General features: G+C 40.7%; 6 protein-coding genes across 7 annotated transcripts in view; 3 read left to right on the top strand and 3 right to left on the bottom strand.

The window, feature by feature from the left end:
* Positions 1-5,408, top strand: part of slc7a2 (solute carrier family 7 member 2) — a gene marked incomplete at its 3' end in the record, with an annotated part of 15,792 nt that extends 10,384 nt beyond the window's left edge. The window contains exons 7-11 of the mRNA XM_079250198.1: positions 2,575-2,677; positions 3,725-3,936; positions 4,016-4,182; positions 4,281-4,389; positions 5,227-5,408. Of these exons, the coding sequence (XP_079106324.1) occupies positions 2,575-2,677; positions 3,725-3,936; positions 4,016-4,182; positions 4,281-4,389; positions 5,227-5,408 (773 nt within the window). The remainder of the gene's footprint in view (positions 1-2,574; positions 2,678-3,724; positions 3,937-4,015; positions 4,183-4,280; positions 4,390-5,226) is intronic.
* A 2,773-nt stretch (positions 5,409-8,181) lies between these two features.
* pdgfrl (platelet-derived growth factor receptor-like) lies at positions 8,182-14,824 on the top strand. The gene is made up of 6 exons (XM_079250320.1): positions 8,182-8,407; positions 8,948-9,221; positions 9,295-9,446; positions 11,100-11,393; positions 13,523-13,659; positions 14,542-14,824. Exons 1-6 carry the CDS (start codon positions 8,350-8,352, stop codon positions 14,728-14,730), a joined length of 1,104 nt encoding a protein of 367 aa, XP_079106446.1. The 5' UTR covers positions 8,182-8,349; the 3' UTR covers positions 14,731-14,824.
* Positions 14,825-16,299: 1,475 nt separating this feature from the next.
* On the bottom strand, positions 16,300-31,743 carry mtus1a (microtubule associated tumor suppressor 1a). 2 transcript variants are annotated; one of them, XM_079250264.1, is made up of 10 exons: positions 31,271-31,743; positions 27,325-27,515; positions 21,642-21,708; positions 20,084-20,298; positions 19,789-19,894; positions 19,637-19,710; positions 18,842-18,937; positions 18,225-18,341; positions 18,053-18,150; positions 16,300-17,222 (listed from the first exon to the last, which is right to left on the bottom strand). In XM_079250264.1, exons 1-10 carry the CDS (start codon positions 31,389-31,391, stop codon positions 16,994-16,996), a joined length of 1,314 nt encoding a protein of 437 aa, XP_079106390.1. In that variant the 5' UTR covers positions 31,392-31,743; the 3' UTR covers positions 16,300-16,993. The 2 variants fall into 2 exon arrangements, with proteins under 2 accessions (XP_079106390.1, XP_079106391.1); XM_079250265.1 differs by lacking the exons at positions 27,325-27,515; positions 31,271-31,743 and adding an exon at positions 22,180-22,391.
* An 11,361-nt stretch (positions 31,744-43,104) lies between these two features.
* sybl1 (synaptobrevin-like 1) lies at positions 43,105-50,118 on the bottom strand. Its single transcript, XM_079250266.1, has 8 exons — positions 50,009-50,118; positions 49,473-49,643; positions 48,288-48,345; positions 47,520-47,657; positions 45,365-45,455; positions 44,885-44,952; positions 44,094-44,186; positions 43,105-44,004 (listed from the first exon to the last, which is right to left on the bottom strand). The coding sequence occupies exons 2-8, from the start codon at positions 49,616-49,618 to the stop codon at positions 43,936-43,938; spliced, it is 663 nt and encodes a 220-aa protein (XP_079106392.1). The 5' UTR covers positions 49,619-49,643; positions 50,009-50,118; the 3' UTR covers positions 43,105-43,935.
* A 1,470-nt stretch (positions 50,119-51,588) lies between these two features.
* On the top strand, positions 51,589-62,124 carry polr1d (RNA polymerase I and III subunit D). The gene is made up of 5 exons (XM_079249773.1): positions 51,589-51,638; positions 55,600-55,697; positions 56,773-56,849; positions 60,212-60,294; positions 61,959-62,124. The coding sequence occupies exons 1-5, from the start codon at positions 51,600-51,602 to the stop codon at positions 62,031-62,033; spliced, it is 372 nt and encodes a 123-aa protein (XP_079105899.1). The 5' UTR covers positions 51,589-51,599; the 3' UTR covers positions 62,034-62,124.
* Positions 62,125-66,549: 4,425 nt separating this feature from the next.
* LOC306763435 (endothelin receptor type B-like) overlaps positions 66,550-70,591 on the bottom strand; it is a 23,560-nt gene continuing 19,518 nt past the window's right edge. The window contains exon 8 of the mRNA XM_079250239.1: positions 66,550-69,958. Coding sequence (XP_079106365.1) covers positions 69,818-69,958 — 141 coding nt within the window. The 3' untranslated portion in view covers positions 66,550-69,817. The remainder of the gene's footprint in view (positions 69,959-70,591) is intronic.

Here is a 70,591-nt window from a genome sequence, read left to right as displayed (position 1 = left end):
ATAACTCGCTTTTGATAGAAAAAATAAAAAACATTCAGCACTGGAACAAAGCTAATTAAAAGCCCTGAAATCTGACTGGAAAGCTCAATTTTCATCCAACCTCATCACTTTGCTCCAAGAAAGAAAATTAATTTCAAAATTTAACAAATCGACCTTATTCAAGTCAAAGTTTTAGAACCAAGTCTTAGAGCAATTCATAAAACATTTACGTGTGTAAATGTTTGTAGAAATGTATGCCTGCAGTGATGAGATGGCATGTTTTTGGTTTTCTTCTGCTCTTTTATTGGAAAAATGCAGCTTAAACTTGTTAATTTGTTGAGCTATTAACTTTTACTGTTACTACTTTTCACAACCATAACTCTCAACCTACTGCACTGTACATCCAAAAAAAAGTGAAATAACTCAACATTATTTAAATTTGTTGAGACATTTGGGGACTCAATGGCTCGCATTAAGTTCCTAAATGTCACACAAAGTGATATGACAAAATAATACATGCCAAAAATGCACTGATAATGAAAAATATGTGGTGGTACAAATAGCGCTTCATTCGCTCCTACATGAATTTTATGCTAATAGAACTACTATACATGCTAGCACTGGGATTTTATCTTTCATGGCCTCAGCTGTCCTGTGTCATGTAGTAATTAAGTAGATGTCCAAAATGTGCAACATGCTAAGCTACAATGACAAACATGACGAACAATAACCTAAACCTTAGCATGCTAGCGACATTAGTGTTGTAAGCTAATGTCAGCTAGCATAGCATTGTTAAAAGATGCTATTTAAAATCACCTACTGCAGGTCAAAAATAAATATTGTGTAGAAAACTGAAGCATGGAGCTTGTTTTGCAGTTTGCTTTCCAGGCTAAGTTAAACATTTATTGATTTTAATGATTGTTTGTTTTTATGATAAAAAACAGTTGTTTATTTTACTTGACAGATGGGTAAAACCTTATCTGACTATTTTGGATTCTCTACCAGATTTTATGACTGCTTCCTTTCTTCAAAGATCTTTTTAATACCAGAAATTTGTTGTTATACTGCACATTACACATAACACACAGACAACAAGCCACTGTTTACAGCTATTATGACACGTGCTTTCAATTAAAGCCTCAATCTTGTGTTGTTTTTTTTGGGGGGGGGGGGGGTTTGTACTTTGGAATTGTAATTACCTAATTTATTTTAAATGCATTTAAAGCCTATTTATTTCACTATTTCACTTATAAGATGCAATTAGGTGAAAAAAGACATCTACTTTTAGTTTAGAAATGTAATTTATGCACACCCTCAGCACATTTCAACATTGCATTTTCGCCAATTTTCTTTTTGTCTCTCACTCTCTCTCTTTTCAGGTCTTCATTGTATTTGCTGCTTTGTTTTGGGATTATTTCACTGTCTCATGACATATTTCCATGTTAGCTATTCGAAAAATGGTCTGACATTTGATTCTAACATACTTTGGTATCGATATGGGAGTTCATGATAAATTTCAAAGACTGCAAGGTGTCCAGGCCCCGTCAGTCCTTTTCTATTTATACCAACATAATTCTTAACGTGCTAACTGAGGCCTGTAAAGTTTGAGACGTAGCTTTTAGATTATTACAGTTTCTCTAAGTATTGTCTGATCTGATCACAGGGTGAGCATATTTCTTACTATAGAATGATGGTCTCCAATTTTTTATTTTTTTATTTTTAATCAATACTAAAATCTTGCGAGAGCCAGATAAATTTCTATTATGTCCCGATAAAACCTTAAATTTAAAGGAGGTTGCACTTTTTTTCCCATATGATTGTACACAAATGCACATACACATTGATCATTTTATGTAACAATGAAGTAAAGTTCACTTCAAACAGTCCGGTCTTTGTGGATGGATGTGGTGCTCATACTGTGTTAAGAGCTTCTACTTTAAAGCTTTCCTGCTCAGTAGGCTGCAGCTGTTCAGTACATAGCTGCACTGTGTGCTCAGACATTGGGGCTAAGTCTTGCAGGGTGAATGACCTGCTGGAGGGGCTGGCAGATGTGAACACTGGGAGGGAACCAGCACACCACAACCACAAGCCATGTACCGAGCACCTTGCAAGTCTGAGTCAAGGAGCTTTTTCTTTTTTTAAATGCTATTTTTGTTGTTAAAATAATGTTGTGTGGAGCAGCAGACATACCACTGTTCTGTGTTGGAAATAACTGCTGAGATCAACTCCATGCCGCAGTCGGATGCTGAGATACCAAACAGAGATCTGAGAACAACACTGCAGTGTATCTCACATCAAATGACTCTTGGTATAGAGATGATCACAGCTGACATGGTACAGCAGGAAAACATTAGGCTCTTCTGCTTTATCATAAAAAAAACTACTATGCATGATACTTAATTTGCATCTGTTGACTTTCATGTGCATTTATTGGATGCTGCATCTGAAGCAAAGAGCTTTTCCATATTTGAACTTTAATACCTGTGTATGCGTATTTTGTGTATGTTGGTGTTAACTGCTGGGTTTGAGAATGTGCCAGTTATCAGTAATGGTACTTATTATTTGTAATTTTCACATCTTTCTTGCTTTCTGCAGCCATCATGGCCTTCCTGTTTGATCTGAAAGCCCTGGTTGACATGATGTCCATTGGCACTCTGCTGGCCTACTCACTAGTTGCTGTTTGTGTACTGATTCTCAGGTGGGTACGTTTGTAAACATCTCTCTAAGAATATGGCTTTAGATAAATCTTATTTGTGTAACATTGTGAAAGTATTTCCTTAATAGGTTTTTAAAAATGCCCGCAGGAATGATTGCCCTGTTTGTTATTGCATCAGACTGGTGATGTAAGAGCTGTGAAAGCTCCCATTGTATGGGTGTTAAGTGAGTGCTTGAGTAAATGGAGGTGTTTACTTAAGTTTCTTTCCTTGCAAAACTCTGAAACCCCTCGGTTGGGAACAGACACATCGTCACAGCATCAGAAAGACAAACACACTGTTTTCATTCTCTGGTTTAAACCGGATACAAACCAAACTTGCTTGTAAAGTAGAACCAAATCCTTTGAGCTGTTATACAATTCAAGTAGGGCCAGTGAAGTAAATACTATTACAGTACATATGTGAGGCGCATAATACATTCTATAGTGTAGTAATATTTGAATACACTGAAAATGACATAAGAAAACACCACTGTACCCTGGTTTTTAATTGTTCACAGGGGCGAAACTAAAGGGGGGGCCAGGGTGGCAGTTGGCCCTAGAGATGCACATGCAGATCCTGCATATATAAAATAATCCTGCCTGAACCAACTTGCCTCGCATAACCAAACCAACTTTCACAATCTGCATGGTATTTATTCAGTTAAAGTCTGATTTTACTCTGCCTAAAAAACCATGTGCTTGAGAACACATTGAAAAAGGCAAGTGGTAACGTCAAATGATGCAAGATCGCAGGTTATCCTCATTGGACACGTGTATTTGATGACCTGCCCCACTTGCCATGCAATCAAAGTGCACATTTTCTCAAGCCGAACCATGGACAACCTGCGAGACCAGCAGGCTACGGGTCAACCCGTGCATTACTAGTGGCCACCTCTGAAATCTGACTGGACACCCCTCAGTGACTTGTCAATCACCTGAGGCAACACCCACCCATAAAGTCCCACTCTCCCTCTGGTCATCCCATGTATAAAAGTCTCGCTCCACCAATGGCTCTGAATACAAGGCAGATTTGCTGTCCCTGTCCTCTAGGTACCAGCCAGATGGGATTCTGGAGCGTCATACCGGTAAAGGGGAAAGGGACTACTTGTCACCTGAAGAAGGCGAGTCCGACTTGACAGAGTCGGAGTCCCACCTTAACATGCTGAAAGGTGGTGGCTCAGCCCTGCAGACGGTCCTGCAACCTCCTGCCTCGCCTTCTGAGCATTCATCCAGTGTGGTCAACATGTCCATTTGCATTCTAGGTATGCTGCTCATGAGATTTTTAATATTTTGATTGACTCCAGTTTTACTTTAACCTCTTTGTGTGCTCTCAAACCACAGTGATGGTAGTGTGTATCATCAGCTATCTCACTACATACCATCTCGACTCAATCTTTGGCTTGAAAGCGTGGATCCTGGTATTGCTATCAATATGCCTCCTAATCTTCAGCGGTTGCATTGTCATGGTCTGCAGGCAGCCTCAGACAACCAAGAAGGTGTCCTTCATGGTGCGTAGCAGCTCACTGGAATCTCTGAATAAATTATGCAGCAATATTTATCCAGCACATTAAAAAAATCACAGCTTACTGTATGATCATCACCACAGGTACCACTTCTACCTTTTCTTCCTGTTCTGAGCATATTTGTCAATATTTACCTGATGGTTCAACTGAGTGGAGACACCTGGATACGCTTCTCTGTTTGGATGGCTGTAGGTGAGTAGCTTTCAACAGCTCATTCAGCGCAACATGAACAGTTGTGACTCTTTGTAAAAAAGGTATTTGACCATTTGGGTCATTATCAATAACAAGAAAAGCAAATAAGAACGATACTTCCAGTTTAGTTGAGTTAGCTTAGCCTTACTTAGCATAAAGATGACTGTCAGAAAAGGTACCAAGCCGCAACTTCAGCCAGTTAAAAGTGAAGCCAATGCAGAAGTGGCAAAAAATTGCCGTTCACCCCGATACCAAATATCCTGCAGTAAGAAGGCAGCATCTAGCAGTACCGTGTTTTTTAGCTGATTAACAGCGTGATTTAGCTTTAGCTAGCCTACATCCATTAACTGGTTAGCTCCTGTTATTTTTCCTTTAGCTCCAGGTTAGCTCTTGGCGACAGGCAGGTCGGAGGCAGATGTCAATCATCCACCCCCACGCACACAGCCCCCCTCTCATCTCTACCCATTTGCTGGTTTTTGTATTTTCCAACAAAGACGGCACAAATGACGCTGCCAACATGGCTACAGTAGCAACCGCTAAATGAGCTTCAATTCAGCTCTTTAGAAACCTACGGGTGACGTCACGGAGGCTTCGTCCATCTTTTATGTACGGTCTCTGAAAACTAACAGATAAAAGTGTGAAGGAAACCCATCAGATAGTGAGATTTTTCAACATTGCAGTCATACTAGTTGGACTCACCGCCTTCATCCCAACATTTTTTAATCATCTTGCTGGTACCACACTTCAAACAAGCATGACATGATAACATCTCCCACTGTATTTTGTTGTATTGTGTATTGTATCTCATGTCTCTCTTGACTTTATCTCCTTTCTCAGGCTTTCTGATCTACTTTGGTTACGGTATGTGGTACAGCGTAGAGCGACAGCGCCAACTTCAGGCTGCTCAGAGTAGCATCCCCACCCAGGAAAACCTCAAGGCCAACCGGGAGAAGCAGTCTAGTGCAGAAGGAAAGGAGCAGGAGCGCTTCATATGCCCGGAGAAGACCAGTCGATGTTAAAAGTTAATCAACTCATTCACAGACTCTGAGAGGCAACAGGTGCATAAAAGCACTCAGCAAGCATGCCTTAATGCACCTGTACTTACAGCTTCACCACTAGCACGTTTAGTCTGCAACAGGCAGCATCAGTGTTCTGTACCAGCGGCATGACTGTGCTGGGATCCAGTCCCATAGGTCCCAGTGTGCTCTACGGAGCCTGTAGAGGCAGAATAAAACAGGTACAGGTAACACACTGGAGCGTCATGTTCATTTACTTCAACACTGAAGCGGTCGGTGCAAGCCTGCAAAGCTTTTTGCCTTCCTTTGGGACTCGACATTTGAATGCATGACACATATTTTGTCTAAAAATCTGTTGATTTTTACATTTTAAGTCGATTCATGTAGGTGGGTTTTTAAATGTAAAAGTTAAAAAGTTTTTTTTTTGTTTTTTTTAAGTTTGTGCTGGGCTTTGTTACGAGGATGAATCCTGACCTCACTGGGATGACGATTTCCTGTGTAAACAAGTCCAAATATAGTTTAGGAACCAGTTTATAGCTTCGTATGTATGCATAAAACAATCAGACAATTACACCAATGTACAATATTTCCAGTAACTTTTCAGGCCTTGTGTGTTCAAAAAAACCTTCATATCTTTACTGTAGCTGTGGTTTGTTTTAGCGCAGGGTTACTTTTTTTTTTTTATTGTTTCTTTTGCTTGTGTTGACTATTAACTGTTACAGAACTCTCCTCAAAATGTATTTGTGGTTTCTTTTATCACTCTGTCACCTCATCACATGCTGCATTGTTCCGCCTGTCGGACATTTAGTGTTATTTTGATACAGCTGCTGTTAATGTAACACTTACGAAACAGTTCTCTTTTTACCCAAATAGTTACTTACAAGTGAAAGCTTTTGTATAAGTGCATCAGTCTCATCACATATGATCTGTGAAGTGAGAAGTTGTGGAGTAAAAACGTGTTAAATGTCTCACCGCTCACCTGCACTGTCAGTAATTTTCACCGTATGATCTGATGTGGAGAAATCCTACTTTTTTTTGTCTTTTTACAGGGATTAAACACAGATTCTGTACAGTTTAAGTTACTGGTTGATCAGGGTGAACAGCAAGTTCAGTTGTTTATATAACTGGAATAGCCTGAAGGGCTACCTGGACGGTGTTCCGACGAGGTTGCAGGATAAAGCACATCGTAGAAGTGATCATGTTGTACTTGTAAAGTGGGACTTAATACCAGCTGCACAAAGACAAAGAAATAAAAGAGTGTATTCCTGTATTTCTTGCTTCCTGATTTCCATTTTTACTTCTGAATGCAGAGAATGAAGCAACAAGTGCTCACTTGATTTTTATTGTGCATATCGCCCCCGTGTGGCTGCTGAGAGAAAAACATTTAATTCCAGGTGTTGCACATAATCTCTTTAATGGGAGGATTTATAATGAACACTTGCTTGATGTTTATTGTGGATGCATTTAGCTGGTTTGTGCAGGTCTGCTGCAGCTCAGTAATTCCATGTCTCTTTCTCAAGAAGAAGAGAAAACGTCCAGATGTTGATGTCAGAGGTCAGAGGAGACTGGTCAGACTGGTTGGAGTTGATAGAAAGGCAACAGAAAGTCCAGTAAGCACTGGTTCCAGCAGAATAGCACCACACAACCCGTCCAGTCTGGAAGCAGGTGGTCTCCAGCAGCAGAAGACCACAGCGGGTTCCCTCCTGTCAGTAAGGACATGAAACTGAGGCTACAATTCACACAGACTCACCAGAACTGGACAATAGAAGATGGAGAAACTGGTGTGATGAGTCTCCAGTTCAGCTCCACTTTCCACGGAGTCCGACCCGGTCCGGTCTTCTCACTTAATTCATGAATCCAGTAAACTTTATCTTCATATGTTTTCAGTTTGTTTGGATAATTTAATGTTTTTATTAAACCAGGCTGCACGGTGGAATAGTGGTTAGCACTGTGGCTTCACAGCAAGAAGGTCGCTGGTTTGATCCTCGGCCGGGGGGGAGGCTCAAACGGCGGCCTTTCCGTGTGGAGTTTACATGTTCTCCCCGTGTCTGCGTGGGTTCTCTCCGGGTTCTCCGGCTGCCTCTCACTGTCCAAAGACATGCATGTTAGGTTAACTGGTTCATCTAAATAGTCCTTAGGAGCGAGTGTGAGTGGTTGTTTGTCTCTGTGTGTTGGCCCTGCGATGGACTGCCGACCTGTCCAGGGTGTACCCCGCCTCTCACCCAGAGGCTGCTGGGCTGCGACTCTTAATCAGAGGAAGTGGTACGAATAATGAATGAATGTTTCTTTTATAACCTTCTTTGTAAATATTTGCCCAGTTCAGACTGAAAACAATAATAAAAAGACAGTTCAACAGATGTGCTACTCTGAAGATGATTTCCTATGTTTTGCACCTGTTTTTTTAATTTTTTTATTTAACGGTTTTATTGTGTTCTGTGTTTTTTTTGTATCTGCTCAGCCAGGTCTCCCAAGACTTAGGCAGAAGTCTCAAGCCACTTTCTGCTTCAGACTTTAAATAGATAAAATAAAAAGGGACAGAATGGGAGATGTGTCTGCAGTTTTCTGATTTCTAACTTGCTAAGTCTCCGATCAAAACTAAAACATTTACATGTGGCAACGTCCATCTTTTATTCACAGCCTGTTGCTTTAAGAATCACTGAAAATGTGACCGTATCCTGTAAGAGAGACATAATGCACCCTCGGGTCCAGCAGAGGGCTTCTGACTGCATGTTTCCACTCTGGAGGCCTGATGGGGGAGGAAACTCCAAAGCTCTGGAGTTATTTTCCTTCTACGTTCGAGGCTGTGAGGAGGATGGAGCTGCGAATCTAAAGAGGGAAGCTGGAGCCTGCACGGGTCCAGTGAGCTCCAAGCCTGATCACCTTTTCCTCAGAACCTCTCAGACCTTCTGCATCTCTGGGGCCCTGCAGGGTTTGCACCCCTCCGATGATGAAGGGGTGGCTTGTGATTTGCCTGGTGTTGCTCTGTGTGGAGCTCCAACACGGTGAGTAAAATCATCCATCTGGTTTGAGCTGCCAGAGGAGAAATATTCCTGCTAACATCATCAGGATAACGTGAGCTGGAAGCTGGAAGAAGGGGACGGATGTGATAATGCGAGGCTGTATAAATGACTGCTGGAGGGGAACCAGCGTGAGTGATGGCCGTAAAAAGGAGGTACATCGACAAGCTGCAAAGATAAACGTTGTGTTTATCAGAAAACTGCTTTATTTCATACAAAGCTGCATATTAGTGAAGTTTTCAGTGTTTCTGCAGGTCTGCTCAACCAGCTGGATGTGAAGGAATGCAACATGTGTTTCTAATTACCAGGCCTTCGCTGCTGGATTTTCTTTTACTTCTTTTTCATGCTGCAGTGAAGGGTGAAAGAAAACGCTGAAAAGTGACATGGCATGCAGATTATGTGAGAGAAGCAGAGCTGAAGGAGAGGCTGGATCATGGACAGTTCATACCAGGATTTTACACTTCCTGTTCTACTGTTTTCACAGCTGGATGACCCCCCCCCCCTCCACTTTCTCTGTGTATGCAGGTGCCAGCCAAGCAGTCAAGCAAAAAAAAGACATAAGAGACGCCAAAACCCGGACAGGTTGGAAGCGGGTGAGGACTCGTCAGCCGGATGCAACAGACAGAAAAGGGAAAAGCCAGTCCCTGCTGACCCAGGTGCTGGATAAAGGTCGCTTCCTTCGGCTGGGGCACACCACAACCCTGACCCCGGGGAAGAACCTGGAGCTGCGCTGCAAAGGAACCAGCATTGGGTGGTCCTATCCAACCTACCTGAACACCTTTAATGACTCTCGTCTCAGGTGCTGCGAAGCAAAGTTTTCTGTTTGTCAGAGAAAGTTGGAGGATGTAAGTCTGATCGTTTCTCATCTGCAGCATCAAGCAAAGCGACAAGTACAGTCAGCTGATCCTGAGCTCGCCGACTGCCGCAGACACTGGGTCCTACAGCTGCTGGGTGATTGTGTGTGATGGTACCGAGTGCCACAAGGACCAGGATCGCACTTATAACTCATACATCTATTTCACAGGTGAAATAAAAACAATACCGTACAGACATGACATTCTTATCAAAGTGGAACAAATAAATTGAGCAAGTTTGCAGGAACTGATCAGGTTCTCATGAGATCATGTGACCTGAAACGCTTTGCTTTACGCCCCCCTCCCCCGTAAACACAGAAGCTCTGCTATGCGCTACTTTTTCCTCCACTTCAAACCAAAGTTTGTCATGTCTGAATAAAGTAAGAAGGTGAAAACGTTGTCTGACGAGGCCAGAAAGAGAAAGCAGGAAAGGGATCGCTCCAGAGGAAAGACATGAGTCCACCTGCTGGTTGGAGTCTGATGGAAGAGCAGTCTGGATGTAAAACTCTCAGTTAGCATCAGTGTTAGCGGAATGCTGAGTTAGCTCACTTTTAAAAGCCATGATATGACAGTGTTATTGAGATTCAGCTTAAGATGCTACGGAACTTTCCTCAGAGGACATATGGACTTGTCATTGCAGGAAAGGCAAAAAAATGTTGATACCCAAATCTCCCACACAGCACCAGATATTCACAGCACAAGAAGGTTTTTCTTCTGGTCGGACATTTAGTTGGAATGAAGCGTGCAGTAGCTAGCCAGCTTTTCTGTAATGCATCTGCATCTTAATTTAAAGCAAGACGGGCAAGGCTTAGGGATTTTAAAAATAGGATAAAACTGTAGACCTTGTATAAAAGATGGACGGCGCCTCCATGACGTCAGCCGTAGGTTTCTGAAGAACTGAAGTTCATTGAGCGATTTCCGCCGTCGCCATCTTGGCAGTGTCACATGTTTCGTCTCTACCAGAAAATGCAAAAATGGCAAAAATGGAGGTGGATGATTAATATCTAGTGATCTCCGACCTGTCTGTAGCTAAGAGCTAACCTAGTCCTAACAGGAGCTAACGAGAGCTAACCAGCTAACTGAGGTTGACAGGCTGAAGCCAAATCACGCTGTTAGCTGGTTAAAAGCCACGGTTGTGCAGTGGGATATCGGGTAGCTGTCAATCAAAAGGACACGCCCCTAATTATGCAGAATTTTGAGATTAAATAAATTCTCAACCAAGCATCGACCCCCGGCAGTGAAATGTGAAGCCCATGTGGAAGTGCTAAAAAGTTGCAGTTCACCCCTCATCCATAAGGGGCTCCAAAACAGAGCTAATTTTCCTAAAATCCCAGGTTAAAAAGGTCAACTTCACAGCAGAAATAAACATGAGAAGTGTATGATTGACATCTATTGATCTAAAGCCTGTACAAAAACATTTTAGGTGTAGTAGGTCAGATTTACCTTCATCACAATTGTGAGGGGAGTTAAGTTTTTTTCAAACTCCTCCATTTAGAGGTAATTTAATCTCAAAATTAACCATAATTAGTGGCATTTTCTGCATTGGCTTTACTTTTAACCATCAGAGGTAGCTGCTTGGATAACAGCTGAAGTTTAGTATAAATGAAAATGAGAAATTTAACCTACTTGGCTCAGTCATGATTAATACCATAAGCTTAAAATCCACATTATCTTATTGAGAGAAGTAGTGCAGTTTCTGACACACGATGCAAGCTGGAAGAGGTCTAAGGTTGTCCTAAAAGTACACAGTGTAGCTGATGGAAACTGCTCATTCGTTCCCCAAAAAAATCTATTTGTCAGCTCTCCTCTTTTTTTCCAACCAGATAAGGATAATCTCTTCGTCCCATCTGCCATCCACTTTGAGATCGTGTACCTGCGTCCAGACAAGCCTGCTGTTGTGCCCTGCCGTGTGACTGACCCCCAGGTCAAGGCATCCCTGCACAGAGAGGTACCTGCAGAGGAAATTACAGGAAACGGGACTGTGTTGACCTTTGACCCTACCAAGGGTTTTGTCCTGCAACAACCTGGGCCAGAGCTTCAGGGGGTCTTCTACTGCAAGGCTATTTCCAAAGGTACCCCTCAGATCTCCACCAAGTACCAGCTCCTTTATGTGGAAGGTGAGAACAAAAGCGATCACACAAAACTGCAGCATTGTCACAAACCAGCTCCCGCTGCTTGAAGTAATTTGTGCAGGATCGCCCGTTCCTGTCAACGGTTTATACTGCCAGCTGACTAAAGTGGGAAGAGCCGCTATGAGAGGCATTTCAGAGTCATGAATCAAGTGCTAGTCACTTTGCTTTATCAGCTTCCAGGATGTGACAGTATTTTAAAAATGTCAAAAGCCTCTGCTGAGTGTGGTTTACAGGGACTCTCGCCAGGCGAAATGGAACCAGCCCGTCTTTTTCAGATGAGTGGAGGGGAATCAAAGTTGGATTTATAAAATAGAAAAAGTGTGTGTTTTAGGTGCGATATAGTCAAGCTGCAGGGGCGAGTTTGACTGTCTGATGGAGAAGAATGAGCATTTTAAATGATGATGTTTAACTGTTTAAATGCTACTAAACACGCAGTTTGCCAGTAAAATGACTCCTCAGAAGGTACTATGGGCTTGAAGAATTTTCTGGACAAGCACAACATGTCAGAGGAAGAGTCTTCATTGCACAGAGGCAGTATTTATACTGAGTCTTTCTGGCATCAGATTCTGGTTACTATGTGGTCTAGTCCTCCTTAACTTGACTGCCTGTGGTGTAGTCCAGGGCATACGGGGGTATACAGAGTATACCCACTTCTAATCCCACTGTAATGCTGCTTTTACAATTACCAACATCCTCACACATGAACCTATGTCTCCCAGCAGCTCAGCTAAGGTTACATATATGCTACACTGGTGCAGTTAGCCATCAGCTGCAGTAACTTTAGCCTGAACATAGACATAAAGATACATTTATATATGTCTATGAACCTGCCTCTCACTAGTCTGTTTGCTAGTACTGGTTTAGTCATTTCATAACTCTTCCTCCCTGAGTATACCCACTTCTCAAGGGACCACTACACCACTGTTGACTGCTGCTGTTGATACACAACATTGTTACATTTTTTCAGAGCATCTTGTGGGTTTAAATGGTCTTGCCTAGAATGTAGAACTATTGTATTGGGGTAAATGCTGCTGGTTCTGAATCCTTTTGCCTTTTGGGATCCCGCAGGGATCAGTTTCAGAGTCCCTGCTTTTCTGGCTATATTTAGCATGATATTTCCTTCCACTCTTATGCTATCGATTGCCAGATATATGTTAAGTGGAAGGAAACCAAATAATTTAAACTACTTCTTGGTTCATGTCAGGTTACGTTGAAGTTCAGATGACCCTAAATTTCTTCAAATTTAATGATAAAAAAAAACCCAGAAGTAATTGTGTTTGGACCCAGTGGCACATGCAGTTGTATTAGTTGCATTTTATTGTCTTGTTTATGTCTTGTGTTACACTTTGTTTTTGATGCACAGCATTTTGTTTCATCAGTGTTGTGGTGTGGTATCAATATGCTATGGTATAGTGTGTTATGTCATGATATGCTCTGCTATGTATGTATGTTATGGTATGGTATAGTATGATACGGAATGGTATAGTAAAGTATAGTAAGGTACGGTATGGTATAGTATGGTATTGATATGCAAGGGTATAGTATGTTATGTGATGTGCTATGCTATGGCATGGTATAGTATGGTATCCTATGTTATTGTATGGTACGGTATGGTATGGTATCCCATGTTATTGTATGGTACGGTATGGTATGGTATAGTATGGTATCCTATGATATTGTATGGTACGGTATGGTATGGTATAGTATGGTATCCTATGTTATTGTATGGTACGGTATGGTATAGTATGGTATCCTATGTTATTGTATGGTACGGTATGGTATGGTATAGTATGGTATCCTATGTTATTGTATGGTACGGTATGGTATGGTATAGTATGGTATCCTATGATATTGTATGGTACCGTATGGTATAGTATGGTACGATATGGTACAGTAAGATATAGTAAGGTACAGTATGGTATAGTATGGTATGCTACGGCATGGTATGTTTTATTAAGCTGTACTATGGTATGCTATGCTATAGCATGGTATGGTACAGTATGGTGTAGTATAGTATGGTATGATACAATAGGGTACGATATGGTATGGTATAGTATTGTAGAGCAAGCACACAGGATTTAAGTAAAATATTTTTCACTTTGCTGTGTTCACAGTACCCAGTGGACCTCCATTTGTGAGTCTTGAAGCTTCTCCAGATTCAGTGAGAGGAGGTGATGACGTTAACGTGTCCTGCACTGTACTGGGGGAACCGGAAGTGAACGTGACCTTTACCTGGTCTTTTCCTGGTCAGGTAAGCTAGACATGGACAGATGGTCGTAGACATCTCACTCAGTCTTCATAATAAAACATTTGTTCTGGTATTTAATGGTGGTGCTAAAGACTAAATGATAAATATAAGTTTAAAAAATGGAATAAATACAGCTGTCCTTTGTATATAGAGCTATCATGTTGCTATACAATGTTTCTATAGTAACCCAGCATAGAGATCCCATCTGAGTCCGACTGAGTCTGTTAGTCATGGAGTTAATTCCCTCACCTTGCACATAAGTTAAAGCTATCTAACGTCATGATACAAATATCTTACATGCCTTCCAGTTCCATATTTATTGTATAAAGACAAAATGAAAACCTGATCAGATCCTTATCAGGTCTTAAAATTAAATCACACAATGTTTAAGACTTGGTGGTGTCTGACTCCTTTTGATGGGACACTTACATTCATGATACGCATTCCCGATAGCCAACATTTGCTTTATATCAAAGAGCTGAAACTGGATATGAACACACTGACTGCATACTGCAGCGAATAAACCAAATGATTCCTTTCAGCCAAGCTTTAGCTCTGGAATACTTTGGTATCCAGAGAATTTATAGTTTACTAATCGACTGCAAGGTATCCTAGTCTTGTAATTGATAAACAAGCCCACATTATGACGAGTCCACTGCTGATATGGTGGGTTTATGTTAATATGTGTGAACTGCACTTTAACCAATCTTTAACCAAAACTGATCAAATTTGTACTTTATAGGCAATAAATCTACCCATGTAGTATGTCTGCTGCTATCCATCGTAATATATATATATATATATATATATATATATATATATATATATATATATATATATCTCCTGATTCCACTTCTGTAGTAAACTGTGTCTTCTCTTGTTTAGCATCAACGTCCCGTTCACATCCAAACATCCTGGAGGCTGGTTAACAGAGGAATGGGCTACACCACCCGGGTCTCCCAGAGCGTCATGACCGTGAAGGACTTGGAGACCATTGACTTCGGAAAGTACGTCTGTAAAGCCAAGAACCAGCACGGTGAGACGATGGTGACCACCAGCATCATCTCCAGATAGCCCCAGCGCCTGGGACGAGGTTGGATTTGTTGCAGATTGGATGAAAACCACATGTATACATATAAAATAATACAATAAAAGTGATCCAAATGCTTTGGCTTTGCATTTTTGACATTTAAAAGCAACAGAAGTCAACTTAAAGTTTTAAAGGAGAAGAAAAAGGAAAACTGCTTTTTTTAAAAAAAAAAAAAAAAAGAAAAAAAAGGATTATATCTGCTTGTGGGAAATGAGGATTCCCTTTGGAAAAGTGCACGTAAACATTCATCACGGCATGATGAGTGCCACATCCTGCTGTCAGGAGACATAAATATCCTGCTTACATAAAGCTGAACTAGAGTAGACGCCTGCAGTTGCATTTTATTGTAAATGCAACATTCCTTTTAATGTTGTTGGGGGTCTTTTCTGGAATGTCATCTCATCTCTTTTTCCCACTAAACAGTCTGTAAACACACACGGACTGCATAAATACCTATACTTTGCAACATTAAATGCAAAAAAAAAAAAAAAAAAAAAAAAAAAAAGAGAAGAATTACTTAATAGATGTCTTAGTTTAATGAGTGTTAGCTTGTTATGGCTAATGCAGCCAGCTGATTTAAACTCGATGCATTTAGTCATGTAGACGTGGTCAAGATGTCTCAAACTGAGCCATGAACACGGCACGGTCGCTGGTCTGAGCATTTCAGAAGCTGCTGATCTACTGGGACTTTCACACACATACAAACATCTCTGTGGGTTTGCAGAGAATGGCCTCAGAAAGGAGAAAACGTCCAGCGAGCAGCAGTTGTCTGCAGCAGACGACCACAGCGGGTTCCCTCCTGTCAGTAAGAACAGGAAACTGAGGCTACAATTCACACAGACTCACCAGAACTGGACAATAGAAGATGGAGAAACGTTGCTGCTCTGATAAGAGTGACGAAGCCCAAATATAATTAAAAAAAAAGATTATTTAGTGTAAAAATAAATAAATCTACTTCCAAGCAGCCAAGATCTGCAAGCTGAATCAAACTACTTACATACTTTAAAACTTTAACTTTCAGCTAATAAAACTTACAGACTGTATTTCTCACGCTGAAATCAGCTCTGCGTGGAGTCACTCAGGAACTGCTACATCCAGTTTTAAACCCCCCAGATGTGGAACAGGCTGCATGTCGTCCCACTGCTACACAACATCTGCATCGCGTGCTGCAGTAGAGGTGCAGAAATATCCGTACCTGTTTGTATTATTTTGTATCAGGCCTGTCGGTTTGACAGGAACAGACTGCGTTTAAAGCTCTGCTTTGTTGGACCCAGTTTGCCGTTACGCTGCGTTTAGAACACACACTGATGGTTCAGGGATAAAACCAGCAGCTGCTCCGTCTTTACATGCTTGAACATGGTTTACAGGCGAGATGTCGCCCGGCTGAGGAACTAATGTTCAGGCTGAAGGAGATCTGCAGGTCCAGGAATAAAAAATCATTCAATGTGCTTCAGTAAAACCTGCCGGGAGAATTTCCATCAATAAAACTTAAATCAAGTGAAGAGCAGATCTTCTCCAGCGAATACACACACACATCTGATTTTCACACGATGTCGAGTTTATTAAAAGACTTTATTCAATTGCATATTCTACACCGGGTCAACGTCAATTCCACACAAAACAGTCGACACTTCAGAGATGCAGTGTTGGACGTGAAGCTGCTTCTGGAAAACTGTGCAAAGAGCTGCATCAGGAGGCTTCGGTGATGCAGGAGAAGACTGGTCCCTCAGTCAAACAGAAACATGAAGGGCTGGAAACGGTTTTTCAGCAGCAGTCCAGTTCTAAAAACTACGGTAGGGAAGTTCTGAACGTGAGATTTGGTGCTGAAGGTTCGCCTGCATGTGAAAGGCAACATCGTTTCCTGATCTTTACTGAAGTCAAACGTTTCACGTGCAGGTACCGTGTGTGTGTGTGTGTGTGTGTGTGTGCGCGCGCAGAGCATCAGGACAGCGAAGCCTCTGACAAATAAAACTCATGTTTCATCACAAAGTCCTGAGATTTCCTCCCATTCGTCACATCGAAGGCAAACGGTGGACCTGCGTACGAAGTGCTTCTGTGCAACTTTTTTTTTTCTTTTTTTTTTTTTAAAACAAAACTTTGCATCTTTGTACAGAAACGAGTCGGTTTTTCTGATCCTGAAAGAGCAAAGAGTCAGACTGCTTCGCCAAGTGAAGCGAACATGGCTGCTGTTCCAGAGGGATAACATCTGGGGGGGGGGGGGGGGGGGGGGGGGGGGGGGGGGCGTTGTTATCTGGGGGAGAGTGGGGGGCTGGAGAAGAGGCCGGAGCTGCGGGGGGAGTGCAGGCTGAAGGAATGGGATGGCGAGGACGCGCTGGGAGACAGCTTACGGGGACTGTTCAAGTCTCCGTTATGGAGTTTCCAGAGCAGCTCCTCGTTCTCCATGGACAGGCGCTTGTTCACCTTGGACTCCTTCTGAAGAGACTCCTGCAGCATCGCCTGCTCTGTGGACAGCTGTCTGCGGCGCATCGACACAGGACAGTTAGAAACAGTCACCATGGTAACATTTTCTGCATTCGGCGTTAAAAGTGAGTCGGAGGTCAACGAGGAAGCTGCGCGCTTTTTGTTTTGTTTATCTACTGAAACGTTTTAATGGACAGGAGGAGGCTGAAGAACACGACTGGAGTCACAGCGAGGTCTGAGATGACTCAGTCTCGGGTAAAAACCGCCCCCCCCCAGCAACGCCATCATATGATGGTCGATGAGTTTGTGACGATGCCTTCCTGTTACCCGGCTTCTTCCTTCTTCTGCCATCAGGGTTCTGAATTCTGAACAAGTGATTTTTTAATCCGGACTTTTATCCATTTTCATTGTATTTATTTATTTTATTTCCTGTTTTTAACTTGTGTTTTAATGAAACTGCTGCAGACAGACTACGGCTGTGTGCCGACACACTGCATGTTGCAGTAGGTTAATATTCATCTGACGGCCTGTTCTCCACATCTGTTGGTGGAATCGGAACACAGCTCTAAACAAGCAGCTCCACAACACAGACATTATTGTGTGTTTGGCGTGTTCGCACATCGACGTCACGTCCTCCAGCGGTGTGGTTACGCTGTCCTGAAGGAACAGACGGTACAGGTCTGGAACCTGGTTTCTGTAGGATAAAACACTTTAGCGGTTTTGGAGTGGACGGCGCTTCACTTTGCCGGTTTAGTAAATCCGGTTCTGTACGTACAAGTCGTTCTGTCTGAAACGGCGTCAAAAGGAGAAGTTTTGGGAGAATACTGGAATAAAGTTTGCACTGCGTGGACTCCAGTAAGTCCAGTCTGGAAACTGGTCTGGTACCTCGACAGCGTGGCGTGTCTTTCCATGCGGGCTTTCAGGTCTTCGTTCTCCTGCTGGACCTTTTTCAGACTCTCGTCCAGCTTCACATTTTTCTCCGTCTGTTAAAAAGAAAACAGATTTAATGACTTGTTTGTTGCGGGTCAATATTTCCTCCATCAGCTCCAGATCTCACCAGTTTATCAACCTCCATCAGCTTCTTCTCCTGCTGGTGGAGCTGCTGGTTCTTCAGCTCCAGCACCACTTTGAGACTCTCCAGCTCCTGCTCCAGATACAGTGTGTGTGTGTCTTTCTGTGGGGGGGAATAAATGCATCAAGTCAAGTTTACCAACATGTGAAAGGCTTTATAGGTCTAATATAAACGGTCAACAGGGGGCGCCATTGATTTGCTTAAAGCAGGAGCTCTGGACTCACAGGGACAATAAAGTCTGGATGTTTATGCGTCAGACTGGCCGGTGGAGGACAGGAAGTTGTTTCTGATGCTGCAGTAGCGAGCGACCTGCTAATTACGCCGCTGTGCCAGGATACGACGGCGAGTGGCGGGAACTTAACACTGATCGAAGCTGCACTCTGGCTAAACTAGAATCTGAATGCATCTACAGTCCGTTTTAACTCACTTTCTGTCACATAACGAGAGTTTATAGTTAAATGTTCAAACAAACTTTTCTTCTTTGCTCAACTTTCAAGGAATCACTGGTTTCATGTTTTCAACCGTTGATACTTGGAGGCAAACGTCACCGGAGTCATGAGATGCTTCTGAAGATAAACTTTTATAATAAGACGCACCAGTACCTGACTATTTTGGGACAGCTCTTTTTTCCTGTTCTCCTCAGCTGCTAGCTTCTCAATCAGGGCATTATTCTCCTCCGTCAGCTTCTGGATCGGTCCCTGTGGATTCACACAGCAAACAGACGCTGCTTCATCAAACTGTCAGTAAACGCTTTCCTCAACTTCTCTTCAGTTTATTTGCAGCAGATAAAATCGGGGTTGGGAAATCGAATCGGAAAATCAAAGATCGGGATTTTTTGCTTTACAATTTTAAAATAGATTTTTTGTTTAAAAAAAAAAAAAAAAAAAAAATCAAGTTTCTTTTTTCAAATAAATACAAATAATCCCTTATAAAAATGGTCGTTTTTTTCCTTTTTTATTGATTTTTTTTAACTTGTCTTCTTGGGCATTATAACAGCAGAATGATAGTCTGGCTTCTGGGTTGTTTTTTTCCTGATTGAAATCAAGAAAAATGATGAGCAGAAAAAGTTTTGTACATTTTTTCTTTTATTTTTAATCCACAAAAATCATCAATATCCAGGAATTATGGGAATCATAATTTAAATCGAATCGGCACAAAAAAAAAATCGTAATTGAATCGGGACGAAAACATTTCATCACATCTCTAATATAAAACCACACTGGGAAACATCTGCAGGAGCACAACAGATAAACATCCAAAACACACGTAGAGACGTCCTAACAAGCAGCTCCTAAAAGGAAACTGAAACGATGAGCTGCATGTTTAAAGCCGTAACCGCTTGTGGAAGGAAACGTTTCAGACATTGAAGGAAAATTCTTTAAAAGAAAAGAACTTACAGAGAGATCGGCTTCGGCGTCTTTTAAGGTTTTGTCCAAAGACTGCAGGTCCTGCTTGTGGACTTCTCTGAGCTCTGAAAAGTTCACAGGTTTTTAAAAACAACTGTGCAGCAAAAGATTCTTTTTTCTTCATTTCGTCCACGTTGACTCACCTTCCAGTTTGGCTTCGTACTGACGTTTAACGCTCTGCAGCTGCTCTGTGTGGCTGTTTTCTAATTCCAGCTTCGTGGCTACATGACCGGCTTTCAGCTCTTCTATCTTAAAAAGAAAAACACGTTTAGTTATTTTTGAACAATCAACGCTGCAGATGTAAACATGAAATAATTCTCCAGAAGTCAAAATGATGCGTCATCTCAAACAGCAACTGTAAAACTGAAAAAGTGCATTTCTTCTGTTGGGTTTGCACAAATCTTGCATATAATGTTCTGTAACAGCATCAGGATGGACCTGCTGCTGCATAAGCGTCTTGCACTTGTCAGCTTCCTCCTGGTGGGTGAGACGAGCTTTGTCCCACTCTGCCTGGTAGAAGGCCTGCAGCCTCTCCTCCAGCTCAGACTGGTCCTTCTGGTGCTGCTCCTGCAGTTTCTGCAGCGCATCCTGGAGAGCAACACGCGACTCTTCCTTCTCTCTCTCCAGACGCTCAGACGAGTGGACGGAACAGACTGGAAAGAACCCAGAAGGAAGAATTTTCTGCAGGTGGACGAGTGCATTGTGATCAGAGGATGACTGTCTGTAAATCTGCTGGTCTCAGTAACCTGACAAGTTCTTCAAGAAATCATTCTTAAAACGTGTAAAAAGTGGATGGAAAATCTGACTTTCAGGGGGAGGAGTCACCTGCACTTGACTGCACCGGCCGGCTACAGCAGTTATTTATAGACACGATGAGATACAGAAACGGGTCGCAGTTATCAGGCTTCGGTAACGTAAACAAGATTTTAGCTTCATTAGTGATTTTTGTTGTATAAACCAGATGAAAAAGCATTTTCTAACAAACCAGAACTAGAAGACTAATCTGGACTTTTTCAGCTCATGTGGCTTCGGACACCTGAATTCCCCCATAAAGGACCACAGACATGTTGAAGACGTGGTTTTCCTTTTAAACTTTGGTCTCATAAACATAAAAACAACCTCAGCTAATCAGACGGTCAACAAGTAAAACTCTGACCATGAATGTGAAACAGTCTTAAATCTAAATAACTCATTTCTTTATGAAAACAAGTGAAAATAAGTGAAAAGGCCGAGTTTGAGGATTCAGGACTAATGGCAGCAAGCAGATGCCAACAGAAGGAGAATCTATCAGGCTTTGGATATGCAAACCAACACAAAGAGCCAAACGCTGCATGTACCTCAGCAGCTCAGGAACAGAAGCTGAAGTTGACTTCATGAGGTTTTAAAGCATTAAAAGGGAAATGGAAGTTACATGAAATGAAAGTAAAAATAACATATTTCTGTGTGAGGTTGGAGGAGGAAATAAACTTAATCTGAGGGGAGAAAAGTACAAACACCACCTCCAGACATTAAAAATGTTTTACTACACAATACAACAAGGTCTCAGTGAGGTCAGCGTCGGTCTCACGGCCTGCCTGAAGTAGAGAATGTGTTAGGAGCGTAAATATAACAGCGGCGAGTGTATAAGAGCAGTCATGTGGGAGTCCCGAGGCCGTGGCAGAGGGGGGGGGACCAGAACACGACGGCCTTCTGAGAGAGAGGTGAAAGCTGGTGTGGCTGTAGTCAGTGACCAGACATCAAACATTAGTTTTTGTCATTAAGCCTTTCCAAGGTGTCGGCTGGTGAGAACCTTCTGGTGTGAGGTCAGAGGTCAGAGTTGAGCCGACTTGGAAACAGACCAACAGGAAAAAAAACTCCTCACATGGAAATGTGATTTATAGCAGTGTAATTACAAAACGGGGAAAGAAGTGAAGGAATCCCTGTGGAAAAGACCTCGGGAATTAACGCCTCATCCAGCAGCTTGGTGATGAAACATGGTAAATGGTTCCCGGCTTACCCAGCTCTCCACGAAGGCTGACCAGCTCCTGGGACAGCTCCCTGCACTGCCTCGCGGCCTCATCACGCTGCAGAGACAAACAGATCCCGTCAGTGTCCCTGTGATATCTAAAACAACAACGGGCCCAAACAGGTGAGCAGCACCTGCAAAGCTACGACAACATGTTATCTCGGCCCAGCTGTGTGGGACTGGCGCACGCAGCTCAGAGAGCGAGGGATGATGGGTGGAGGAGTAAAGGAAAACTTGACACTAAACTCGTGTCACCCTGACTTCATTATCCTTTGAGTCTGTTTTGCAGCTGCAGCGCTGCTGAAACACAAACTGATGCTTTCAGTCTCCAGTTTGTCACCTGCACAACTCTTCCTGTGTGGATCCACGTCCACAGCCGGACACATGACAGGACACAGCCTCCATGATGCAGAAATAAGTCGGTAAACAAGTCAAACATCACCTGCGTGATCCGTTTACATTAGCAAAAAGCTTTCCAGATCTGCATCTATTCCTCACTGCTCAGTAGAACAACGTAGAAGCCAGTTACCCTCTCTGCAGTGCAGGGAACTCTCAGGCAGGCTTTGCTGCCAGAACAGCCCATGGTCCAGCCTCAGCCCGAGGCTCGGGTCCCGGAGTAGCCTCCAGGAGTTAAGGAGAGCCAGTTCTCCGGGATGAACAGCCGTCCATGTGGACGCACCTCCTTCAAACGCACCTCCTGCCAGACTGCTCCGACTACATCTGAGGCAGGACTGAAAAAGCTGCTCCGCTGGCTATGAAGAGTCAGGCTGACTGACTGCAGAGAGCGTTACCGTATTCCATGTAAAAAACAGGAAGTGGGCGGGCTGCAGCGTGTGCACGGCACCAGCCTCCCCACCGTGGAGGAGAGGCCACTTTAAGACAACTGAAGGCAGCCTGAGTGGAACAGGCAGATAAATTGCTCAGAGCCGATGGAGAAAGACTTGTGCTGTGCAATGACCCACCCAGGGGATGCATGAAGAGGCTTCACTATCACCGCCCCCCCCCTCCCAGCCTTCCCAGTTTCTCCATTAGATGATATAATGCTGGGACAGATCACATTTCCAGCTTCTCTCTGAGGAAGATTATTTACAGTCAACGTAAGATCGATGACAAGAAAAATATTCCAGTTTATTTCATCGGCAGGTTTTATGTAAACATTTTATGAACATTTTATAATACATTTCATGCTATTAGCATGTTTTAAAAGGAACAGTAAAACACTTTTTCCCTTTCAGGAGTTTTTTCTCAGTTTGTTGAGGAAAATAAATCAGAATTCAGGTTGGACAATACACACATTTACCTTCATGGTATTAGCAGTTTGCACATACAGTCTAAACTGCATGAAGCAGTTCCTGTTCCTGCTCCGTCTGCATCACAGAAATCAAACTTTATAAAACCTGTAGGGTTTTATAAAGCAGCGTTGTTTTCTCCAAAACATTCAGCTAAAGTTCAACAGAAGTCTAAATCAGTTTTACGAGTCAAACTCGGAACATGAAAACCAAAGCAACAAATTTTATTCGATTGCATTTATGTCGTCATGGCGACTGAGCAGCATTAACTATCCCTCATAAGAATCCATATTTATACATGATCTCAGCCACTTGTTAAAGTGTTAACACTTATTAAACACTAAAACACTTTGTTTGGGACCACATACTAAAACCAAGCGGTAGAGACAATACAAGCAGGTTTATTTGATAGTTAAAAAATTATTTTTGCATCTACTATAAAATCTACTCAATGAAACCGTAGAGATGGTAGTTAAGGGATCAAACAGTTTGATCAGAAGTTTAGTAAAAATATGACGTACAGGCTGCCGTCTCAGCCTAGACCTGTTAATGTTATTTTAACTTGATCCTGGTGGTGCACATGAGCCTGTAAAAGAGCAGGAATCTCCTGTGTATGAATATGATGCTGCAGGTTTAGAGTAACATGACGGCTGATAAGAGATCAAAGGTCAATTGCTGCAGATCAAGTTCCAGTTTCCTGGAAGTCCCATGAACAACAGGAGGCAGGCTGAGCAAAGTAAAAACATCATATTTTACAGAAGTGTGTGTGTTAAAATGAAACAGGTTGCAGGTTTTGGTCTTTAAGAGGAGGTGCAGCCCAGCGGGTCCACCACTTACACCCTCCATCCGAACAGATGATAAGAAACAGCTCACAGTCCTGGCTTTGTTTGTGGCTGCTGCTCATAACCATATCAAGTCAACAGCTGGGACATTCTCACACCACCATGGCGGGGTCCAGCCTCCCATTCTTGGCGTGATCAGTGACCAGCAGATTCCATTCTGCTATATATCAAAGTGCCCTTAAAATACATGATAGTCGACACCGGTAGCTTCAGATATTAAATAACTGTTATGGGACTGGATGCAGTTTATATAACCGTCTCTCACGGAGCAGGATTTAGCTTCAACCAGATGCACTGACAGATGAAGGCTTAAAAATAAATCAGGGCATGAAATAGTTAAAGTTGAGTCAGAGGGAGGAGGCTGCAGCAGCTGCTTTTCTGCCAAAAGGAACAAGTGTGTTTTTAATATTTGAGAGTGTGTTGTGTTTTGCAACCGTGTTGTCCAAACAGAAGGGTGTGACTCAAAACATGAGTGACTAAAGATCACGCTCTGTGCCTCGGATACTAGCTGTCACGTTACATAAAGTCACAATAATCATTTAAACTGATTTAACCCCAAACATGACGATAAAAAGCAGATGAACTGTGATGCAACATGGAAAATCCCATGTGTGACACATGAACCTGGAATAAACAGGTTTAGAAATATAACAAAAGAATTTATGGACTTTGTAGCAGCAGTGAAAGTTGTGACGGTGTGTTTTAACGTCGTCGTAGAACAGTCTGGCTGTCTTGTTTGCTTTCACTGAAGCACAAGTTCAGATGACAGTCAGGTGAATTTGATCTCCTCATTAAAAGCCGGCTCAAGTCTCCAGCAGAACGTTGCTGAGTAACATCGTTGTAATAACACGCGGCGTCAGAAGTAAGTTAAAGTGTCAGAAATGAGATTATTCTAACCAGACTGGTTTTAATGGCATTAAATGACCAAAACGCGACCACATAATCTAATTTATCTCCCCCCCCCCAAAAAACTCAGCTAATATAAAATGATCCTCATTCTCATTGTTCCTGTCAGTGACTGAAGGATTTTCCAAAGACTGAAGCTCGTTGGATTCTCGTTGGAATAAAATGAAGCCGCTCAACACCAGCGATCCATGTGGTGTCGAACCCTGGCGCCTACGCCATGCAGGCCGACGGGAAACCATGCAGGTGGTTTCATAGTTTCCTGCTGCAGAGAGTTTAACAGCAGCTTGCTGAACTACTATCAGACCTTTAAGTAACCATGAGATTTCTTTTTAAAACTTGGCAGCAACAAACTTCACAAGGAAACACCTGGAAACATCTGCACAGATGTTTTGACCAAGCAGCAGCAACACTTCTGCGTATTGCGACTGGAAGCCTCAATGTTTCTGTGGAAACGGAGAGCAGAAAGCTGATTTTTCTCTCCATAACCTCATGTTGAGTCAAACAGACCTCACACTGGCATGTTGCAGGAATTTCTCTACATTCTTATTATAAAAACACAAACAAAGGCCAAAACCACAAGTAGAGACGGCCCTCTTGGGGAATGTGGGTCTATCTTTAGAAAACCTCTGCATATAGTAATACTCTGGTCTTATGACTTTATCATCGGGATGTTTTTATAAACGGAGGAAGAAACTATGGAAGCCTGCATGGCACCAACATGCGGCTCTGCTGCAGCTAGAAGATCATTAAATCTTCACAAGTCGCTGTTTATTGTTAAAGTCCGAAGTATCTTTAATTCTTAGTTTCCCTGCTGAGCATCCAGCAACAATCAGGCCTTCACAGAATCACATTAAAACTATTTACAAACACAACGGTTCATCATAATAGTATAAATTTATCTATCAACAGTTTAATGTGACTGAATGTCGGACAGAATAAACTTCTTAAGCAACGATAAAGAACTCACTACGTCCCAACCAAAAAGTCACAGCTAATAACTCACCTGTTAAGGTTAGTTTATTTATTTGTTCATATCTCTCTATGACATATGAACCTAAATAGTGTTTGGCTTGATGTTTATTCCATTTTTTTTTTTTTTTTTTTTTAATTGGTTTAAATAGGTTATCTTTGATTAATTGCATTTTGTATCTTGTTTTTATCTGGATGGAGACCCTGAAAGTAGAGAAAGGTGCTTTTTATTATTATTATTGATCTTTATTATCATCAGACTCAAGGTCCACTGTCAAACACAAAAACACTACACATGAAATGATCAGTTGTACCAGTGCTTCCACAGAGCTGACAGGTGGCATACTGCGTTGATAAGGTCTCCACCAGAGTTCGGACAGGACAATTCCTTCATTTATTTTATTTATGTATTTATTTGGAAGCACATTTGTGAAGCCAACCGTAAGACTGGCAGCTTGTCGTTTCTATTCTTTTATTTTAAAAAAACAGGCTAACAAGATAAATTAAACATACTTCGTAATTCATTTAATTTGCTATTTAATTTAATTGACTTATTTTCAGACTCCATGTCTTGTGCTGGAAAGAAACGAAGGTGAAACCAATTAAAAATCAGAATTTTGCAACAGATAAATGACAGCTGATGGTTGGAGCAGGATGGAGGGAAACTGAAAGCATTTTGGTGACAATCAGCCTTGAGGCTTGAAGTTTCTTCACTTTAAGTAAAAAGAACCAACAGCAAAACTCTTGTAAAACCACGTGCATACTGACGTGCATCTTTAATATAATGTTTGATCCCTACAGACTGGTGTTGGCTCAAGTACAGGAGATGCAGGTTAGACGTCGGACACGGTAAATCGAGGTCTACATATCTGGTTGACCGGGGCATCAAAGCGGATGCATCGCAAACCTCAAGCTAAAAGCACTGCGACGATAGAGAGACAGATTCATCATCGATCCAGAGTATCTGAAGTTGTTCTGGCAACAGCAGGAATGTTTGGTGTTGGACAACATCCAGGATTGTCTGTGCAACCTCTCACACCGCTACTGGCTGGAAATAGACGTGCCATTTGCTTTGCGTTATGTCAACACGGAGGATCTGTTGCAACACTTGCAGCTGTAATCTAAGTCAACAGTTTCAAGACAAATGGACCAACGTGTCACTACGGAGATTAATAGACGATTCTTCTCTAACTATGAGCACATATCCGTAACCTTATTGAAATATTTCAGTTTTATATTGACAAAGTTCAGATTGTTCAGTTTTTCTATTAAAAGTCATATCAAATTGGTGTCTCTTTATCATAAGAATCGATTTCAGCTTTTTAAAATGTATTTTCTGCTTTTCTTTGAGCGATCTCGTCATCGACAGCGTAAACCGTCAGTGTTTATACTTCACATTACCTTTATTGTCATACTTTCTGAATAAAAACAAGGTAATATTGGTTTTATTGTGACATTAAAACAAAACAACACCAACTGAGCGAATACAGGGATCTCCATCAGTCTCATAAATCCCTTCAAAAGCATCAGAATGAAACAGATTGTCGTGTTTCAGAGCTTCCACATGGAGAAAGACAAGCAGACTCCATTATTTCCTCTTCATTTACCAGATTAGTCTTTAAAAGTCCTGTTCAGATATAAAATAAAGAAAAATAAAAATGTTCTTACCTCAGCCAAAGTTTGCTGTAAGACGATGGCCAACGCCTGAAATCTACAGTTACTGGCTGTCAGGAGCTGCTGGATGTTCGGGACTCCCTCCACCTGCGTGACCCTTGCTGGGACCACATTCTGAGGTCCGGTACTCTGGTTAGGTTGGGATGGCTGCTGGCGGGAGCTGGCCTTAGCTTTATTCTTGTCCACTGTGAAAGAACAGGAGTTGAGTGTTGTGACAACATTGATCATCAGCATACTCCCCTCCATGACCGCTGCAGATGGCCAGCATCACCTGACCAACAGAGTCCCGTTAGCTGCAGACATGAAACAAATCCCCGAGTCAGAGCCCTGGACGTCTGGACGATTCCCAGTGCTGTTCCAATGCAATTACTTTCCCATATCCTAATTCAATGTAGTGTTCTCCAGGCGCTGGTCACCAAGGACAGCTTATTATAGCAGGATCATGCTCGTGTAGTTTTGATTTACGCCAGCTTTATAAATACGTCAGCGACATATGATAGGTACTGTCAATCCTACTGAAGAGCAGCACATTATTCTGTGGTCTCAGTAAACAAACAGATGCCGACTGTAGTAACAGTTACTTCCACAGAACGTAAACAGAAGGAAAAAGTACTTATTCATGAACATGGTGTAAGTTAAAGTACCTGTCAGAAGGAGGAGTGAAGTGTCTGCAGCACAGCAGTAAAGAGAGCGAGACGTATCAGAAATACCAGCCTAATGAGAGGAATTTACGGCACTGCCAGGGGACTGAATCTGTCCCTCAACAACAAACACTTAACGTAAAAACTAGGTGAATTTTCTCTAATAAAACTACAGACAGGCGCAGCCCATGGAGAATTTATCATCATGTTGTTCATGCTGCACAAATCCTGGACCAGAGTCAAGTTAAATTTAGATTCACCTGAGAACATCATAAAGTCTGAGGAGAGCGGGGACTGCTGGATATAATCATCCGTCTACATTTACTCTGGTTTCTTTTATAAGCAGAGGCTTGTGGTGACGTCAGGATGAGGTATTAATGCCAACATGTAGAAACATGTTTGTTTACTCTTCCTAACCAAATCAAGGCCGAAGGCAACATGTAAGTATTGCAGTTCCCATGGTAACAAAGTGCCTCAGTGTGACAGTAAGATGTGGAGATGTGTTTTTATATTGACGGGGCAGATTCTATAAGTTTAATTACTTCCTTCTGACACACTTTCATTCAGATATTGTCTTTTCTCTTAAATGTTTCTATGTTGAAATAATTTTGTTTTGTAAATAAATTGACTACTACTACTACACAACACAGACTTGATGATCAGGCCTGTTATGTGCAATAACAAATGTAGGATTATTTAATTTGATTCATTGTCTAAGTTTATTATTAATATGTAATTACCTGAATGTCCTAACTTTTTAATATGAACATATTCTCCATCATTCAGGGTAAGCAGACATTTTAAATGGGATTAAATTCATCTTTGGAAATTGTGTGTTCTTAGCGTGAATATTCTGTATATTCTTATTCAGACTGAAATAAACGACTGATGCTTTAGAAACAAAACGGTCACAAAACTGATTTTATGTAAAGACACACCAAGTTTGTCAAGGATTGTTTGAAACAGATTCAGTCGTTAAATTATTTAACCAGCTTTTAGATTCTTAAAAAAAAAAAAAAAAAAAACACGACTGATTGAACCTCTTGGAAAACTACATTAAAGTAAACGTGATCATTTGTCCGTCATCAGCCTGCTGATGGATAAAGCAGGGGAATGTAAAGTGCAGGAGCATCTGGAGCATTTTCTCCTCCAGTTTGGATGTTAATGTGGAAATGAGGTGAAACTAGTTCTGAAATCTGGTTAAAATCACCACATTACCATCCAGTTGTTTGTCTTGGCTGCTGAGGGCTCTGTGGGATATTTCTGGAAACAATAAAATGTCAGCAAACATACGGTTTTCCTCATTGACATTTTCTCCTCGTCCAATTGGGGGGGGGGGGGTTTGGCTACGTGACCTCAGGGAAGCGTGAATGTCGGGTCTGATCTGAGTTGCTGCTTATTCATGATTTCTGTTGCGGGCAGCTTAAACAAACCGGTCTGCACTTAGTTTACTAGTTGATGCTGTGTGTGCAGCATGCAGCCCTGCAGCCCGCCCACCCACCCCCACCCCCCCCACCCACCCCCACACACACACACACACACACACACGCTACATGCTACATACATGATTAACCCAAACACAGCTGACGGTGGAAGGCAGATTGGTACAGACACAGGATTTCATTGCTTGTAGTCAGTGTTGTGAAAATGCTGCTATGAGCAGCTGTGCCTTATATTTAACATCATTTACATTTAGAAATGCTGAATTTTTGCACCATGTTTACAGTTCACTACAGTTAGAAAACCAGTTTCCTCATTTTGATGTGTTTCAGATTGAAAATGGATTTTATTTTTAACTGATGATGCCCTCTGGTGGTCATGTCGCCGACAAAACCATAAACATGTCTGCAAACAGAAAAAAAAAAACAACTTACTGACAGACTCAAGAAAGCTGTAATTATAAACATCCAGCTGATGAAGACGTTTTACCTTCACTGTTTTGACTAAACATTTTTCATTTGATTTTTTTCTTGCATGAGTAATATTTTAACATTACACTACATCTATCTATACTTTTGAGCTTCAATTGAAAGATTTTTAAATATTTTTTTTAAATAAAATGTTTGATTTTTCACAGATCTACATGAAGATGTTTGGGTCAACATCCGAGACGCCGGGGACATCATTTTCTTCCCCCAGCAGTTTGAATTATTTAAAAAGTGAGGAGGAGGAAGAGGTTCCACTGGGAGTTACTGGCGATGACGTAAATATATGGTGAGATTTTCAGGCTATTAGAATCTGCTATTTGTCCTATCAGGAATTTCTTTTAGAAAAGTGTTTTTTCTTTAAAGCAGAAACCTGTGTGGTGAAAAGCCATATTTAACTACATGGTTTTTATGGCTTTATATCGTTCATAAATCTTTACTGTTTGCTGAAATTTCTACCCTGGAAACACATAAAAAGGTATCTTCTCTTTACATAACACCATCCCTTCGTCGGGCTGCTTTCCATGGCAACAGTGGACCTATGGCTATTTTCACCAAAGAGTGCAGATCCAGCAGGGATGACATGCTGCTCTCTTTCATGTCAGACATCCACCCACAACCAGAATCTTTTTGTCGAACTTCTGCAGATAAAACTGAATACAGTGATTTAGAGACTCGACAGCATTGTGCCTTGTTGCACCATGGAGATATCACATCATAGTGCGAAGCATGTTTGGTGACGAGACCTCCTACAATCAGACACTTGTTTAACGTCTCGGTCGCAACAATTACAGAGCATAAAAAAACTCAGAAAAGGGACTACAGTGATGACATTTATCTGGACTAAGTGCTTACACATACTGTCAGTGTTTTAACTGATCGATGTGAGAAAAATAATTGTTTTAAAGTATTTGTCAAGAAAAAAATCTGCTTTGTTTTTACATGAGAAAGGAAAAATGTTTAGTGTGTAACTGCAGGAAAGTGTTGTATTCCCACATTACTGCTCACCAATCACAAAGAGTCTCCATGGATCAACTGAAGAGTCTGAGAACCAAAATAACTTTGGTGCATGTAAGTAAAACAGGAGTAAAGAAGCTTAAAAAAAAAGAAAAAAAAAAGGTTTTAATGGTTGTTAAATTTGTAATCCTGTCCTAAAACACTTCCGTCCAGACTCAGTAGTTCAGCTGGACATGGTGGGGAAATGAAAGCTGATCTTTGCTATGTATTAATGAACTTCCCTAAAAATAGCTTTTAGAAAGCGCTAACAGCAGAGATCTGCCTGAAAGGCAAACAGGGCTTCGGGATATTTACATAGAGGGACTGAGAAATGCAGTAATATTATAAAAAACAAACATCAGCAGCAGCATGACTGACCTGCTTGGAAAACCAGTGTGTTTTTCCTGCATCCCGACAGCAGCTGGATGTTTCGGAGTAAACCTTTGGCTGTGAGACGCACATGGATGTTTGACAGGGACAGCTTTGGAGACCATAACATCTCTAAAAAACACTTTTCAGACAACTGAGTGAAAATCTAAAACCTGGCGTCGCGATGTAGAGTCTTCATATTGGCTAGGAGCCACAGGTCGTGGAGCGGCTCAGCTGAGCGCTAATCCAGCAAGAATTAGAGAAGAATGAGAAAAAGGGACGGCAGGAGTAACGCTCACTCCAATCGGACAGCTTTGAGTAAAGTGAGGACACCCAGTTCAACATGGCAGGTCTCCCAGCTCTTAATCCATTTCCCAGCTGTGAGCTCTAGAGAAGGTCAACGGCTGGCTGAGGGTTTGTGGCACAGCATGAAGGAAGTGATTGGAAAAATAAAAAAAAAAAAACCAAAAAAAAAAAACAAGACAGGAAAAAAATCCTTTAATCCTCTTTGTTAAAACCAGGCTTCAGTTTTTTGCAAACACACGAGCAGAGTTGCAGCATCTCTGAGCTTGGTGATGGCGGTTCTGTAGCACAGCCAGGATGCAGAGGAAGAGAGCGGGCAGGTGGGAGGAGCTAACAGAGAAACTACAGCCAATGAGAATTTAATCTCTCCCTGTGTCGCCACCAGAAAGCAGGTGGATCAGGTCAAGGTTTGTCCTGGCAAACAAAGTTTTGTGTGAAAATGAACTGTAAACCATATTTATTTCAATAATTCATTTCCTTTCACATCAAATCTTGGCCAATATATTTTTAACAGCATTATCGCTGCTAAACTTTAGACTCCAGGCGGCGGCAACGAAGCCATAAAAAGGCCAAAATAATTCAGAACTATGAAGAGTTGATGAACAAGGCACAACAGGTTTTTGTTTTAAACAGACTGGAGCTGCTTTTCCTTTTAAGTCTTATCTTTAACAATAAAAACATATTTCTAAAATTTCAACAAAGTACAATTGTGATTTGCAGGTTTTTTGTGCATAAGCTCTACAATCTTTGATGAGGATAGAGCTACAAATATTTTGCCTTTTGGAGAAGCTATTTTAGTTGCCAGTGGTTCTGTTATTTCTGTCCTCATCAGTAGAGAGAGGTCAAGAAGAGCCCTCGAGATTAACTAGTCGCATGACTCCATACGTCACATTCATTGACGTGTAAATGCAAAGTGTTTTAATTGTAATGTAGTTCTATAATTAACATGTCTGAAAAAGCGCCTCATGACAGAGTAAAATCTTTTTAGCGATACGTTTTAGGTTTATTTGAAATGAAGATGTTGTCATTAGCAGTTTTATTGTGATATTTAGGTTTGGTGCAGTTCTAGGGTTGAAGGAAACAGCTGCAGATCACAGCTGGTTTATTACAGAAGTGCAGAAAGTTTGTTCCAGAAATAAAAAAGGACCAAACAGATCAATTGTTAAACGTAAACAGAAAGGAGATAAAACAACTTCTTTGAGCAGGATTGTTTGTTTTGTTTCAGCTGTAAATTCTTTTCTTCTTTTCAGATTAAAGAGGGGAAAACTGCTCTTGGTTGATGCAAAGCGACCCTCTGCATGTTTAGTTGATCAAATCTTGGGAGCTTAATGTGAAATGAAAATTCTTACCAGGTAAACCTGAAGCAGGTTGAGCTGATCTCGAGTTTGTCCTTTTCAGAGGACTGCCGGCAGAACTCGATGCTCCTTTGCTTGCAGAAACGGCTTGCTTACATGTTGCGTTCAAAGCTGTAAGAAGCAGAAGGTCCAGGTGAGGAAACAGGCTGGTGCTGACTTGTCCCATGATGAAGCAGGAATGCAGACAATCTCAGGTGGTTTTAAAGTACAACCAATTCATGGGTTTGGTTAAAGTTCAGTCTCAACAAAGACAGAGATAATACAATCAAATTAAGATGAAAAGAACTCATCAAGCCTCTTTATCACACAAGTCAAACAGCATAGTTTGTAGCGGAGGGAACTTTAGGACTTAAACGGGATTATAACCCACTCCAAATGAAAAATAAAGGTGGTGTATCTTACGTGGTCCACTGGTTTTCCCTGGTGTTGGGATGAGCCTTGATCTCAGAAATACAGGTTTAAGAGGGGTTGCTTTATGTGGAGCTCCACCAGAAACTGTTGGACAAGCAAAGGCAAGCTGGTCAAGTACAACATGCTGTGAAATTCTAATTTTTTTTTTAATTTTTTTAACAGCACTTGAAATATACAGACTAAAATAGCACAAGCATCACCACCAACCACTTACAAAAGTTCACGTTTAACTTCACATGCAACATGGTAAATAAAAACTAAATTATAAAATAACTGATATTAAATCCAAGCAGTGGCAAAATGTAAAGTCGGAAAAGTATTGAGTAAAGAAATGAATAAAAAAAAAAAAGAAAAAAGAAAAAAAGAAAAAGCTAATTCAGCACTTCTTTAAACTTAAAAGATGTCCTAAACGAGGAAACAGAAATCCTTTCCCAGTTTCACTTTTCACCTTTTCCATTAAACGCTGCAAACAAAGGGACGATACAAAAGCGATAAGATCCAATGAGCAGACATGTCAACAGCGTGACATCACAGTTGGATACCACGGCGCCTTGTGTAAACACAGAAGAGTTATTAGAAATATGAGCTGGGAATTCGGTCCAAGTGCAGCTTCGAGGTCCGCTGTAGCCCGCCATTGATCTTCAATCACGAACGCAGAGATTGCTCTTTTACTTCACCCAGGCAACATCAGTAGTAGTGTGTCTGCTTTTACTGCTCCAGGCAACAGTGTGTGTGTGTGTGTTAAGTAGAGTGGAATGGTGCTCGTTGCCATGACAACATGAAGATGGGTTCCCCAGTTTGGCACAGCAGCCAATCACAGACCTGCATGCTGCTGGAGACTCTGGGAGAAGAGCCCACTGTGTAAACGTGGTCCTTCACTTCATAAAAACACACACCAGTAAGCACCAAGCTCTTACTGGAACCAGTCAGACCTCAGCCGCTTCATCCAGATAACTCAGTTTTTCTTCCTTTAAGAAATCGTTTAGAAACGTATTTAAGATGGGAAAAAAAACTGCAGATGTTGGCAGACGTCAAAGTATGAAGGAAGGTTTACATCAGAGCAGCCGAGCTGAAGTGGGTCAATATTTATATTTAATAACCCCGCCCTCCCCCAGATGTGTCGCCAAAACAAAATGAAAATCCTGACCTTATTGTTAAAATAAGAAGGCGTGACGTCATAGTCTGCAGAGATTAAACATATTTCTAGAGAGCTCACCAGTCGAGCTCCGACTGCTTGGACCCGCTTCACTGGATGGCCCCAGGGTCTTGCGGGTTAGTCTGTAAGGAGGAGTAGGGGGAGGGCCCATCAGAGAGGGCCGAGGAGTCTGAGGCCCGGATCCATTCAGCTGGGGTTTGTGGCTGAGAGAGGACCCTCCTGTTCTCTGAGTCCCTGTGAGCAGATGAAGACATTCAGCAGCAGAAACCTCTTTATTACGTTTAAAAAGCCACAAAGAGGATTGGAATGAATCATTTGACATTGATTCTGGTAGTTATTGACACAGACATCTATTAGAAATGGAGATCAGTTCAGAAGTGAAGTTAAAAGTCAAATGTGAAACAGTAAAGTTACATTTTACAGCACAGAAATGTGGATAAAACTCCAAAACTTTACTTTCATTCTGAGACGGCAGGTTTATGGAAAACCTACAAATCTTTTTACAACAAAGGTTTGAAATGTGTCAACCTCAAACAGAAGCATAGTGCTAAAAAAATAAATCATTTCGCAACATAAAGTTTATTTCAAATATGGATTTTCATGTTATAACCAGGGGGCTCAAAATACTTTCTCTGCCCAGTTTTCTTGATATGAGCTCAGAGCTACAAACTTGTAACGACTAGTTTCCTCTGATCGATGTTGCTGCACAGTTAAACCAAAAAAAATCTGCACCGATGGCTTCCTGTTTAACCAGACAACAGATCAGAAGGGACATCTGTATCCCTGCTTTTACTGTGGAACATGTCCGAGTTCATCAGTGGATAAACCGTAACCTAATTCAGACACTGCTCAACGTCTCCCTCTCATGGAGATCCTACGTTAACAACAAGGTTATTTCACCATTTCCAGGTCTGAGGATTTTCCATTACACTACAATCTGACAATACATGGCTAAAAAGCAAAAGAAAAACAAATAAATAAATGGACAAAATAAAAGTTAATTTGTGACACAAGTAATGATAACATCAAATGAAGATGAAAGTTCTAGTCGCTGGGTCTCTGTAAAAGCTGATGAAGCATCAGGGTTGTGAATAAACCAAGACGTGCAACAGCAGCACGTTTAACGGGAAACATAACAGATTCCTGCTAATGAATAAAGATAAAAACCTTTAATAAACCGGTTGAGATGTATCACAGTACCAGAGTAGAGGAACAGTAGTTTAAGAATCATCCTGCATCAACTGGGGGGAGCATAAGCCACTCATGTCTGCTTCTCTTCTACAGGTCTGGTTTTACCACAGAGTTAAACCAGTTGCACCACCAGAAGGGAAATGGTTGGGAAACCATTCGGTGTCTGTACTGTCGGATGAAACTGTCATTTCAGAGTTACAACAGACCCAGTGTGATCCCTGACGGATGGTTAAAGTTCAGCCAACCTGCGCTGCTCTTCTGCTGGGATGGGGTTGCCCCTACGCCTCTGGAGATCCTCCCGTCATCCCTCCCCAGGACTCCTTGTCTCTGCCTGGTTGGCAGAGGTGGAGGTCTGGGACTGGCAGGTGGAGGTTGTGGAAGTGCTCTTCCTTGTTTGGGAGATGGCTGAACGTGAGATCTACTCTTACTTTCATCACAAGGCTCTCCTGATGCTGTAGATTTACAGGCTTCTGCCTGGAAACAGAACAGTTTTCATACATCATATCTCATCTCAAACCTTTACAGGCAGATTTACAATATTTATACTAGATTTAGCATCAGTTAAAATCCTTGTTTATTGAAGTCCATGCATCCACTCACCACCAGGCTGATCTTCTTCACCTCTCTTGGGGAGCTGTGAAGCTGTCTCATAGTTTCCTCGACCTGTGTGTTCTGGGAGGGGCATTTCTGACTTGCTGGCTTGTTTTGACCCTGCTCCGCATCAGTTTTGTTGAAACTAGACGTGACCCTAAAAGTTGTTCTCTTCTTGGATGACCTGGATGCTGATGAAGTGTCAGAGGAGGAGCTAGGCCGTGTCTTGTCCTGACCCAGACTTAAGCGTGACCTGACCTCAATTTTGTTTGACATGTCTTTCTTTGGAGTTGGTTTTGGATCCATCTGACCGTTCGTATTTGGGGATTTTTCAGAAGACGGCGCGCCAGCTTGGCTGCCAGCTTGTAGTGTTGAGGCATCTGACACTTGGCTCGAGGCTCCCTGCAACATGTCAGAGCTGGTGTCAGTGCAGTGGACAGGAGACATGCAGCTGTTTGCAGCTGGAGATGCTCTAGCTTTGCTCTGTCCAGCTACATTACGCCCACATAACTGTCTAATGGTTACACCCACATTAGCAGCTTTTCTGTTACTTTTTCTGGGAGCATCATGTGACGTATTAGAGGAAGAGGAGACGGCTGCTTTAGCAAGAGACCCTCTGATAGTTGTTCCTCTGTTTGTTTCATTACGTTTATTCTGTCCAGTAGCTTGCAAAGGTTTCTGCTGTGAAGCGGACTCCGGTACTCGAGTTGAGGCGTTCGGTTTTGGACTACTGAAACCCAACTTAGAAAGTTTCTGAATTTCCATTTTCTTAACTTTACTAAGTGAAACTGGGAGTCCTGCAACTGGATGTTTACTGGATAGAGAGACTTGCTGCCTTCTTACAGACTGGTGTCCCGGGCTGCCTGAGTTCACACAGGGAGACAAGGAGGGAAGGTTAGGAATGTTCTCTACGTTTTGTACCGGAGTTGAAGTCTGAATATCGTTATCATTTCTTTGCACGCGTGACACAAAGGTCATGCCTTGTTCTGGGGTAAATTTACTTGAAAGAAGAGACGATAACTCTGCTTCAGTACTGGCAGATTTGGCCTCTTTTATGGGATCTGCAGAGGATTCACAGATAAAAGTCATCAAAAGGCCCCCTTCGCTCTCACTTGGCAGAGACACAACGGAGCTGGGAGTTGTAACGTAATTCTCCTCATTGAGAAGCTCCAAACTATCAGCCCGGGTGAAAGTGACACCGAGACAAGGATGGCCTTTGTTGTCCTCAGTCGCCCCTCCTGTGGATATTTGGCACACATCTGGCAGAGTGGTTGATAGGAAGTTAGATCCGACAGGGAACAGTACGGGACTTGCGGATGGAGAGATTGGCGATTCGTCCAGGGATGAGATGACGATAAGAGACTCGTCTTCCAGACAGTAACTGTTGCTCCTTATTACCATTTCTGCAGAGTTCAGGGAGCAGCCGTCATTCTTACTGGATCCTCTGCAGGAAGCCTCACTCAGCTGGCTCTCCATCCAGCCTGGAGACATCCCTTCCACATTACCTCCATCCTCAGTGCTCCTACACAGAGACAGAGCAGATTCAGTCTGTTCTTTACCAAGATGGATCTTGCTTTCATTCCAGAAAGGACTGCTGCCGCTCACAGGTGTAGCTATAAAAGTTTGATTTGTGGTTGAGGTTACACCACGGAGAACATCCCCCTGACTAAACGCTGCATTGTGGACGTTCCCCACAATGGCTTCCTGCTCGTTCAGGTTAGACAGATTGCTGTTGGAGTCAGGAGAGGAGACAAACGGTCCTCCTTTGTGAGGCAGAAGAACTGTGCTCACACGCTGGTCACTGGGCACAATGAATGTCTCGGACATTTCAGACATCTAATTAAACTTTTCCTATTTGTGTAAATCAAACCCTGAAGTCCTGATTCTGATAAGTAGCTCCGCAATCCATCAAAGTTGTTGAGCAGGTCACTGTATCTGTAAACAGGAGGGGAAAAATTGGTTTGTTATATTAGTTCCTCAATATATTAAAACATACCAGCAAGAACAGCCAGATCAAAAATATGACCTGAAATGAAATAGTAAACAAAAACAACAGTATATTGTGTAAAAGTAAGTGTAGAATAGAGCTACTCTCTACTTCTACTTTATTTCTGCAAACTCTGCCGAGTCATGGTTTCATGAGCACAAGTATGACCCAACAGTTCTGAGGGAAGTTATGAGACAGCAGGTATGTGGAGTAAGGAGTAAACAGCTGTCACAATAGCTTCGCTGTGGAACTATTGTTATAAACAAGCTGGACTGCAAAACCCGCCAACCACTTCAACAAAATGGTGCTGCAGTAGAAATCTCGAAAGACTTAAATATCAGGTCACTAACAGAGAGGATGTCCAGTAAACAGCTTCAAGACTTCTTCCCATATTTCAGAAACCTGAAAGCATTTAAGTCGAAAGAAATGTTAATGTGATTTTTGTAGCTCCAGATTATCTTGATTATATTCCTGTTAGGTCACAGTGTGCGAGGTTGTGATCTGCTCAGAAAATACGAACAGAAATCCAGAAAAAACACAGTTCAAGTTACCTCAAATAAATCTGAGAAACATTTTAATCACAGAGCATGGATCATAACATTTTAGTCTAAAGATTTAATGGTTTTTTATTTTTTTACTTTTACACAAAAAAGAGCAGCAATAAAAGCTTTTCTAGCTAGCTAATGTTGCATTTCACTGCCAAGGTCGTTTCTGTTGCAAACAGCTTTAAGCTGCTCTAAATGAGCCTCCTCTCCTGAACTGTGAGGACCAAACAATGCTGTGCTGAAAGTGAGCACCGACACCTGCCGTCAGTCTGAATCGTTTAATTACAATCAGGCTGAAGCGTGGCAAAATATACACTTTGTCTAAAAACACATTTATATGAAAAAAAAACCCCAAAACATTGGACATTGCATATAATTTGTTTCATATCACGTATCTGCTTACTTTCATATCTGATTAAAACTTAACAGCTCTGTTCTTCAGCGATATGAACAACAGGAATAAATGATTAGATTTGTTTAACACAAAGTCCCAAACCAAATAAGCCTCGATAAACTGCTTTGCACATTGAGGTTCAACATTTTATAATATGATAGAGCTGCGATTTTTGCAAGTTACAAATGCGATTGTGCATAGTTTGCACCTGAAATACACCATGACCCGACTGTGTTTATGGAAAACTAGAACCATGGAGATTCAAGCTTCAGGATGTTGAAACAAAAAACAAGCACTGCATGCAAAGAAACAAAAATGTGAAAACTTTTTAATTCAGCAGCAGAATGAACCAACCTGCAACACCTCCATCCATCAAATGATTAGCAGTGAGGAGGAAGACACCTCCACAGTCAGACGAGGTCATTTTAGCTTTTCAGAGAGGATCCCTCCACTGCTTTCCTTCTGAAGCTCTATATGCAGCCAACTGGGCAGAGAGTGGTGTGAGTGGCCACCGTCCCATCACTTCCCCCTCCTCCTGTTCAGGCTCAGCCGAGCTTCAATAACAACGAGCCTCTTTGGCTGAGTTTTTTCTGTCTCTCTGAAGTATCGTGACTTAGTCCGAACTGGCCCGCTGCAGCAGTGGGTCGGCAAGCTTTCCAACAGGCTCCTGTTGGAAAGCAGCTCAGTTGCTACCAGCTCCAAACTGTGCTCAGTAAAGTTCCAGTGAACAAAAGCAGCAAGTTAAGAGGACAGCAGCACGTTACCTTATCCGAGCACGGGGAGGGGGAGTGGCCATGGACAGCGAGACTGGGTTGGCATTCGCTGTTGCTAAGCGGCCAGAGTCCCTCTGTAAGGAGGGAACGGATCAGGCAGCTTTTTAGAGTGGCGTAAATGAAAAGGGGAGAAGAGGCCGAGGTGGACAACAAAGATGAGCTGAGTGTCTCATATCAAATCCCAGATGGAAAAACAGAGAGACATGTCGATATGTAGAGCTTAGACATGAGATTGTAAAGAGCCTCTGCTCAGTTTGTCAGCAAAACAACAATACCGTAACAGCTTTCAAGAGATAGGGGGGATTCTCCCCTTCAGAAGTATTACAGGTCGTATAAAATACTACATATTTTCCTGAGTTCCCTCGAGAACTGGACACTTAAAAGTTAATTTAAAAATAAATAGTCCAAACTAGGCTGGTTAATCAGTGTGTGATAGTTTCCAGCATAAAAGCAAATAAATAATTCAAATGATTTTTAAGTACAAAAAAACACTTTCAGAAGCCTCCACTGAAACAAATAATCAGTAACGTGGCCTCATGATGAGCCTGTCATCTGATCCGGACGCTGTGGCGGCGAAGTGACACCAGAGACACCTGCTATTTCTGCTTAATCTATACAAGGCCAATGACCCTGTGAACTAAGGTCCAACCTCCACCAGAGACAAGATGTAAGTCTTTATATGAGGCATCATCCTCTGAGTGTCAAGTTTTCTGTGCTGTGAACTTTTATTAAATGCATCTTGCTGTGCAAGTGAAGCATTTTAACTAAAATTTCTGACAGAAGTTATGAGGTGAAAAAGCTGTTTATCACAACATCAACATTTAGACGATAAGAACACAGCTTGATTTGTTAAAACAAATAAAGTTAGTTTTACATCTACTTCAGATTCATTTGTAACAAATCCAATTCACTAGTTCAGGACTCACAATGTACAGCAGATGAAGGAGAGAAAGAAGTTCCTGTCTTCTAATTTAATTTTCCATCTAGAAGGCAAAATGAGAACGAGAGAACAGGGCTTTTATATCCATGAAGCACCCTCAGGCACCACAGAGAAAGGCCACAGTGGCCTTTGCGTGGCTTTCTGTGGATGACCGGACACATCAGTATCACACATTGAACAGCTATGAATTGCAAGGCCGACCGTGAAGAGGCGAGACACAGCGATAGCCTGGCCGACAAAGGGGCAGCAGGTCAAAAGAGCGGAAAATCAACCAGCACTGCAGGGACAAAGCTGTCCTCTGGAAAACACCAAAAGACCAAAGTCATACAAACGAGTTGGTTTGGAAAAATGGCACAAAACTGGCTTTTAGTGAGAAAATTAATTAGCGAGGCATATACTGAATACACAATACTGAGGCTTGTCAATGCAAACAAACTATGTTCACTGAGGAATGGCACAGCATGTACTTCAAAATGTCAAAAGGTGTAAACTATTGTGTATGTCAGTGTTTTTACACACACACTAGACAGTAAAAGAGCAAGAATCAACCTCAAACCTAACCAGAAATACTACTCTGGAGATGACTAGTAGTAGATCAGGAAGGCCTTGAGGGTTAAAAAGTCTGCGGTCCAATGCTAAAAATAAGTAAAATACTGTGAGCACAATTAAAAACAATAACACTACAGCAATTACAATACTAACATAAATGGAAATAAACACAAAATGATGTAAAAAAAAAAAAAAAAAAAATTCAAATGTGAAATATGAGAGCCATAAACAGATACCAATAATGATCAAAATGGGAGCTGTAAAAACAAAGAAACAAAATTTTAAAGCACTGACAACAGAATACAGTATGACACAAAAACTGATCAAAATAAAGCCAAAACATCAGAAAAGTAGGCATAAGAAAGCCACAAGCTGTCTGCGTGTTCTAGGACTATTTTAAGTCTGAAATATCCATATAATACATAAAAACAAACAGGTGACTGTTGAGACACTTATACCGCCGAAAGACCATGTTTATCAGCCAAGTTCAGGTTAGCTTCATGTGTCCTTCAGGACATCAGCAAGCAGCTAATATTAATTTTATCTTTTTGTGAGCAGGTCAGCAAGATACTACCTTAACTTGCTATTTTCTCTCTTAAAGTCCATTTCTGATCAATAGTCTTCCTTGCACCTGACAGATAATCCCAGCCAGAGGCCTCCTTTACCAATAAGTCTGGTTTAAAATTAGAATAAGAGTAAACATAGTATGTTGCTACAAATAGTTTTTTAGAAAACTCCTTTAAAGTCCTTCCTTGGTTTATGGTCTGGTAACAGAAAACCTCTGGATTGACTCGGATATCTTAACAAGTTAGCAAATATACCCATTGAACTTTCACTAGATGCTAATTTTACTTTTATTTTTCCTATTTCTATGGACCTGTAGTCTGTGTCCTTAATAAAGTTTGAATTGAATTGAATTTAACGTTCGAAAAAAACGGCTAACGGCTGTTGACGGCTAATGTCAAAGTAGCATTTTTGCTAGGTTTTTTTGTAGCTAACGAGCATAAAGTGCTAGTTAATTTCCGTTTATAATTTATTTATACATGCGTATAAATTTGATAAAACAAATGAATAATTAAATAAATATATAATCTGTCTTACCACTTGCCCAACATGATACATACAATATAAAAGTTAAAGAGCAAAAATTAGCATAGCAACGGCGAAGCTTTACCTGACACACTCGGTCACGGCAGTGAATAATTAGTGTCACCTGCTTCTTTTCTCTTTTTCACAGCATCGTCATCAAACCAAGTCGCAGTTAAAATAAAAAGTTAATTTAGTATTTTTGCGTTCTTAAAAAAGTAAGGGTAAACGGTTAATATAGAACGATAAAACGGTATTTAACAACTTATAGTTACCAGTTATAAACCATTTTGCATGTACGAATATTATCAGTTAAAAGAAGGTATTTATTGTCATTTAGATCAGACTTTGATATTAAAATATACCCCATTACATTAATTTATCCCACCCACTATAACGTTTTACAGCATTATGCAGATCAAATCTCTGTTCCCTTAAAAATAACATGTCACAGCAACCTGTTTCATATTCCAGGTGTGGAGACTTATGTAATGGGATTTTATTCATTTAAATTTTTACAATTATTAAATAATGACATGATCATAAGCAATAAGATGTCAGAAAGCATATCTATATACATTTTTAAAAAAAAGAAAAAAGCGCTTTGAGTTATCAGAAAGAAATATGTGCACACTCAACAGCCATTGAGATGTAAAAGGTAAAAAGGAAGCCATCGCTAAACTCCATTGGCGGCATGAGGTCAAAATCCTCTCACAAATCTAGACTTGCTTTAAAGGAATTATTAAATATCAATCAAATGTACAATATTTATTTGTATGATCATATCTGATATTTTACAACATCCATTTTAGACAATACAACTGGGCTCTGCAATAAAACTAAATAACAATAATTATTTAAAAAAAAAAAACTGCATTAGTTTAGCAAACAAAAAAAGCTTTCAGTTCTATAACTGAGGACCTTCCTGGCAAACCTGTAGTACAACATGGATGCTACAGATGCTTGCAGGTTCTTTATATTTCTGTCGGCATCAAAAAGTAAAGCAGAACAATTAAACTTATCGCTGTGGTTCAATGTGAATGGATGGATTACACGGACATGTGCAGGTCAGCAAGTGCGCAAGACAGGATGAATGCACCATACAAACATTAGACAAAGTTTATTCCACATCAGTGTTAGGCCACATAGTGGCTGTCCTTTACTGTGGATACGAGGTGGGACTCCTAGTCCAGAAGGCAAAGAAATGTGCAGATTTTTTACTGTGAGGGTGAAGGAGGAGGAGAGGAACCGTATTACTTCTGGCGATGTTTCACGTTAGGGAGTAAAGTAAGGAAAGCAGCGATTCCTTTAGTCTGTTGGCAAGCGGGGTTTCCAGGCACTTCTCCCCCTCGTCCCTCTTCCGTTATCTCCTGCTTTCATCCTCATACTCCTCTTATTTCTTGACGCATGAGGGCCAGCTGAGGCCTCCGCAGGCTGCGGAGACAATGATGTAAAGGACCACCTGGGAACAGCACACACAGTTCATCACATTTACTTGCCATCAGTTGAATGATCTAGTGAAGTCTGATAACCGCCGGCGTCCGTACTTACCAGACAAACCAGCACGATAACAATCGTCAGCTTGAGGTTCTTCATGCACATGGCTCGTGCGAGGTTACGGCTCGTGGTTTTAAATGTGACCGACTGGTGAAAAAGCGAGGAAAACATATAATTAGTCACAATATTTATGGAAAAGTAGCTCCCTAAAATTACTTTGAATATATGATTATTTAAATATCACACATGTGGACTCTCTTGTTGATGGTCAACTCTTTAAATCCTCATGCGCCTTATTAACTATTGCTTGCTTTTAATTGTTTTAGTTTAGTGATGTGATTTTATTACGATCTGGAGACTTTTTTAAATGGAAACTTTTAATGTTTTATGTGCACATTTTAGAAATAACCTTGCTTTGCCAGACGTTGTTTAAAGCAAAATGTGTTGCAAAGAAGAGACGTGTTGCTTCGACATTTCTGCTGACGTGGGACTATGGACATCGTTTCTACATGCACGCCTCTGCTCAGGTTTAGGATGAGCTTGACTCAGTTTAACACAGAGTCTCTTTATTTTACAACAAGCTGTAAAACCTCAGGCTTACTGCTTTCAGTTTTTGTTTTTATACTGGTTGAATTTCTCAGTTTGTTTTATCTTTATTGTATCTTTTTAACTGTACGGCCTCGTGATTCTTGCCGTTCGGCCTCGAGTTGTGCAGGTGCTTTTCTTGGCCAGGACAGAAGTCTGTGATCTCAGTAGGACTCTTCTGGTTAAAGACTGGCTAAATAAAATAATAAAATGTATCAGAAAACAAGTAGGAACATGGAATTAACAGCTTTTAAACTCACTGAATCAACCAGATTTTCCGTCTTGTCGATCAGCAGCTCCAGCTTCTCTCCCCTCTGAGCTACCAAGTCTGTACAAAGCACACAGAGCTGACGTGGACTTGTTAGAAACACCAGATAAGCTCAGTGTAATGACCTTAATGTCACAAAGCTTGTAAAATCCACCAGTTTTTCTTCTATACTTCCATTTGGCTTGACTTATGGGCTGCAAAGCTAACTCTAATGCTGAACCTGGGGGTTGCTGGCCTGTGAATGCTGCCTTGTCTGCAGTCATATGGCTGATGACGGAGTTATTTATAGAGAAACCAGTAGACAGACTATAGTTTCTACATTAAATCAGTTCTGACAAGAGCTGCTGTCTGTTGTAGAGAAAACCAGGCATGATTACTGGACAGAAATGTCGCTGCTTACACGTTAAATATTTTTTTACCCTGAAAACATCTCTATACTTTCACTGTAACATAAAACCGGAGAGAAGCTCACCGATGTTGCGGACCATGATGCCCTTCAGGTCATCCACCTGCATCTGAGTCTCTGTGACGCGATCCGGCCCCCGTGGGTCTGAGTGGTGTTTCTACAAAGACAAAATAATATTTTACTTGATAGGGAAATACATGAGTCAGCTTTAGTGGCAGTGGTATCATTTACACCAGACACATTTACTGGGACACATTATCAGAAAAAACAGCTTAATATATAAACAAATAATTACTATTTTGGATGACTTCACTTTACAACTTAGTTTATTTCATTATGCAGCAGCATCCAAAAGCTTTTCAGGGACTTTACAAATGGCAACATCCACTCCTTTCATATGTTTTATAAGTGAGACGCTGATAGAAGGAGGTGGGAGTGTAAAACCAGATCATAAAGGTTCGGTTTATGGTAGAAAATCTCTCTCAGAGTACAGAGACTGTTAAGATGGCTACGTTCTGATCAGGGCTGTGAAGGAGGGTAAGAGAGGTTCTGTAGTCTCTGGGTCGATGCACAGCGAGGGAATGGACCCTCTAAAAGTCCATTGTCTCTCAGGAAATCTCCTGTTGTTAAATTGCGACTCAAAATGTGTCAATAATCATTTATTCAACACTCTTATTAAAACTCAGTTTTACTATTTTGATGCATTAAGTGGTTCCGCCGTGTTTTACTGCAGATCTTCTTTTCTTCTCTTATTTCACTGCATATAAACAAAGCTTTAAAAGTAGCACTACTTAGAACAGGGGTGTCCAGCTCCAGTCCTCCAGGCCCACAATCCTGCAGGTTTTCCATGTATCCCTGCTCCAACATACTTGACTCTAATGTATCAGTCATTATGCAGAACATCATAGGCTGTTGGAGCTGTTTAAAGGAAAGCTGGTGTGTTGCAACCGGGTTGCGCCAAAAACCTGCAGGACAGCGGTCCTTGAGGACCAACTCTGGACACCCCCGACGTAGAATTACACATTTTCCCCAAAACAAAACAAAGTCTGAGGTTTTCTTCCCTCTTATTGTAAAACTGGTAAACCTCTTAAATAATCTAAAGCTTAACCCCTTAAAATCCTGCAATTTTCTCCTAAAAAGTGTTTTTATAAGTGGATAAGACTAGTTGTGGACGGACTACTTTAATGGACCGTGGCTAATGTAAGAGGGCGCTCTTCTCGCAGTATCATCTGCTACTGGAAGGCTTCAGAGACAAACCGCATTTGTGACTGGTCTGAAATATGTGTTTACTAAATCTACAGCAATGGTTGAAGCCTGGAATGGTTCACATCACACACATCTCAAGAATCTTAGCTTACCTATAGTTTAGAACGTCTAGAGGTGCTTGGAAAGGTTACTGAGTAAAATATTTATTTCTGACATGCTGCACACAGGACATCTGGTAACAACGGGTTAAATTTTCAGAGATTTATCGAATCTCTTCTTAAAGTTTTGTTAAATTGAGTGAAGAGTCCCTGAATGAAAAGTTCTGGGTCAAAACAAAACATGAGGTCACACCAAAAGGTCTTCACATTTGTATAAGTCTCGCCACAGAGCAGGTCTGATCATCCCAAACACAGCTCTGACAGAGCAGAATTATATGAACTTTATTTCTGTGCTGTAAGATCTAAAAAAAACAAAAAAAAAAACCCCAAAAAGTAAAAGATATTCAGTAGCGTGCACTGATAAGATTAGACAACAGTCCTGTTCACATACAGGTTGTGCCTTTAAGGTGGGAAAGAACCTTTTTGTTCCATCAAAAACCAGACCAGGCTGGTTTCCTAACTGTTCTGTTGCTTTAATGCAAATCTCCTTAAGCCACACGGTTAATACCAAGTACGTTTCAGAAACTTCTGCAGGTTCAGGTGAGCTCATTCCAGAGACTGAATTTGCTCCCAGAAAGCATCTGAACAGAAGATAACAGAATGAAGGGCTTACTAGATAAACCGCATTTCATCTCCAACCATTCAACAGAGGTAAGAGTCCGACCTGAAAGCATAGAGCTTCTCTTGTTTCCTTCCGCTACAGAAAACCCCAAAAGAATGTGACTTATCTACCGAAGTTTTGTTGTTTGAAGGAATTTAAACACTTCAAAGACTGATTATACCAAATAATGATCTTTTTATCTATTAGAAAATAAAGTTAAGTGTGTCTACTGTAACAGAAACGTAGTCGTACTCACCATCTGAGCGGCCAGCGTCGAGGAGAACTCGCTGTTCATGGCGTAGGGGAGAGCCGTTTGTGCTCGGGACCCATATGTTGTCTGGAATCGCTTCTTGACTTCCCCAAGGAAGCTGAACGCACGCGATCTCTCAAAGTCCTTCCATAAACAAGATTAAATATTATTTTACCTTAACTTTTATGATATATTTTTAACAAAAAAAAAAAAAAGGATGTATATATGTTCATTTCTCTGCATGCCCTTACCTTATTTGTAAAATAGTTGTATTTCTACTTTTGTATTATTATTCAGTGTTTTATTTTTATTATTCAGCACCTTATAACCGAAACAAGTTCCTAGTCTGTGAATTGTTCAACGACAATGGCAATGGAAGTCTTTCTGATTCTGATTTTACACTTATTTACCTTTAAAGTACTTGTTAGCTAACTTATGTTTACAGTACACAACCATTCAAAGGTTTGGGATGACGTTCATATTTAATCCAATGAAAACATGATCCCAAACTTTTGAGCCGTTTTGTATGTCAGATGGGAAATGAGGAGGATACAACAGTTTTGGTCTTATTCTGAGATTGTACAGTCGCTTCAATCCCAACACAAGTTCTTATGATCACATATCAACAAGTTTATTACATAATTTCATGGATTAAATTCATGCCTCAAGCATTGATGTAATTTCATAAAAGCTTATTCATTAATGAAAAGAAAAAAACAATCAGACACCATGGCAACAAAAAGAAACATCTCACATCTGAAACAAAATACTTACATCATCAGTGATGCACAGGTATATGATCCTGTCATGGCAGATGTAATGAAAGAGATAGCTAAAAAAAGAAAAGAAAAGGGAGATGTGTCACATGACAACTTTCATCAAATCAAACTTTATTTGTATAGCACTTTTCATACAAAAGCATATCAAAGTGCTTAACATTAAAAAGTTAAAAATAGTTTGACATTTAAAAACACACGCACACACACAAACAACCCTTCCCCTGATGCCAAAATAAAAACTAATAACTTCAGGATTCTGTCATCTGTATCTGACTTGACACTGCTGTGAGGAAACAACATCTGGGGAGTCCGTCCATGTCAGGAGCCGCCCCAGGAGTGACCAACAGAGACGCAGTCATGGGGAACGCCCAGGCCGGGGTCCACACCACAGGCATATTTTTTGTGCCATTTCACGTCATATTCCCCGCCGTGTGACACGGAAAAAATTACTTTGACAAACCCTCTCACAGTCTCCTTGAACAGGTTTAACCCAGGAATAAATGCTTTCCCAGTCTTTTTTAGTAACAACACTTTCTTTTCTTCACTGCGTCGTCTCCCTGTCCTCCATGATCAATTGGTGTATTTATTTATTTTCGTTAGTGGGTGCACCAGTTCATCCTAGATGCGCATTAAGTCTGATTGACATGAGTGTAACTCAAATCAGCAGGCGATGTGATGCGACAGCCGTCAAATCTTGTGCCACACACAATTGGTAAAATCCATTTTTTTTGTTTTGTTTGTTTTTTCACAAAAGTGAAGACTAGTTGGAACAATGCACCCCGTTTTGTGGGACGTGTGAAAAGTAATAGAAATGCGGGACTAACCAGCACGAAGAGTGACATGGCCAGATGTCACTCTTCGTGCTGGTTAGTCCCGTTAGTCCTAGGTATGAACCAAGACCTTTATTCTGTTGTTACGTTAACAAAAACAAAAAGTTTCATGCTGAATATGAAAGGAAACAAAGCCCTAGACCTTTATTATTCTCATGAAAAGCTATTCATTTTTTATCAGCTTGAAGAAAAAACAAAAATCTAAAATTTGCGATCAAGCGGTGGGGTCCATGCCATTGTCTTTCATAGGGCCCAAAATTTCCTGGCGCCGCCCCTGGTAAAGCACTTTGAATGGTCTTGTACATGAAAGGGGCTGTACAAATAAACTTGCCTTTCCTTGCCTCTCCTACCTGCCGTGGCTGTAGGTCAGCTTGTTGTTCTCTGAGGGTATTTTGGCTAAAATTTGTTCAGTCACTTCCAGGAAGTTTCCACCACACCATGCATGTTTGGCCAGTATTGTGGTTCCACGAGCCACCACAGCAAACAGGATTGCCATGGCAAAAGTTCAGCTTTCTGACCTGCTGTTGGGGAAATGACAATAATAATTATGACTGGCCAGCAAAATAAGTTACAGAAAGAATGATAATAAACACTGGAAAATAAAAGCATGACAATTATCACATGATATTGTATTACTATTATTAGTTAGTATTATTAGTATTAGTTACTATCATTAGTATTATTGTATTGTATGGCATCTGAATTAATGAGAATTAAAAGACAAAAGCTAGTAAAGCGATGGCTGAGACAACAGGCTAATAATGTTTTAAACCAAAATATATGTAGAAACGTTTTGGGAGGTAGTTATTTGATGAAGAAAATATTGACTACAGTCTTTAGCAACGGAGCTAGCGCACTTTACAGACATAAAAACACAATGTTTTACCTCGATGTGTCAGCGACGTTTAAAGTGGATCATTTAACTCTTAATTCCCACATCTAAAAATGTTCCTGCCGCTAACAGGCTAGCTAATCCCTTTCGAGTGACTTCTGCTCTGCAAATCTTCCAGAACGGAAACAAAGCCGCGCTGACTGTTGGGTAATGTAGTTCTTTGCGCATCCATTTGCCATGGAGTCAACGGTAATGTGTCACTCTTGGAACTACATTTTTTTTTTACAGACTAGCGACGCTGAGGTTTCATGGTCACGTGTTTTTATACGTACATCTAATTACGGTTGTCGTGACAGGCTGCGTAATAAACTTTCTTTGTGTCCGCTTTTTTGTCTTACAGGCGACTTGCATCATTCCACTTTGTAGCAGTTGGCTGTTTTTTGCTGCAAATACGACTCAGAGACCTTGTTGACATACAATTTAAAGAGAGAGAGAAATAAAGTAAAAAAGAAACAAAATTAGACAGAAAATAAAAGAAATACTAAATAAATAAAGAAAGAAAGACAGAAAGAAATAAAAACACAAAACTATTTTTTAAATAAATATAATGCAAATGCCAACCGTTTTAACAGCTTTCTTGTTTTGCATTTAAAGGATAGTTTAAATATACTGTTTCATTTAAGTTTTTAGCACCAGGAAAAATCGTTTATTGTTTGTGACTTTGTATTTGTATATGTGAAACTTGGAAAAAATAATAAGAGATTTACCAGAAAGAAGGCATCACTGTTTTTCCCATTGTCGCTAAAATAAACAAGAATAACATTGTTAATAACGTTGTTGTAACATAGAGAGATATCAGAAAATAACTACAAATGAGTCTTTCCAGAGCTGATGTGTGAACCCACAGGACCATAAAGAAGTGAGACAGTTACAAGATGCAGATCATAAAAAGAGCATGTTACATCAGTGTCATTCTTAAGTTTATTCAGGCGTACATTAGTGGCATAAAATTTGTGGAGCGTTTGGAATGCAACCTCTTTGACTTAGTTAAAACGAACTTCTGGGGAAAAGACTGGACTTTCTCCCAATCTGAACATAAACTTATTCCAGTAGAAAGTTGCAGGACAAATAGAGACAAAGTCAGTCTGAAACAATCAATTTTTTTATTTTTTTATTTAGGGCTTTAAGGGTAGAGAAATAGATTTTACCTAATGGAAGTTGAGTTGGATCTGGAGGTAACATGGATGATGATGAAGCATTATCCTAAATAAAGTATGGAGGCCAGAAGGGACAGCATCAAAAACTACAGTGAATTCTTTTTGGCCTCACTGGGATTTTATTCCGGGCAAGGAATTCTGAACCCTTTTTAAAGAGCTAACTAACCAATTATCCTAAAATAGTGACTTGTTCTAAAAGACAATATTAAAATTGTTCCATAGGTTTTATTACTGTAGGTGTCTGAAAAGTATATATATATATATATATATATATATATATATATATATATATATATATATATATATATATATATATATATACATATATATATATATATATAAATATACACACACACACTATCTGGAAGGAGACCTGCTTCCTGTCAGACAGCTCTGAGGGTAAACATATTGTCATCAGAACGTAAAGCATGGCCGCTGAGAGTGAAAAGAAACGAGTACTTGAGATGGTAAGAGGATAAAATACTTCATGCCCTGGAAGTGTATTCAGATATACGTGTTTAATCTCGTTAAAGAATGCTGGGAGGCAGTAGTTTGGTACAGTAAACTATGAGAAGCATGTCGCTGCTTGGTTTTACCCCTCACGTGGGCAGCGGTAGAAGTTGGCACGAGCAGTAATTCCACCTTAACACTAAAGTTCTCCAATTCCTGCAGTTATAACTCTGGTTTTGTGGTAGTTAACGTGACCTGTAACGCTTCTATTTGCATGTAATAATCAGCTTCTTTCTGGGTCTTTGGCTAACTAATAGTTCATCCACTGGGTGTCAGTATCTGAGACCATACTGGTCCTGGATCTTCTCCCACTGGGCTGCTGAGCTTGTATTTAAAGCAATGCTCATACAAACTGTCTCTCAATGCAGCTGATTCTCCCACTGACTTAATATTGTCTTGGAAAGATGTTTGGGACAAGTCATGTAACATAAACAAAGTCTTTCCCTTTTATTTTTAAAATTTGGTCATATTTTAATGACATAAAATCCATTAAAAACCATTCAGACAACATTTAACAGCTTATTTAAAATATGAACTTAAACGCTTACATAAGGGGAGAACATAAACACATTGAGACATGGCTACTGTGCTTTTTCCATGACTTTAAATACCTAATGTGCAATAGAAATAAGTATTCTCTCTAATATGAAGTAACTATTTAACTAATATGTAATATTGGATCCAAAATAACTAGTTAAACTTAACATGTTTTTATTAATTCTTAAAAACAGGCCAGTTTGTAAGAAGTTTAATCTGTCACAATCCCAACACAAGTTTATGTGAAAGCTGGATACGAACAGTGAACAAAATTGTTGGTACCTTTCGGTCATGAAATTAAATCTCACAATGGTCACAGAAATCACTTGAATCTGACAAAAGTCTTTAAAAAATCCTATGAAATTAAACGCTTCGCTACACTTCAACAGAATGATATAAAAATAAATAAATAAATTATGGTACCCTTAACTTAATATGTTGTTGCACAACATTTTGGGGCGATCACTGCATTCAGACATTTTCTGTAACCGTCGCTGAGACTTCTGCACCTGCCAGCAGGTATTTTGGCTCCTCATGAACAAACTACTGTCTCAGGTTTGAAGGGAACCTTTTCCAGACGCCATGTTTCAGATCTTTCCAAACATGCTCAGTAGGGTTTAGGTCAGGGCTCATGTTTTGGCTCATTGGATACGGTTACATGGTGTTTTTTAATTCGGAATTAATAATTCCGAATTAAATAATTCGAAATTAAATTATTCTCCTACGAGTTTACATGAAAATAATAATTCCGAATGAACATTCACATGAAACACGTCCTCACTTAATTCCTCTTTAGAGCGGCGGGTTGGGAAGGGTTCTGATTGGACAGAGGGTGCACGTGACGTCTGACGTATACCGGAAATAAACAAAGTTGGCTCCTTGCTTCGTGTCTTTTTAGTCGTAACTTGTAAAAACTACATAATAAGTTCCAGTTTCGCCGTTATTTTTATTATAAATGTGAAGTAGCAGCTCAACACCAGCATACTACTTCACTTTCTGCAGCAACTGAGAAGAAGAAGAAAGATAGACCACCGAACACGGGAGGTAAAACAACGCACGTCATCGGGACGAGGCAACGAGCATGCTCAGAACGACCGGAATTAACTTAGAGTGGAATGAAGGTTTACATGACAGAGGAATTGAATAGTTCGGGATTAAAATGTGAATAAACCAGACACTTACATCGGAGTTAAGTTTAAAAAAATGTGGCACTAAGAAACTCAAAAACACACTGGTACTGGATTTCCACAGTTTCATTTATTGAACTTACCGACCTTACGAAGCCCAGTTGGACGGCTACTTCCTCATCATACATGAATAAAACAGAAGCTACACAACCCGCCTATTACTATGAGATCTGGAACCAAAACGAGCAGAGCGTTCTTCTAGAAAAAATGTCATTCTCCACGAGGCGACGTCCCAATCTGCTGGGCGCTGTCTGATGGCATCACTAATAGTGGTGTTCGTAAAGTGTTTGTAAAGGGTTGTTCCACAATTACGACTGTTACAAGTATTTGAGCAGCAGACTGTGATTGGTCCATCAATCCTGTCTGTGATTGGTAGACAAGCTGGTCCAACCTATATGCAACAGTTTTCCTTTCTTTGTTTATCTTTAGCTTCTTTAGGTTAGCTGTTCTACTTGCCCAAATAGTTTACCAGTTCTAGTTTTATAATGAATGAAAGGAGCAGAAGTTAAAAATATTTGGTTGCAGCGACACAGATTTGCTCAGTTTTCTGTAGGTTGGTCTGTAGAGGTGTGCAGTACCTTACTGTTCGATTCCATGTCGATTCAAGATGCTGTGATTAGATTATTAAAAGATTATCAGCATTTTCATTAGGGGTGGGAAAATCGAATCGAAAAATCGAAAATCAGGATTTTTTTGCTTCACAATTTTAAAAATCGATTTTTTTAAAACAAATAAAAATAGTTCATAATAAAATTTCTAATTTTTTGTTGTTTTAATTGATCTTTTAACTTGTCGTCTTGGGGATTATAGCAGCAGAATGATGGTCTTGCTACTGTGTTGTTTTTTCCTAATTAAAATCAAGAAAAATGACGAGCAAAAAAAATAAGTTTTACACATTTATCTTGTTTTTAATCTACAAAAATCAGCAATATTGAAGAATTGTGAGAATCGCAATTTAAATTGAATCGCCACCCAAAAAATCTGAATCGAATCGGGACAAAAGCATATTGTCACAGTTTCTAATCTTTTTTTCACATTCTCACTCTGTGGCTACATTTACACAACTTTATACTTTTTTCAGTATCTGTTAATTCATGTAACCAAATCTTTTATTTATGTGGAATTACAAACAATTTCAACACATATCAAACACGTTTTTCATATTTTCTATAAATGTTTTCCTGGAATCTTCCGGATAAATGTGTTAGCAATAGTTGGGAACAGCAACTTTCTCTAACCGGGCTGGAACAGAGCCGCTGTCACGTGTTTGTTGTATTATTATTCAGTTGTGTACATGTGTATTCATCCCCTTTCATTAAAGAAAAGACTGAATGTACAACAGTCACTCAAATAACTGGAGACTTAAAAAAGGAACAATAACTAAAAATTTGCAAAAATATAATTTAGTAATATAAGACACTGTTTTTTCATTTAATAGAGTTTAAGAAAGGAAAAAAACCAAACAAACAACTTGGTCCTGGACAAATTAGAGACTTTTCTGTTGAACAGTGGGACAAAATACCTGTCAACAGGTGCAGAAGTCTGACTGAGAGGAACAGAAAACACCTGACTGGAGCGGAAACATTAAAGGATTGTTCAACTAAATATTACTTTATGAGTGATGTAATATATAATAAATTATCTTATTTGTTTGCTTTTTAAAAAAATATTTCTATTGAACCAGAATTAGAAAATAATGTAATTATTTTCATAAAATTTTTATTTATTATTACTTTAGTCAATTTCAGCTTATTTTACAGGCAGCTGTTTTTTTTCCTTCTTTAATAAAAGGGTATGAGTAAATTTGAGCACAACTGTAAGTAAGTCTTGTCTGTTGATATGATCGTAATCGTAATATGATCAGTGATCGTAGCTGCAAGGCTAGCAGCTAGCGGCTAGCCTTCTGCTGTCTGTTGTTTACTGTTTGCAGCCCGGACACTTTAGGTGGACGGACCCGTCCGTCTCTTTAAAATGCCTGGGTGTCAGCGTAACTTTTAGCTTCCTGACACATTTTACAGCCGCATTTCTGTCACTTAATTATAATGAAAATGAATTTTGAACATTCATGAGTTGGATTTGAATCGGCCGTGTTGCATCCAGATTAATCGATTAAACGGTGAGTCGTCCCCCCCCCCCCCCCCCCCCCCATTTGCTGATGTGATTATTTATTTAGGGAGTGTTTCTTGTGTTTCAGGTGCAGGCTGATGGGGCAGACGAGGGCTGTGTGACGTTCGTACTGCACAATGAAGACCATACGTTGGGCAACTCCCTCAGATATATGATCATGAAGAAGTGTGTGTTTTTTTCTTTTGCTTTTGCACACTGAAGCTTTAAACAGAATCCAGTTCAGCTTTATTTGTATAGCGCCACTTCACAACAATGTTGTCATTTTATACACATCATTTCAAGCCAATTCATACATATCCTATAATAGAAACCAACTGATTGTATTGAGTCATGACTTCCATCCAATTCCCCATCCTGAGCTACGTGGCGACAGTGGGAAGGAAAAAACTCCCCTTTAACAGGAAGAAAACCTCCGACAGAACCCGGCTCAGGGAGGGCAGCCATCTGCCTCGACTGGTTGGGGTGGAGAGGACAGGAAAGACAGATCAACATGTACAACTGCACTTATTCAGGAAGACCTGCGGAAAAAAGAAGATATAAGTTAGAGACGGCAATATTGGCATATATTTATATATTAGAGTAATAGAGCGAGGTACTTCTCAGTGCATCAGGTAACATCCCCATTGCTACATAAGTAATGGATGGCTAGACTACCCAGAACTATAAGAGCAATGAGCAGAACCTGGACAGTTGGGTCCCATACATGCAGACTCCAACTCAGGAGATGCTCATATTCTAACTATAAGAATCATGGAAAAGGAAGGTTTTCAGCTCGATCTTAAAGGTGTGGAGGGAGTCTGCCTCCCGAACCCACGGTGGGAGCTGGTTCCATAAGAGAGGAGCCTGATAGCTAAAGTTCCCATAGTACTCTTTGAGACTCCGGGAACCACCAGTAAACCTGCAGTCTGAAGCACAGAAAAGTCACGTATTCGTTCTGTTTTCTTTTTGTATTTAAATCTTCAATCACCCCGCACACACTCCTCACACACCCTGCACACACCAACACAATGTGTTGTCGTTTGACCCTGTGATGACTGCACGCCTGTCTATCCCCTGATGCACAGAGATAATAATGATATCAGCTCATGATTCGTGATTCCTCGTTGTTTCCTGTGTTTTGGTTTGGCCCGCCAGAGCCAGCTGAAAGACTGTTTAGCACTTTTCCACTCACACGCCTTTTAAGCGAAACATTGATAATAATCACACGTCTCGCTTCGACTTTCCTGTTTTCTTTTGTCAGCCCGGACGTGGAGTTCTGCGGCTACACCATCACCCATCCGTCTGAGAGCAAGATCAACTTTCGCATTCAGACACGAGGTCAGAGGCGAGCCTGGAACACACATCACACCTTGTTGTTTGTCTCTCACAATCAGGTTTCTTATTTATATTTAGCTTTGCACACATGCAGGAGAGCGAGAGAGCAAATATGTTCAGGCTGTGTTGCAAAGTAAACATGCTGATTGGAAACCGGTGCCTTAACTTAAGCCAGTCAGATGGACAAGAAAGGCCAGTGTCGCTGTCTTTAGTCGCATGCATGCTCTCTTCTTAAGAGCTGTCATGACTTTGGTACAAAAAAAGAAGAAAAGATCGCCTGTAAGGCATTTTCCTTTTGCACAACTACATTTGCATCACATGAAAGGACTCCACAAGAATAAGAAAACAACTTCTTGCTGTTATTGAGCTAAGTTTCTGGATACATCGAGGATCTGTCCTCATTTCTTCATCTCAGCAAAACACAATTACCTCGCAGGCATCAGGAAACCGCCCCCCCGTTTCCCCCTGCCTGCAGACATCACGTTGCGTTTCCAGGCTATGCTGCTGTGTTTATTTCTGTCATTACTATTCCCCGCCATGACCGCCGAGAAAAAGCTGGATGAAAATCAACCATGTGAACTGATCAAAAGACAATTCTGTTCATTCATTAGCTTTTATTCCTACATTTTTTTGGGTGATTAATTACATTATCATAACAAAATAATCCTGCTAAATGTGACTTGGAGTGGAAAAAAATACTTTTTCCATTTATGGAGCTTAAAAAGTAAGAATATTAAGTTGTATGATCCGCCGTTATTGGTTACAATGAGTTAGTCTTTATATGAGAAATGCAATAGAGGAGCCATTTCCTGATAAATGGATTAAATATGCTTTGAGCTCCTTTATTAGATTTTGGTTAGAAATGTCAGCATGAATAGAATGAATTGTTTATAAAGAATAAAAAGGGACATTCATAATAATCGATGTGCTGTTTTTCTATATTTATTTCAATCTTATGTAAGCAACAATAAGCTCCAACTTCTGAGACTACGAAGGAAAATACCTCATTTTGTATATGTTTTAACGCAATAAAACATTTAAAATCACAAATTATGACAAACTCAGCAGCTTAAGTAAAAAACTAAACGTTAATAAAAAGATGTGGCTTAAATAATGTGTTTTTACTCCTGTTTCCATCTGAAATGAACTAATGTGGACGTTATCCGGCGATAAACGGGGGAAAGGCGTGCTCATCCGTTGGCTTACAGCTTAATGGGATGATAACTGCAGCTCTTGCGTGTCATGCTGTGTGTGTTGTACTGCAGCTGAACCTGAGCTGCTCGTCATGTCGGGAATGTTCGGCTTGTTTCTCTCTCAGCGATGTGCTCAGCGGGGTCACGGTTAAGTGATTCTGGGGGAAAGTCCATCATCTTTGTAACCGCTCAACTATGCATGCATTGATTGAACTAACGGAGGAAATGACAATTCCCTCGATAATAAGAAATCTGCTCCAGGTATATTTGTAGACATCAGTAAAGCATTTGATACAATAAGTCATAAAATATTGATTGGTAAATTGGAAAAATATGGTGTTGGGGGATTGGTGCTGGACTGGGAGAAAAACTATCTGACTAACAGGAAGCAGTTTGTGGAACTGGGGGAATATCAGTCATGCTGTTTGGACATTGGATGTGGTGTACCACAAGGATCAGTTTTGGGCCCAAAATGATTTATAATTTAAATTAATGACATGTATAATATCTCAATTGCTCGAGTTTATCTTGTTTGCTGATGACACAAATATAGTTGGTTCTGGTGATAATCTGAAGGAATTTATGGACATGGTTAATGCAGAACTCAGAAAAATTATATATATTGGTTTGATAAAAATAAGCTATTATTGAACTTAAATAAGACCAAATTTATGATATTCATTAACAATAAAATAAACCAAAGTGTACAAATACTGATAGATGGTGTTCATGACATAAAGATTTTTAGGGGTAATAATTAGAGCTGTGATGATATGCTTTTGTCCCGATTCGATTCTGATCTTTTTGGGTGCCGATTCGATTTAAATTGCGATTCTTGCAATTCTTCGATATTGCTCATTTTTGTAGACTAAAAATTTTTCTTGATTTCAGTTTGGAAAAAAACAACACAGTACCCAGACCATCATTCTGCTGCTATAACGCCCAAGTAAAAAAGTAAAAAGATCAATAAAAACAATAAAAAAGACAAAAAAATTATAATGCCTTATTTTTATTTATTCGAAAAAAAAATCTATTTTAAAATTGTGAAGCGGAAAAAAATTCCGATTTTGATTTTTCAATTCGACTTTCCCACCCCGAGTAATAATTGATGACAAACTTAGCTGGAAGTTGCATATTAAATTAATTTGCAACAAGCTATCAAGAAACATATCAATAATGGCTTAAGTAAGTAATTTTATAAACCACAAAGCACTCCACATACTGCACTGTTCCATGGTCTCACCATATTCCATTTACTGTATAGAGGTTTGGGGGTAAAACTTATAAAAGTTCACTGGAGCCACTATTTAAACTGCAAAAAAGAGCAATTCGAGTAATCCATAAAGCTGGTTACCTTGAATTAAGTCTAAAATATTAAAATTACATGATATTATAGACTTTTATACAGTAGTATTTAAAAAAAAAAAAAAAGTCAAGATAAACTTACTGCCTTGCCACCTGCAAGCAATGTTTCTGAAAAGAAGCGGGGTGAGTTTAACCTTACAGACAGGTCTGAATTTAATATACGGCGTTACTGAACCACTAAAAAAAGGATTTAGTATCACAATTAATGGAGTGAGACGCTGGAACGGATTGAATGTGGAGATGAAACATTGTCCAAACATCACCCTATTTAAAAAAAACTATAAATATAGTTTATTTAAAAGGTATGGGAGTGAGTAGGCCTAATATGCCTTTTCAGGGAGCACGTTTGGCGGATTATGTGGCGGTTTTTACGCACGGATGGATCGTGAATTGTAGCAAATATGATGGAGTATTGTTTGTTGTCATGTTTTGGATTGTGTGATCATGGATAGTGTAGTCTGGGGTATGTGTGAGTTAAGCACGGTCTGAAGTTGTAATTACGTATTTACATCTGGATTTATGCTGTGTAGTTAGTGTGAGTATATGATGTGTAGAAAGGGGTAGGATTTAATAAGTTTTACACCTCTTCCTACTCCTTTTCGAACATATAGATTACTCCCTTTAGTTTATGCATGACTTGTGTGTGACCTCTTAATTTTGATTGCTTTGTCGTTTTATACCCATGTTTGAGTTGATCTAATTACTGTTCGAAGTAAACAGATAAATGAAAAAGAATGAATAAATTGGTTGCTTTTCTTGCTGTCCATGTTGGTGGTTTTGATCAGAGTCGCCCGCTGTCGGTTTCAGGTGGAATTCCAGCTGTAGAGCCGCTGAGAAAGGGCCTGAATGACCTCCATGAAGTTTGTCAACATGTTCTCAACACCTTTCAGGTACACCTGCGTGTCTGTTTCCTGCCTGTTTTCCATCAGTTTGTCTCAACTTAACTCGCCTCGACTCGTCTCAGCTTGGTCCGGTTTCTTTTCCATTACAGGTCTAAAAGGGGCGGGGTTTGTGTGAAATCACTGTGATGTCAGTGTTGTGCACGACAAGCTCTATAACAGCACAGGAGGACCTAGTGGCAATCTGCTACTTGGTCTGCAGCTCGCCGGTCGCCGACCATGAATCGTATCCATTTGTTGGAACCACTTCCAGTCTCGTCTGTTTGACCATTGTCAGACCATCGTGGTCCTTGAGCTGCCGATAGTCACTTTGGAGCTTTTTAAGCTTCTCTCGCCGCTGCTGTGTCAATACTACCCGTAGACATTGAGTCGGAAAGCTCTTGATAGATTTTTTAAATTTGTGTCGCACCATCTAGTTCCCTCTGTATCCTTTCCTCATTGCATACAAAGAAACGTCTCCACCTCAACGTTGGACCACAGAGCAGGCTTTCGCTGCGCCATTGCATGTTACGTAACGTAAAGAATTTACGAGTTGGAGTCGCTCTTCCAGTGATATAACTCTGACCTCTGATTGGCCGCGTCCCTGACCAATAGCGGCATGCAGTCTGGCGACGTCACACACAACCCGACTCAGCTCGCTTAGAACCTGGGCTGAGAAGTTGCAGAAAAAGTACCGGTAAACGGGTCCAAAGCCGAGTGGAAAACCCTCCAAACCGAGCCGAGGCGAGTTAAGCTGAGACCAGCTGATACTGGGAAAGGACCATTAGATAATGGGAATAAAAAACCAGCAGTGGACTGTTAACCGAGTCCAGTCCCGCGACAATCCAAATCAGATGACTTCTAACAATTTATTGATTTATTAATTTATTGAATTTTCCTTTGGGGATTAATAAAGTTTTTTTTTTAAATTTAATTTCATTACTATTTTTTTTCTCTTTTGCATTTTTTAAAATGTAATTTTTCAAAAAATAAATAGTCTTTTCCCAGTGGGATTTCAGGGATGTTAAATCAAACCACCTTAAAGGTAATTCATGCTTGACACAGAAGATAATTTATACGTCTAATGGTTTTATGTTTATTAATGTTTTAATAATATCTTACAGTCGTTGGCATCTGGTTACAGACAGCACTTTGTCTGAGCTCCGGTTGTTTTTAAAGGACTTTATAAATAAAGTTCTTATGGTAGAAATGCATTGATTCATTGATTCAGCAGCATCAGTCCAAAATAAAAATATCAATCAGCAATCATTTGTAATGAAATGAAATGAAAATTACTTTAATTATTTTTAAAGGAAAATTCAGTAAAATGTGTGAAGTAAAATAAAATGGTAAAGTAAAACGTGCTTAATAAAAAAAACACATGGAATTGTTTATATTTGCTTTGTTCTAACAGCCAAAATATCTTTTTATAATCATAATTTTAATGTAATTGGAATAACGTTGAACTTATTTCTTCCCATTTCGTGTTTATTTCTGCAGCAATGATGAAAATACTCGACATAGTTTGGATGAGCTTGTTAAGAGTGAAACGATTAGAAAATGACGTTTAATGGATCGTTCTTGTCCAGATTCGGGTTGTAATCCGGTAAATATCAGAACATTGTTTTCTTTGCAAGCAGCGCCTGGGCTCCATGTGTTTTCCATTTCTGTTTCAGGCTCGAGTTAATGAGTTCAAAGAAAGAGAGGAGCAGCCCATGGAGCTGCCGGCGTCGCCTGCGCAGGACTGCTGAGCTGTAGACGCTGAATAACCTGCTAACGTTTGTAAAACTTCTTCTCCGATAGAGGAGAGAGTCCTCCTGAAAAGTCAGATAATGTCACAGTTACGCGTTTTGTACAGTTTTGTTTTTGTACGATAAAGTTATTGATTTATGATGTGTGTATTAAATACATTGCAGTCTTGTGTTTATCATTCCTGTCTTCTGGATTGATGAGCGAATAAAGTTTAAAACATGAAACTTGCCAACAAACACTTTCATTTTCCTATTTGGGGAGGGAATTTCATGCTGACCTCGTAGCACCCCTCATTCAGCCGTTTTATATTTATTTTCACAGCTACTCATTTAACACCACACTGAAGGATGTGCAGACCCTCGGTGACAAGCCCGTCAAACGGCAGATTGCTCTCATTGGTCCCTTTAAGCCGGATTTGATGAGTGAAGAAGAGCTGGAATGTGGCGTGAGGGAGCCAGGAAAATGAAGGAGGGGGGGTAAAACCCTTCTAATGGTCAGATGATCGTGCAAGTCGGTTTGTGGGAACAGACTGTAGCGACTAAATGAGAGGCTTAGTCCTTAGTTTTTACTTTCTTACAGAGAATTGAGCGAAACGATGAAAACCACGAGGAGGAAGGTAGAAACTGCGACGAACTATCAGTTCACTGGAATCCAGCGTTGGAATAAAATTAATTATAATCCACGTTAGTACAGGTCATTTTTGAGAGTATTTCTGACCTACGATTACTCCGGAACGCAGCGGCTGGTGTTCTGACGAGGACCAGAAGGCGGGAACGCGTCGCACCAGTTTTAAAAAGGCCACTTTGGCTCCTTATACGAAGGTCAGGATTGATTTGAAGCTTCTTGTACTGGTTTTAAAATGTCTTAGAAGTCGTTGGGCTTTTTATTTATCTGAGCTGCTTTGCAGTGACGAGCCCTCGTGGACCCTGAGCTCCTCTGGTTCTGGACTTTTTGTTGTTCCTAAAGTCAGACCCGAAAGGTGACCCACCGCTTCGACCTGAACTGTGGAACATCTGGAGACCCTCGTGGCCGCAGAGATGGCTGATGTTCTTACAAACGTATATTTGATAGCTTTTAACTTAAATTTATCATTTTTATAAATGTATCTTTCACTTCTAATTTAATTGGATATTTTTCAACTTATGTAAAACCACCTTGTGTGTGTTTTATTGTCATGTTTTACTACATTGTTTTTAGATTTTAAAGCTGTGTTTTCTTCATGGTCCTTCACGTCGGGGGCAATGACTGCTTAGCATGCAGGGTCGTTACCGTGGCGATAACCCTTGTCAGGATGGCAGGTGGGGTCCAGCGGCTGTGGTGCTGGACCTCTTCTTGTCCCGATCTGGGTGGTTTCTGGTGCTGGTGACCTCTGTGGAACTGGGTGGACTGGTTCCTTGTACGAATGGGTCCCAATGACGTTATTTCCTCACCGCAGCGTCAAGCCAGATGTTTATTTCCATAATAAAGAGACGTGTGTGTGAATATTATGATCAGGTGTGTTTTTATGTGAAGCACTTAAAATATGGCTTTAAGTTTAACCTTTCAAAGGGAACTAAAAGTTGAATTTCCTTTTCAGGTTCGGTCCCCCATCCTGAGCATGAGGAGACAGTTCAAACACATCCAGGAACATTTATTTTCCATCATTCAGCCTGATGGACAAGTATAAAAATATCATTTTCTCAAGAAGCCTACTGCAATTAAACATATGAGGGAGTCTCGTTGTAAAAAGTGATTTATATTCAAATCAGTTTCAGACGACACTGATTTGAAAGGTTTTGTTTCGAAGAAGCACAAATGTTTGTTGTTGTGTTTGTTAGCTTTGAGTCTTTGAATGATTGAAAATGGCAAAAGTTCTGTAGCGCGTCTTTAAACCTAACGGTCGGGATGATGGGAGCTTGCCGTGACTCCAGTAAGACTCCTGCGCTTTTTCTGTTTTAAGTCGGGGACTGTAAAAACCGTTTTTTGTTGGGGACTAAAAACCATTTTTTGTTGGGGACTAAAAACCATTTTTTGTTGGGGACTTGTAAAAACCATTCGTGTAAGCCCAGCATTAGTTTATATTAAGGTGCAAATTTCACAGATTTATTTCTGCATTAATAGTTTAATTTTGACATTCCTGGAAAAAAATCTCAGATTTATTTAATACATGTAGGCTAAATATTTTCTACAATTATCTGGTGACCCACTAAAATGATCGTGTGACCCATATGAGGGTCCTGACCCACAGTTTGAATACCACCGAACTAGACTGTTGCTTACTTAATAAATTTGCATGATTTTATCATCATTTTTTGAGTTTAAAAAGTAAATGCAGTGAAGTAGTGTAAGCTACGCTGCACAGAACAGGCTTAAATTCCAGCACAGTGGAGAACTTACTTTGTCCAAGATGATCAGAAATCTCCACTTTCACAAAAGGCACTTAAAAGCACCAGACATGCACAGAAAGAGGACACTCCAACTCCTTCCGCATCCTAAACCGCATCAACCATAAGACTTTGGTATGACTTATGATTCTGTTTGTTCCTGAACTGGTTTATTTCCAGCCAAAGAAAGTGACGCTGAGGCGCTGCTGGGAATAAATTCTTGTTTTTATGAATTGTGTCGCACCGTGTTTGATGTGGTTTTGACGCTGACATAGTTCACATCCTGCAGCCTGTTCTTTTTCAGATATCCCTTAAAACTAAACTGCGTTTCTTCGCTTCTGGCATCGCTGAAAGGTTTTCTAAAAAACAGTTTTCACAGTCCCCGACTAAACCGTTTTAGTTTGGGACTTTAAAAACCATTTTTAGTCGGGGACTGGAAAAAGCGTTTTAGTTGGAGACTGTAAAAACAGTTTTTAACTGGAGAAAACTGTTTTAGTCGGGGACCGTAATAACCGTTTTAGCTAGTGACTTTAAAAACCGTTCGTCTAAGCCCAGCATTAGTTGTTTATGTGTTAACATATCAGGTGCCAATTTTACAATTTATTTCTGCAATAATAGTTTAATTTTGACATTCCTAGTAAAAATGTCAAATGTATTTGATACATGTAGGCTAAATATTTTTTACAATAATCTGCTGACCCAATAAAAAGAGGTTGCGACCCATATGAGGGTCCTGACCCACAGTTTGAACACCACCAAACTAGACTGTTGCTTGCTTTTATTTTGTGTTATTTAAAAATTTTGCATGATTTTATCATAATTTTTGAAAGTCAAAATACTTTTGAATGCTTCCTCTGCACGCTGCCATAATGCTTTTAATGCTTAATGCTCAATAACTTGGCCATGAAACGTTTGCAAATGAAATTGCCTGACGTAATCATAAATGCAGTGAAGTAGTGTAAGCTACGCTGCACAGAAGACATGTAAATTCCAGCACAGTGGAGAACTTATTTAGTCCAAGATGATCATAAATCTCCACTTTCACAAAAGGCACTTAAAAGCACCAGACATGCACAGAAGGAGGACACTCCAACTCCTTCTGCGTCCAAAACCACATCAATCATAAGACTTTGGTATGACTTATGATTCTGTTTGTCCCTGAACTGGTTTATTTCCAGCCAAAGAAAGTGACGCTGAGGCGCTGCTGGGAATAAATTCTTGTTTTTATGAATTGTGTCGCACCGTGTTTGATGTGGTTTTGTAAATGTCACGAAGCTCAGAATTTACTCCATGTGAGATAAACTTGCAGCTCTCTAAGTTTTATTTAAGACACGTCGCGATGATACGCCATGATGTTTGGTCCAGCAGCGGGGATGGCGAGTCCGCCAAACTAAACTGGTACCAGTTCATTTCAACTCAGCGGATAGGAATGGTTGATATATAAAAATGATTTGTCTGATTATACTGGTGTTTAAAGTAACGTTTGTTAATGCAGCAGCGTTTGTCTTTGACACTGAGTTCACATCCTGCAGCCTGCTCTTTTTCAGATATCCATTTAAACTCGCCTCTGGCATTGCTGAAAGGTTTTCTGACACTGAAACCTCAGATTTCAACCTGCAGGAAGAGTTTTTCAGCCTTGTGGAACTTGTGGTCATTTTCCAAGAAACAGCTGAACTGAAACAAAACAGAACCTCCCGAATTCTGTAACATGATCTAAATGTCAAAAAGCTTTTTCCACATTTAATCAGCGCCATATCGCTAAAAACCTCATTCTTGGAATTGACCCATATGACCTAAACAATCATTTTAGACAAGGCAAAGTTAAATGTTTGACGTAAGTTTTTCTTTGATGGTCTTTGGCATGAGATAAAAACCAAATGTGGTCTCTCTTGAAAAAGAAAAAAAGTCCACTGCACATGTAGCCTTTAGCAGGATATTAATAATAGAGATTATAGTTATGGTTCAGCCCCAGCAAGAGTTCACCACCCCTCCATACAGCTGGAAAAGTGGAGGTGCTTTGCCACATTATCCTTCATAAAGATTAAAATCAACTCTCAGTCAATGAAAAACTACACACATGCTATAAAATAATATTTATTACTGCATACGCGGAACAAATACGTACTGTATAAATGTATTTACATCAGGACCAACGCCGTATTCACACCTTGTGATCTTCAACCTCACATTATTTCAACATGTTTCCACTCAAACTGCAACATATGGTCAAGTTTACATGTAGCTAAACAGCGGGGAGAAGATGGCACGAACTGACACCACTTTAACCAGTTTGGCTCATTTATGGACTAATGCAACATGTGAATGTAAATATAGTCCAAACAGGAAGAAAATAACCATGAAAATCAGCTTTATGTGAAAAGTCTTAGTCTTAAAAAGAGAAAAACAAACAAACCAAACATTTAAAATAGTTTTCAGCAGGGGACTGGATGGAGGTGGAGACGTGATCTGGTGGATTGGTTGGCTTTAGCTGATAAGACTTCTAATCAATTTCTATTGTTTTAACACAGTTCAAATGAACTGGGTTGAATAAACTCAGCAAGTTACACTTAAATCTCATCAGAACGATTTAAACCGGGTCTTAATATTCCTTCGTACTCTTGCTTTATCCTGTCTTGAGAGCCTTAATCCCAGTTAGCATGAGCCAAGAAGTGGTTTTCAACCTGGTTACCCCAGTAACTTCTAGAATTAACGACTTCCAGTCACCCCAGTGGCTAATTTAACGTGCATACCAGTGTCAGGAAGCAGCATGACTTGGCAGGGCACCTACATGATCACCGTGTAGTTCAATCCATCCACCTAAAATCACTCATCCTGCTCCACACAGCTTATCTTTCCATAAAAAATACATTTAAACGGCTCAATAATGGTAATAAAAAAGTAATCAAAGTAACAGGAACATCTTTGTGACATCACCTGACGGAGGAGACATGTTCAGGGACCTCAGGTTGGAGGTTACACAAGCTCTTCATGCGCTTTGTGCTTTTAGAAGAATAGAAGCTGCATTGTAAGAGAGGGGTTCGAACTTTTTACACCAAGCATGACGCATCATCTGGTGTTCGCCAGTGTTCCTGGACAACAGCTGCCACCACATGACTTAAGAAAAATGATTTCCCATGTGCAACTCTTCACATGACTCTAAGGTACACAGTGGGGCCCATTTAACTCGGCCGGGAAGTAACTGGTACGTATGGGATTTCAGGACACGCGACACACACATCATAGGCAGATAATCAGCTACTGATCTTGTTGTTGAAGTAAAAAGACAGGCGTCTCTGAGGCGCTGAGTCTCAAAGGTGCCAATCCTTTCAGTCTCAAAGGACTCTGCATCAGAGTTTCCCTCGAGCGTTCCTCGTGAGGTTAGAAAGCTGCAACAGGTAGAGCTGAGCGGTACTTATTCATACATGGAGCACTTTGGCTAGTTAGAAGCAAAAGTCCACACGTAAATACTGTAATGAGTATGGCTGCAGGGAGAGAGGGTGGTGTGTGTGAAAACTGAAGGAGTGTGACGTTCAGCTGTGATGACGGATCACCTGGTAGGAGGTGAGGTGTTAAAAGGAGTAGTGAGAGTGGAGGGCGTGTCTTGGAGAGTGGTGTTAAAGGGCGGAAGCCCCGCCAAGCAAACCGCAAGCGCTCAGGGTAACTGTCGATTTGGGGAGGGTGCCGATCGCAGCTGGTTAGGGCTGCCGGCGGCGAAGTTAGTCAGCGGGGCTAGAGGGTTAGATTGGCCGCATAGGCAGGTGGAGCGTGGGTTAGATAGGGGCGACTTAGGAGCGTGCCCCCTGCCACTCTCCAGGTTGAAGAGGTGACCCTCCTCGAGTCTTCGGAGGAGCCTCTGGCGCTGGACCGGCAGTTCCCCCGCACAGCTAAACTGTTTTGGGGCGGACCAGGGCCACGCTCAGACCCCGGGGGAAGGTCTCGAATCCTGGGCGAGCTAAGTGATGTTTTAAAACCATTCAGTGTGTGTGTGTGTGCATGTATGGGTGTATGGATACATGTAAGATTTAATTGATTTTAGGCATAATGGCAGTTTAACTCGCAGGCTACATGCAGTTCCAGAGTGGGGGTGTCGGGTCCGGGATGCGCATAGCGGGACTTATTTATAAGTGTGTGTCAAGCGGCAACCTCCGGCGGTTAAAAGTGAAGCCTATGCGGAAGTGCATAAAACTGCAGTTCCCCCTTCATCCACTAGGGGCTGCAAAACAGAGCAAATCCCCATAGACTCCCATGTTAAAAAGACCAACTTCACGGCAGAAATAAACATGTTTACAGCCTGGTTCAAAAATCCATTTTCGGTTTATTATTAGGTCAGGTTTACCTTCATGACAACTGTGGGGGGGAGTGAATTTTTTTCTAACTCGCCCGTTTTAAAGTAATTTAATGTCAAAGTTTGGCATATTTAGGGGCGTGTTCTTTTGATTGACAGGTAAGAAGAACGTAGAACAATTGCGGTTTTTAGCTGGTTAACAACGTGACTTAGCTTTAGCCCGCTTACCTCCGTTAGCTGGGTAGCTTCCGTTATCTCGGGGTTAGCTCGGTTAGCTTTTAGCTACAGAAAGCTCGGAGTTCGCTCGATGTCAATCATCCGCCATGACGCTCGCTGCTGCCCTCTCAGCTCCACCTTTTTGCCCATATTTGTATTTTCCGGGTGAGACGACGCGCAGGCCTCTGCCAAGATGGTGATGGTAGGAACCGCCCACCGAGCTTCAATTCAGCTCTTCAGAAACCTACGGGTGACGTCACGCAGACTCCGTCCATCTCTTTATATACAGTCTATGGTGTGCGTTTAAAGTCTTCCTGTTCTGATAGACTCTTAATGGGGTTTGTTTGCAGTGCTGTTGCTCGCCTTGTTGGTGTGGGGTGTGATATTTTGTGTGTTGCAGTGCACTTGTAAGCAAGCTAATCCGTATTGTAGAGCTCCCCATATTCAGGACGTTGGGCTGTCGGGGGACAACCAGCCATTCCTATTAATTGCTAATGATTGAGTATATGACATTTTCTACTCTGCCAGTCTCTGCTTCTGATCTGAGGGTCTTTGGAGGAGACTCCTATAATACACAGAGCGATTACAATATCCTGTACATTTATTTACACATGGATTGATTCGGACATCCTCCACAAATGTATTTTGACTTTCTGGTCCACTGAGAGCCCTTCAAGTCCTCTACGCAAGCGTGAACACGTGTACGCAGCTTTAGTTTCATTGGAGCTTTTGGATTTTACTAATTCAGCCTGAACGGCGACAGTCCTGTTTGGGTTCGTCGGTTTGAGTCTTTCAGTCTGTGGTTATCCAGCAGAGGAGACTTCCACCCCCCCCCGACTCAGACCGGATCGTGGACCGCTGTTTCTCCGGGAAGGGAGCTGCTGATGGGGGGCTGGGCTGTGCACACTGGGTTGTTCGCCTATGAAGAGCTTGTGTATTTCTGACTGGAGCGGGAGCTGGAGCGGTCCAGTCCGTTTCCGTGGCAGGAGCCCTTCCATCGGCCTCCTGAGCCTCGCTCGTCCAGAGGAGACGTTCTGTAGCACCAGCAGCACAGGCAGGACTGCAAAACAGCAACACGCACACAAGAATGTCACAAACATTTCCTGAGAAACTCTTTATGAGGCTTAAATGACATAAAATGAATGCAATAACAGATGCAACACCATAAAGGTCAACCAAAATCCCAAAATGACTAACTAACTAAGCTTGGTAAATGGACTTGTACTTCTATAGCGCTTTTCTAGTCATACAGACCACTCAAAGCGCTTTACACTACTTGTCACATTCACCCATTCACACACACACTCATTCTACACACTTATACCCCGATAGGCACATCGGGGGGCAGTTTGGGGTTCAGTGTCTTGCCCTAGGACACTTCGGCATTTCAGGGGAAGCCTGGAATCGATCCCTCAACTTACCTGTTGAAGGACAACTGCTCTTCCTCCTGAGCTACAGCTGCCTAAAAGCTGTAGCTTTTAGGCAGCTTGTCGGTCTTTCATTTAATAGTTTTTCACATAAAAAGAAAAACATATGTTGCATAAACATTTCACTTAAAACAATGTGATGGAAGGTCACAAAAAACCCCTCAAAGGGTTTAACAAAGGACAAGTTCATTTACTTTATAAAAATGCAAACATAAAAAAAACATACAGAAACGCTGGTTTAGTCAGAAGAGTTCATGTGGAAAGTT

Source organism: Telmatherina bonti, assembly GCF_933228915.1.
Source record: "Telmatherina bonti genome assembly, chromosome: 12".
Lineage (NCBI taxonomy): Eukaryota > Metazoa > Chordata > Actinopteri > Atheriniformes > Telmatherinidae > Telmatherina > Telmatherina bonti.
This window is presented reverse-complemented; position numbering and strand designations above follow the sequence as displayed.

Bases quoted from the DNA above. Each gene is read 5' to 3' on its own strand.
- polr1d (XM_079249773.1), top strand. From the start codon at position 51,600: ATGGCCGCTGAGAGTGAAAAGAAACGAGTACTTGAGATG. The intron at 55,698-56,772 runs GTGTGTGTTTTT...TTCTTTTGTCAG, and splicing joins AGATATATGATCATGAAGAA to CCCGGACGTGGAGTTCTGCG. The intron at 60,295-61,958 runs GTACACCTGCGT...TTTCTGTTTCAG, and splicing joins ATGTTCTCAACACCTTTCAG to GCTCGAGTTAATGAGTTCAA.
- mtus1a (XM_079250264.1), bottom strand. From the start codon at position 31,391: ATGTTATGGTCTCCAAAGCTGTCCCTGTCAAACATCCATGTGCGTCTC. The intron at 19,895-20,083 runs GTCCATCCTGAT...TTTCTTTTTAAG, and splicing joins AGACGCTTATGCAGCAGCAG to ATAGAAGAGCTGAAAGCCGG. The intron at 17,223-18,052 runs GTACCAGACCAG...GATGCGCCGCAG, and splicing joins AGACACGCCACGCTGTCGAG to ACAGCTGTCCACAGAGCAGG.
- sybl1 (XM_079250266.1), bottom strand. From the start codon at position 49,618: ATGGCAATCCTGTTTGCTGTGGTGGCTCGTGGAACCACAATACTGGCC. The intron at 48,346-49,472 runs GTAGGAGAGGCA...TTCTTTTTTTAG, and splicing joins CTGACCTACAGCCACGGCAG to CTATCTCTTTCATTACATCT. The intron at 47,658-48,287 runs GTAAGTATTTTG...TGTTTATGGAAG, and splicing joins ACCTGTGCATCACTGATGAT to GACTTTGAGAGATCGCGTGC.
- pdgfrl (XM_079250320.1), top strand. From the start codon at position 8,350: ATGATGAAGGGGTGGCTTGTGATTTGCCTGGTGTTGCTCTGTGTGGAG. The intron at 8,408-8,947 runs GTGAGTAAAATC...CTGTGTATGCAG, and splicing joins CTGTGTGGAGCTCCAACACG to GTGCCAGCCAAGCAGTCAAG. The intron at 9,222-9,294 runs GTGCTGCGAAGC...TCTCATCTGCAG, and splicing joins TTTAATGACTCTCGTCTCAG to CATCAAGCAAAGCGACAAGT.